The 68,709-nt window shown below is 45.6% G+C and overlaps 7 protein-coding genes across 53 annotated transcripts in view; 3 read left to right on the top strand and 4 right to left on the bottom strand.

Annotated features, from left to right (window-relative positions):
• Positions 1–6,156, bottom strand: part of clasp1a (cytoplasmic linker associated protein 1a) — a 116,334-nt gene extending 110,178 nt beyond the window's left edge. For all 45 annotated transcript variants that reach the window (XR_014598089.1, XM_084023178.1, XM_084023210.1 and 42 more), the window contains exons 1-2: positions 6,019–6,156; positions 2,802–3,488 (exon numbers count right to left, since the gene is read on the bottom strand). Coding sequence is in view for 44 of the 45 variants with exons in the window: in XM_084023178.1 (XP_083879304.1) it covers positions 2,802–2,996 (195 nt within the window). In the remaining variant the exon portion in view is untranslated. The remainder of the gene's footprint in view (positions 1–2,801; positions 3,489–6,018) is intronic.
• Positions 6,157–6,920: 764 nt separating this feature from the next.
• Positions 6,921–11,672, bottom strand: nifk (nucleolar protein interacting with the FHA domain of MKI67). Its single transcript, XM_084022532.1, has 6 exons — positions 11,450–11,672; positions 10,473–10,601; positions 10,118–10,226; positions 9,127–9,338; positions 8,981–9,049; positions 6,921–7,975 (listed from the first exon to the last, which is right to left on the bottom strand). Exons 1-6 carry the CDS (start codon positions 11,570–11,572, stop codon positions 7,784–7,786), a joined length of 834 nt encoding a protein of 277 aa, XP_083878658.1. The 5' UTR covers positions 11,573–11,672; the 3' UTR covers positions 6,921–7,783.
• A 1,043-nt stretch (positions 11,673–12,715) lies between these two features.
• Positions 12,716–18,461, top strand: LOC311022124 (high affinity cGMP-specific 3',5'-cyclic phosphodiesterase 9A). The gene is made up of 14 exons (XM_084023156.1): positions 12,716–12,805; positions 13,427–13,588; positions 13,677–13,728; positions 13,811–13,913; positions 14,055–14,227; positions 14,295–14,354; positions 15,006–15,183; positions 15,876–15,998; positions 16,137–16,229; positions 16,453–16,520; positions 16,598–16,700; positions 16,789–16,893; positions 17,942–18,088; positions 18,171–18,461. Exons 1-14 carry the CDS (start codon positions 12,718–12,720, stop codon positions 18,378–18,380), a joined length of 1,665 nt encoding a protein of 554 aa, XP_083879282.1. The 5' UTR covers positions 12,716–12,717; the 3' UTR covers positions 18,381–18,461.
• Positions 18,462–21,331: 2,870 nt separating this feature from the next.
• LOC311022487 (glycerol kinase-like) lies at positions 21,332–35,730 on the top strand. 2 transcript variants are annotated; one of them, XM_084023768.1, is made up of 20 exons: positions 21,332–21,618; positions 23,757–23,830; positions 24,148–24,254; positions 25,767–25,844; positions 26,401–26,480; positions 26,606–26,743; positions 27,013–27,122; positions 27,411–27,477; positions 30,653–30,688; positions 31,312–31,379; positions 32,271–32,313; positions 32,397–32,477; positions 32,591–32,669; positions 32,757–32,853; positions 33,383–33,467; positions 33,571–33,691; positions 33,876–34,019; positions 34,241–34,357; positions 34,485–34,559; positions 35,071–35,730. In XM_084023768.1, the coding sequence occupies exons 1-19, from the start codon at positions 21,565–21,567 to the stop codon at positions 34,556–34,558; spliced, it is 1,653 nt and encodes a 550-aa protein (XP_083879894.1). In that variant the 5' UTR covers positions 21,332–21,564; the 3' UTR covers position 34,559; positions 35,071–35,730. The 2 variants fall into 2 exon arrangements, with proteins under 2 accessions (XP_083879894.1, XP_083879895.1); XM_084023769.1 differs by lacking the exon at positions 34,485–34,559.
• An 87-nt stretch (positions 35,731–35,817) lies between these two features.
• On the bottom strand, positions 35,818–41,219 carry ddx18 (DEAD (Asp-Glu-Ala-Asp) box polypeptide 18). The gene is made up of 14 exons (XM_084022678.1): positions 41,077–41,219; positions 40,270–40,440; positions 39,959–40,189; positions 39,234–39,369; positions 39,051–39,151; positions 38,764–38,963; positions 38,205–38,319; positions 37,974–38,113; positions 37,726–37,887; positions 37,486–37,638; positions 37,283–37,396; positions 36,986–37,042; positions 36,257–36,434; positions 35,818–36,167 (listed from the first exon to the last, which is right to left on the bottom strand). Exons 1-14 carry the CDS (start codon positions 41,180–41,182, stop codon positions 36,022–36,024), a joined length of 2,010 nt encoding a protein of 669 aa, XP_083878804.1. The 5' UTR covers positions 41,183–41,219; the 3' UTR covers positions 35,818–36,021.
• A 578-nt stretch (positions 41,220–41,797) lies between these two features.
• Positions 41,798–43,596, bottom strand: LOC311021964 (uncharacterized protein). Its single transcript, XM_084022920.1, has 3 exons — positions 43,187–43,596; positions 42,862–43,019; positions 41,798–42,788 (listed from the first exon to the last, which is right to left on the bottom strand). Exons 1-3 carry the CDS (start codon positions 43,362–43,364, stop codon positions 42,114–42,116), a joined length of 1,011 nt encoding a protein of 336 aa, XP_083879046.1. The 5' UTR covers positions 43,365–43,596; the 3' UTR covers positions 41,798–42,113.
• Positions 43,597–43,881: 285 nt separating this feature from the next.
• On the top strand, positions 43,882–55,823 carry LOC311021685 (actin-related protein 3-like). Of its 2 annotated transcripts, XR_014598035.1 has the most exons (14): positions 43,882–44,045; positions 48,506–48,561; positions 48,816–48,940; positions 49,831–49,941; positions 50,025–50,120; positions 50,204–50,311; positions 51,505–51,648; positions 52,306–52,479; positions 52,576–52,668; positions 52,985–53,110; positions 53,878–53,961; positions 54,711–54,881; positions 54,948–54,999; positions 55,066–55,823. XR_014598035.1 is itself a non-coding variant. In XM_084022401.1 (12 exons), the coding sequence occupies exons 1-12, from the start codon at positions 44,002–44,004 to the stop codon at positions 54,804–54,806; spliced, it is 1,257 nt and encodes a 418-aa protein (XP_083878527.1). In that variant the 5' UTR covers positions 43,882–44,001; the 3' UTR covers positions 54,807–54,921. The 2 variants fall into 2 exon arrangements, 1 of the variants encoding a protein (XP_083878527.1); XM_084022401.1 differs by lacking the exons at positions 54,948–54,999; positions 55,066–55,823 and having other exon boundaries at positions 54,711–54,921.
• Positions 55,824–68,709: the final 12,886 nt, after the last annotated feature.

Genomic DNA, 68,709 nt, shown 5'->3' with positions numbered 1-68,709 from the left:
GCACCCAGAAGGAGGAAAACGACAACTGCACTATTTCCATGTGAAATATCATGTGCATGAATCATTAAACCCTGCATTTAGAAACGGAAGATGAGCCCGGCAACAGATCCCCGACGTTCTGCTGCTCTAAGAGGAGCGTTTAGATCCTTTAGAGTTTACACCACATTAAATTAGTGAAGAATAAATGAGATCATCAAGGTCTCCCTGCATACATAGGGATAAACACGTTTTACAGGCTCTATTTTTCACGTCTCCATGATAACGAGCTTGATACAAGTCATGATACTCACAATTATCCTGATAATGGAAATTCATTGTGAGTGTTTTTTCCCCATAAAATCCCACATCGATCCGTCCCGAGTCATTTATTAACATATCAACCAGGCGATTCAATTAGTATTAGAAAAACCTGTCAAATTACATTAGGCTGAACTAATGTTTTCATATTTGTTACCAATATTACACAAGTACTGACGCATGGGGAATATACGAAATAAGTTATAATCTGGGATATGAGATTACATCATAACACCGTTTCTCAGCGAGACAAACACACGTTTGTGCGTTAACAAACTGTAAAATCATAATTAATACAACAGCGTTGCTGTAGAACCTATTCCATTTAGTTCCAGGAGTTGTGATGGGTTTAAACCCCTCCCAGACCGGGCCGTGCTCCTCCAGTAACCGAGGCTTTACCCTGATGAAGTCTGGAGGAGCCAGCGGAGCACGGGGGTTCAGGTCCTGGGATGGAAAACACTGTAAAGCTGGTTCTTTAAACAGCTGGCGTCCACCCCAAGAACCATTTATGGCAAATTAATCCCTGTCTCTCTCTCTCTCCCTGTCTGTCTCTCTGTCTCTCTCTCAAACTAAATACTTTCCACATTAGTTGCTAAGTGATCGGCCCGGCCTGAGCCGAGGAAACCGCCTGTGTTGGACTAACCCTAAACCTAATACTAGACCACATTAGTCCAGAGACCAGACCAGATTATGTGGAGGAACCAGAGACTGTCTGTGGTCCCCCAGAGGTCTAGATAGTAGCTCACATTAGTCCAGAGACCAGACCAGACTATGTGGAGGAACCAGAGACTGTCTGTGGTCCAAACAACAAGGTCTCTGCTGTATTTATGTCTAGATGACCTTATATGGAGTGTTGATGGAGCAGCTACAATGTTAGCGTAGCCTAGCACCATCAACCAGACTCCATTCAGAAAACCAGCGTTTTAACAGTAGTTATCTTGTGGTCTTGCAGATAGACCTAACAAAGCATGACTCAGCACTTTTTACTGATCACCATCATGATGGAGTTATTTCAGCATCCTTTTCATCTGGTTATTGATATTAAATCACAGATCAATACGTTATTCTGGTTCCTCCAGCTGTGGTGAACCAGCCCACGTGGGTCTTGCTGGATCCAGTGAATCCAGCTCTGTGAAATCCAGAAAGCACCTCTGGATGATGTCATGATGATGTCATGAACACAGACAGGACTGGGTTCCTGGTGGATCAGGGACTTCAACATGTAGAGAGCAGCAGTAGTGGTGATTCAGCCCTGATGGAGGAGACCTGCTTGGGTCTACGTGGAGGGAAATCCAGATCCATTTCAGCCTCTCTTGCTCCGGGTCCTAAATTCACATTTCAGACTCGTCCGAGCCTCTCATCAACAGTTCTGCCAGACCTCCGGAAACAAAAATGCAGCAGTGCAACAACATAGCCTACATGGCAATTTGGAGCACACAACAACTTGCACAGCATGGCATCAGAGTGCAGAGCGGGGCCGAGCTGCAGTATGTGGGGCATCGGGGGCAGGCCGGGCTTTGTTCAGGCACATATCTGACATTTTTAAGGCCCACATGGAGCAAAAAGCTTGCATATCCCGACATGAAATCAGAGCTTCAGTAAACAATGTGCTCCGGCACATTATGGCAGCGAGAGCAAACCTGTGGCTGGGCACTCAGACAACTGCTGATGTAATCACTATTCAGGGTCAGATAGAAACGTTGCCCCAGATTGAACTCCAAAATAAAAGCACAATCAATCAGAGAAGAATGTGAGCCGGGAAACAATAATGCTGTGTGTGTGCCTCTGCCTGCCTGACGACATTTTTTTTTTTTTTTTTGCTTTACTGCAACGTAAACAGTCGGAAAAACTGGAAATTCCTCCTTAAACAAACTACAAAAAAGGCCCATTATGTGTCTGCACAATAGTGTGGAAGCAGAATAAACAGAAACGGAGCGTACGTAGAGCCGTCCACGCTCGGGCCTGGTTGGACATTTAAACCGGATCATAACTGCAGGGCTCCTCCACCTTCTCCAAGTCTAATTGATGTTATTGTCCTACAACCAACATGATGTTTGGAGACAGCTTTTTACAGAAGGACCACAAATGAAAGGAAAACTAATTCCACTAACAGATCCACAGAAATATAATCACCAACTATTTTCATCATCTGTTCATCATCAAAAGTCATTTTTCATAAAGAAATGTCAGAAAATGCTGTTTTCAGTCCCTCAGATATGGAGATCTTCTTTCCTCTGTTCTATCATAGATGTCATCACATACAACACACATTTATAGATCTTTATTCTACATCCAAGACCTTTTCAAACCTTGAAAACACCCACACTAACATTCAAGTGTTTTCAAGGATTCCCAGCACCCGTTCCAACCCTGGAGATTACTTGATTTAAAACCATGAAGTTGATCTGAACCCTTGTGAAACCACCATGTGGGTGGGAGTCCCGACCCCGACTCAATGACGTACCCCCCCCCCCCCCTTTCCCTGCCTTGTGGGCGGAGCTCACCTTGAAGTTGCTGGAGTTGACCCAGGAGCTGGCGACGCCGTCCACCATCTTGTCCAGCGCCGTCTGGTCCTGCTCCAGGTCGTGGGACTTCTCCTCGTCCAGGATGTAGTCGATGATGTCCTGCCCCACCTGCAGCCGCCGGCCCATGTCCTTCTGCAGGACCTGGGTCAGGCAGTTCTCCATGCTGGGCTCCATCACTCACGGCCTCTGGTGCCCCCCCCCACCCCGACTCCTCGGGGCTGGATGAGCGCTAGTAATCCTCCACCGCTTCAGAGCAGCGGGGGCGACGGCGAAACAAAAACAAGGAGCCCCCGGTTTAATGAGCGTCTGGCTGGGTGACCCGGAAAGGAGAGGAGAAAGAAAAGTGTGGGCTTGTGTTTTTATCCCCGAGGACAGGCCGTCTCTGTGCCAAGTGCTAGCCAGCTAGCCAGCTAGCGGCCGTGCCCGGGGGAGGATGGAGCTGGGCTGGGGGGGGGGGGAATGGCAGCTATGCAGCATGTGTGTCTGCACAGCAGCTGGGGAAGTTTACTACTCCGGCCCACTTCTTCTTCTGCCGCTACAGCAGGAGGCAGAGGAGGAGGAGGAGGAGGAGGCGGGGTTGGCGAGCAGCCTGCAGCACAGCAACTGGAGATGGATGGAGAGGCCTTAGAGATCCATGTGTTGTCCTGGGATCTGGCCTGGAGAGCCCTGGAGGAGCAGAGAGGACAGCAGACAGGTCATCATTAAACCTCTTCATTATCTCCTCATTACAATTCATCACTCTAAACGTATCTAAGTTTCTTTGATTTCTACAGTAAAAACAGGTTTATCTAATAACAACACAGTTATACACTAGACAGGGTTCCTACACATTCTTCAGTCACATTCAAGCACTTTCCAAGCATTTCCAGGTGCAACTCCATGCTTTTCCAGCCCCTTCCAGCTGTGGTAAACTCCATCTTTGTATCAATCCAATGGTCAGTATTCAGTCTACTTATGATGTCACTTGTTCATCACATTAAATGAGATGTTATTGTCCTCTAAACAACCAACATGATGTTTGGAGACAGCTTTTTACAGAAGGACCACAAATGAAAGGAAAACTAATTCCACTAACAGATCCACAGAAATATAACCACCAACTATTTTCATCATCTGTTCATCATCAAAAGGCATTTTTCATAAAGAAATGTCAGAAAATGCTGTTTTCAGTCCCTCAGATATGGAGATCTTCTTTCCTCTGTTCTATCATAGATGTCATCACATACAACACACATTTCAAGACCTTTATTCTAAATCCAAGCACTTTCCAAACCTTGAAACGCCACACCCAACTGTAAAATCCCTGTGTATAGATACTACTACATACAATGATATTTTAGACAAAAGTCAGCGTCATCAATTATTATTTTTTATAGATTAAACAATCAATTTTGCAATACACAAATGTTTTGCTGTTTAGCTTGAAATTGGCTTTAAACCGTCCATCTATTATTAAAATGCATCATTTTTCGGGTGATTGACAAGAGAAATCAATTCATCGACCCATCGTTTTGAACTCTGAACATCTAACCTCGCTAATCGTTATCTCTCGTGGCCGAATAAAAGAAACAGAGTGGGTCGGGTTGCAGGGACCCTGCTGAGTCTGAGGCCGTTTAGCAGCAGATTAGTGCTCATGCTGCTGGAATGACATGTGTAACCATCACACATGAGTCACGTCTGGCTGTCCCAATACTTTTGGCCGACAGGGTTGACCACAACAGAGGGGAAGCCAGCTGACCAATCGGGAGCAGGCTGGGCTTTTGGGGGAGGGAGGGGCTGAGTAGAGCTGCTGCAGCACAGCCTGATGTTCTAGTAGGAACCAGAAAAGAAGCAGAATGTCTCACAAATCCACCTCCAAGAACAGACTTTAATTTAAACTTCCACAGCCCCATCGCCGTGGTAACACCGAGGCTGGGGCTTCACAGTCGCCAATCCATATTCATCAACAACACAAGGACGTCGCCGGGGTGCTCAATCATATGCTGACCGCGCTTCTTCCCTTCAAACGAATTTAAATTAAACAGTGTGTGTGTGTGTGTGTGTGTGTGTGTGTGTGTGTGTGCGTGTGCGTGTGTCTGTGTGTGTGTGTGTGTGCGTGTGTGTGTGTGTGTGTGTTGAAGAAGCTGATCCGGACTGAGTTTAATATTTCAGTAATAAGATATTACATCTATACTTTTGCTTTCTGGATTCTTGCAACCAGTGAAGGAAGTGACTATATTTGGACTGTGGGAGGAGCAACTGGTGGATCTGATGAACACAAGCATCAGAGCGGCACCCTTCTGGATCTGGATCCATGTGGATTCTGGTGTGAAGCTGCTTACTTCATAGCTCAATGTTCAGTTGTACAGCTAAGTGTTAAAGTCATCTTAGTAGCTAACTAGCATTGGTAGCAACCTGTCAATCAGCAGGTAAGCCCCGCCCCTAAAGCATCCCCTGCTTTCTGGTCTGGTGGACTCTAAATGGACCTGTCAATCAGCAGGTAAGCCCCGCCCCCTAAAGCATCCCCTGCTTTCTGGGCTGTTGGACTCTAAATGAACCATAATGTACTAAATTAACATCATGCCTTCTATAGACTTCTACACAACCAGAGAGGAGTCGCCCCCTGGTGGCCAGTAGAGAGAATGCAGCTTTAAGGCACTTCAGGTTTGGTTTCACTATTCAGACCCGGAGGTTGTTGACCTGTTAAACCCACGTAGACTCGATACCTGTATTTACCTTCCAGGTAGTGATAGCATTGTTAGAGGTTTATAGCAACGTCAAACTACTAGCAAACGGAGCACCGTCTTTGTCTACGTCAGGACACACACACACACACACACACACACACACACACACACACACACACACACACACACACACACACCAGTGGTTTTTGACGTTAGCCGTTCTCCAGCTAGCTCCAAGCCTGACCATCACTGCTAGCAACGAGACCCACAAAAGGCTGCCCGTACCCCGGCCATGAAACGGCCCCTCCCCCCCTTTGGTTGTCCTGTCAAACAACCGGCCGAGCTCTCCAACTGTCCCCGCACACAAGTAGGTGTGTTCCGGGGATCAAAGCTAACGCTAGCCCTTCCCTGGCGGATTCCTCTCAATGAAACGCCAGTCTACAGACAGGCAGACAGACAGGCAGCACAAAGAGAAAGACGGGAGTTCCACCTATAAAAACAAACAAGCAAACATCCCCTCTCCTACTCACCATATCCCGCTTCAGAGAAAGGCCGCGGTGCCGTGGACTCGCGGGTCCCGTGTGTCCGTGGAAGCGCTCCGGTCTCCGGCCTCGGGTCCGTCTGTCCTCCGCTCTCTCAAACTCTCCGCCCGGAATGCTGCCTTCAGCGGCACAAGAATGGGATCGTCGTGCGCACGCGCAGTCGAGCCAGGGATGATGTAGGCACTTGGGAGAAACTGTCGCATGGCAATGTGAGGTGACGTCACGGAGGTGTGTATTAGCCGACGGGCAGCGACACCTAGTGGTCGAAAGGGGGAGGTGACGGTTCATGGAAACGACTGAGGGGAATTGTGTTGAGATGAGAGAATAATAATAATATGATATATATATATATATGTTATCATTATATATATATAATATATAATAAATAGAATATATTATTATTTGTTACATTACAATAAAAAATGTTTAAATCATTATGTAAAATTTAATGAAAAGGATGTATAATTCTCATAATAATAAATATGAAATATTAATATTAAATAATAATAACATTAAATACAAGGAGGCAATTTATTTTAGTTTTCGAGCGCAACCTTTACCTAATTGAGTTTTTAATCAACATACAATATTCGAGCTATAACAATTAAACAACAGTTTTGCACTTTCTGAATCCAATAAAAAGGTTTTGAAAACGTTCAACACATGGTCAACACATCTAAATATCCTTACATAACACACCCTGCAATGTCGTGTGTTTTTTGTACACTGTATACTATCTGTACATTATGTCCGTTCCGGAGATACAGCTGATTGGACAGCTCAAAAATGACCTGTGAAACAGAAGGTCGTAGAGACTTTTATCTCGTTCAGACTTATATATTACATTTAGGAACATGAAGGATTTAATAATGAACATAAAACACTTGAAATGAGAGGATGAGATGGTTTATTCATCAACCATGTATTTTAATTTTGCGTACTGAAGCCATTTCAACTAAAACAAGTAAATAGATTCTTTGACAATGAGCTCTCGTCAGGAAGACGTTCAGGAAGACGAGGTCACATAAAACACATTTCTAGTTGAACAAGTTTTAGTGTCATCAAAGTAACATCCGTACAGTGATGTGACATGTGAAGCCCTTCAGCCGCTCGAGCAAACATTTACCAGGTGAAGTCAGTCAGGTCCCTGAGGGGTCAGGGTTCAAGGGAGTATAATATATTTGATCATTTACACCTGTAACCACTTCACCTTCCTTCTGACTGCGGAAACATGCAGGATTTCATCATCGACGCCGGTGAGGACGGATCAGCTGACGTCATAAGAACGAGGACAACATCCACCCAGAAATCAGTCCTTTTATTCACACAAGCTCCTCCGACTGCGACGCATCAAAGCTTCCCTCGTTCCTCTGAGGGAACCAAACGCACTAAACAGGGACCGCCCACATTTATTATTATTATTATTATTATTATAGATTTACACGGTAGACACGCTTTAAGACAAGCGCACATAAAGAAAAGCTAAATGCTGACGTCTTCTTGTGCATCAACATTACGGCCCACGTGTGACTGAAATACACATCGAGGTCCAGTCCACGTGTGACCCGGGTAACCAGGCTCCCCGTGATGGTTCCGAAGCCCCGCCCCTCCTCAAGGTGCTCACTAATGCTGCACCACGATCACGGGGGCCGTCTTTCATACCAGCAACTCTCTCCAAACAGACCCTGAACGCAGCTCGAAGGTGAGGCTGATGAAAGCAGCAACCAGAAGTCCACAAGACGACAGAGAGCTGTCACTCTGCGTCTGCTTCGGGAGGTTCCTCCCCCTCCGAGCCGTCGCCCTCCTCCTCCTCCTCCTCCGAGGGAGACTCCTCGTTCTCTACAGGCGGCATCTTCACGATGATTTCATCGTCTCCATCGTCGTCAGCTACCACCATGGACTTCCTCCTCTCCAGGAGAGACGGGGTGCAGACGGGCGTGGCACCCTGAAAAGGAAGAGAGGAGCTCATCAGACACACATCCTCATCCATCCATCCATCCTCACCCATCCATCCTCACCCATCCATCCATCCTCACACATCTATCCTCATCCATCCATCCTCACACATCCATCCTCAATCATCCATCCTCCCGCATCCTCAATCATCCTCATTTAGAGGCCCAGAGGAGGAAGATCACCCTCAAACCTCTTTATATTGGCAAACAGGAAACAGTGGTGGAGACATAAAATACACACTAGTGTAAATGTAAACTAGACCGAAGCATATGAGACAAGAGGGAAGACTAAACAACAACAATAATCAAATCAATATTCATGTAATAAATAAATGTTAATGTAATAAACCATAATGTAATCATTAATAATCATGAAATCATGTAATAAACCATAATGTTATAATAGTGAAATAAGGTAATAGATAATGTAATAAATCATAATAATTGAATACATAATAAGGTAATAAATAACGTAATAAATCATAATGTAATAAATTATAATGTAATACATAATAAGGTAATAAATAACGTAATAAATCATAATGTAATAAATTATAATGTAATACATAATAAGGTAATAAATAACGTAATAAATCATGATGTAATAAATTATAATGTAATACATAATAAGGTAATAAATAATGTAATAAATCATAAGGTTATAATTAATAATGAAATAATGTAATAAATAATGTAATAAATCATAATAATGTGATACATAATAAGGTAATAAATAATGTAATAGATAATGTAATAAATTATAATGTAATACATAATAAGGTAATAGATAATGTAATAAATCATAATAATGTGATACATAATAAGGTAATAATGTAGGTACATGGGTTTTATCACGCGGACACCAGGAGACACACGCGATAAGCTTAATGCACCGCGGTTCTGTCGGCACGGTAATCTGACCCCAGGTCACTGAAACACCTGGGGTCATTTTCAGTCAGTGCCAAAGCTACGTATGACATCACAGCTGGTCTTACATCACTGCAGGTAGACGCGTCCAGGGAGTCGGAGGACGACGACTTCTTCTTCGGAGGCACCTGGGCGGCCTGCAGACGCAGAGAGCAACATGACGCAACAACAGGAGAAACACAACGCCACCATTTGATTGGACGAGGACACTTACGAATCCGGGGAAGTCGTACTCGATGCCGTGCGCCGCCAGCCTCTTGCGGAGCTTGGCCTCCTTCCTCAGCAGCCGGTCCTTCATCCGGCCGGCCTCCTCCTCGGTGCGGGTCTGGTTGTAGCGGGCCACGGCGGGCTGCGACGGCTTCTTGAACCCCCGCTGGGAGCCGGTGAACAGCTTCTCGTGCACGTTCTCCGGAGCGACCACGTGACCTGGGGGCGGCGAGAGGCAACACGCCGTTCATCACAAGTTAATGGAGACCACGTATCCGTCTCTGGTTTCTAAGCCCCTCCCACTGTGATCAGCTGGTCATTTGGTGATCCACTCACTGTTCTGATCTATTCTTCCTCCTAGTGGTTGTAATGATTATAACGTATCAGGGTTTTGTTTGTGTATGTACGTTAATGTATTGATCCTTTCATTTTTTCTAATGTTACTTCGTGTTTTCTGTCATTTCTCTGTTATTTTGTAGTGATTGTGTCTTCAAAACGAGACATCGAGAGGTTTATCCAAAATAAACATGTAGAATTTGCATCTGGAATTATGGGTCAAATTCTATCAAATATTTAATAACCCTGATTATTATTATTAATGTCTATTGAACACCGGAAATGATTAGTATAAAAGATTTGGGGAAATTTAAGTCATGTAACTCGTAAAACTAATTACATCATAATAAAAGTTAACGAGGAGAATCTTTCTAGTAAATAATGACGTTTTTTGTGCTTTGAGACGACCTTCAAGACGTCCAATCAGAGACTCTGGAGGAGCCCACGTTGACATGTGACTGCAGGGTGATCAGGTGATCAAAAATAATTATGGCCGCGTTCCATTTAGTGTCACCAGCAGGCTCAACACCTGAGCCTAAATGGAACAGGGCCATGACTCATGTGAATTACACCAGCATGTAACGGCTGATGAAGATGAGGATGGAGATGATGAAGATGATGGAGATGAGGATGGAGAGGATGATGAAGAAGTCCATACTCACATTTGAGGAGTCTCTCTCCCATGAGGTAGTTGTTCATCGTCTCTGCGACGATCCGAGCGACTTCGTCACAGTCGAACTCTACGAACGCGTAGCCTTTGCTTCCACCTGTCTGAGACGACAACATCAAACATAACTATGACATCATCACGGTGACGGCGAAGGCCGGACCGACTCAGACAGACTTCTTGTGGGCACATGGGTTTTATCGCTCTGCCACGGGGGGCAGGAGATAAGCTTAACGCGCCACGCTGCTGTGGGCTCGGGTTTCTGACCCAGGATCAGTGTCATCAGAGGTCATTTTCAGTCCGAGCCAATAAACGAAGAGGAAGAGTATATTATTAATATTTGTGCGTACCTTTTTGCTCCTGGACAGCCGCAGCCTCAGGACTTTCCCAAACTGTTCGAAGTAAGACTTGAGCTGAGGCTCGAACAGGCCCTGAGGGAGGTGGCCCACGTAGACCACTCCAGGGGCCACGTGGCCCGCCTGGACATAAAACACACAGGAGATTAATCATCATCAGCACATCGTAATAAAACCAGGAACCAGTTCTATGCATGTGTTATAATCCCACAACCAGGCTATAAATACATGTTGACTAGGTCTTAAATATACAGCACGTGTTAACGATGTTAACATGAATAATATTAATAATAATAATAAAGAGCGTATAACAGATGGTGGGAAAGTGTTGATGGCCGCATTCCAATAAGCTGTGTGGGTCTCAGGTTCCTTCTAGTTCTCATCTGTAGTATGAAGAGTATTTGGCCCAGGACAGTCCTCACAGTCTATTATGCATGTTTGTATTATTTTATATATTGTAGTATTTTTATTCATCATAAAAGGACTTAAATGCATTTTGCATTAATAACTTTTTCACTAAATAAATAAAAATGAAAGTTAAAAATAAATAAATTCAAATAATTATATCACGCTAAACTTTTTTACTTTTCATGAAATTGAAAAAATGTTTTCATTAAATACGAGTTAATCTCGGTAAATATAAACTTACTTGGAATCAATAAAGAGAAGTATCGATAAATGAATGACAGGAAGCTCTACAGACAGGACCCGAGTCCCGTTAACGACCCGAGACCACCAGTACCGGTCTGAGACCCAGTCTGAGACCACCCGTACCAGTCTGAGACCTCGACTACCTAACCACGCGGAGCGGCCATGTGTACGTACTAATCACGGTTCTAAGCGGGTCACCGAATGTTCCGGGACGCAGAATTTAGCGCGACCCCGGTTAGCTCGCGCGGACACGCAGCAGCGCCGCCCTCGTGCTGCGGGGCTCGTGGCGCACTCAGGGCCCGCCGATCTCTCCGACCCACCTTCCCCTTCTTGTTCTTCTTGGCCTCCTGGACCTTCTTGTGGAACTCGGACTCCTGCTTGGGGTCCAGGGCCAGCAGCTCCTTGGCGGGCTTGGAGACCCGCTCCGCTTTGCTCTCAGTCATGGCGATTAGTTGCTGAAAACGACAACATTCGTCGGAGACTTTAACGACAACAAGCGAGTCGGTCGACTCTCTCTGCGCACGAGACCACGTTTGTCCCTACTTCCGGTGGCCCACGTGGTGGTGGTGACGTCCAACGAGGAGCGGAGCAGGGAAGGGGTTACGGCTGCACGAGCTACAGTCACAGCGCCACCTACAGGCCCGGAGGAGCAACGGCACCAGTGGACTTCCACAGGCGGGCTTCGATTCTATTCTTCTTCTTTACTTTTACTCCCTTCATTTTAAAACAGATATGTGTACTTCCTAGTGACTATATTAGGACTGGAGGGGAGCAGCACCCTTACTGGATCTGGATCCATGTGGATTCTGGTGTGAAGCTGCTAACCAAGTTAGCTTCTATAATTAAAGGTCAACTTTACAGCTAAGTGTTAAACTCATCTTAGGAGCTAACTAGCATTGGTAGCGTGGTAGCAACCTGTCAATCAGCAGGTAGCCCCGCCCCCTAAAGCATCCCCTGCTTTCTGGTCCATTTTCTCATAGACTTCTATACAACCAGAGAGGAGTCGCCCCCTGGTGGCCAGCAGGGAGGATGTAGCTCTAATGCAGGTCTAAGGAGGTTGAGTCCTGTGGGTCCCTGGTATATTCTTGTATAAACTTATGAAGAGAAAAAAATCTGGTCTCATAAAAAAAACACGTATCAAGTCTTTGAATTTAATTTCTTGAATTTCTTCTACCATTGTTTCATGTTTTATTTTTATGCTAATAATAATCAGATAATGAGACATTAATTTACAATGAATTCTTCTTGTTATCTCATAATTGTAAGATGCCATCTCATATGAATTAAAAACATACAGCTGTTGGCTATTATGACATAATCATTAGATAATTATTCATAATTAAACATTGATTTTCCCCTTCCAAGTTATGAGCTTCCATGAGAACACACACACACACACACACACACACACACACATCCAGGAATAATGAATAACCTGGAGGATCCTTTGAATTAATCCTGTTTGGAGAAACGCTGGAGGACAAAAGGAGGGAAGGAGGAGCACAGGAGGAGCACAGGAGGAGTAGAGAGAATAAAGAGGAGGAGGTGGAAGCGTCAGACGTAGATCCGCTGAGCACCCGGCGACATCATGGCAACTAAGATCATCTACTTCACGGTGAATGGGAGACCGGAGCAGGCCGAGTTCTCCGTGGACTGTCCGGCCCAGGACGTCAAAGGTAGGAGCCTTCATCATATTAATAATAATAATAATAATAATCATCTCATCTCATTATGTCACTGTTTAAACTTCACTCATTTGTATTAGAAAACAACAGAAGAACACCCATGTGTGCAATCACAGTGTTTCAAATGATTAGTTTTATAATTTGCCCAACTTTCTGCCGTGTTTAGCAACGTTTCATGTTCACTGGGAGAATGAAAGTATCTGCTCGATGATAAGAATAATGCTGGTTGGTTGGTGTTGTGGTTGTCGGCGCTGCAGCCGGCGATGCAGCTGCCACTGACAACTCCTCAACGTCACAGAGGCTTCTGTCAAACATGTTTCTGTGTTTGATGCGTGTAGAAGCTGAAGACCTCATTGATCCTTTCTGTTCTGTTAATATGTGTAGAAATGCATCATATTGATGATCCATGAACGACAGCCATGTTGTGTCTAATTCACCTCTAAGGCTTTTAAATGATTTGCTGACCATTAATAAAGCATTTAGTTACACTTTAAGAAAGCTTCCTTATTAAAAAAAAGCAATGATAACTCAAGGACCACTTACTAGCTTTCCCCCATGGTCGTCCTTGAGCGGTTGAGGGAAAGTCGTTTCTCACCGAGTGGCTGATTCCAGATCTGTTCCGCTCGGCGGCCGAGGCCGGCCCTCACGACATCCTGAAGCTCTACAACCCCAAAGGCAACATCACCAACATCTCGCCGGCCCTGGAGCCCAACGGCTCCGCCTCCTGCTACCAGCTGGAGGTGGTGGCCGCCGACTGCAACAGCGAGCCGCTAGGTATGTGTGTGTGTGACTGACTGGTGCATCATGGGAGTCACGGCGAGTCTGGGAAGGAAAGGCTGATGGACTCTTCTGGTCGTTGCAGGAGCAGAGCTGGCTGGAGCGCTCGGCTTCGACCTGTCCTCCATGGAGAAGAGGTGGGACGCAAAAACATGTATTCATGAGGTCAACGGGAGCTCCTTTAAACAACACTGTGTGTGTGTGTGTGTGTGAGCTCAGGCTGCAGGGCCTGGAGAAGAAGATCCTGATCCAGGCCGGGGAGACTCCTGCAGTCGTGTATGAGCTGAAGAAACAGGTGGATTCATTCCGGGAGAAACTGGAGGTACGCGGTTTTAAAGAGGCCTTAATGCCTGGGCTTACCTGGGCTTCAGCCAGGGGCCTGGACCAATCAGGGGCCTGGACCAATCAATTAATAATCCTAATGATTAATAATGATGATGAGGATGAGTGTTGTGCCCTCCAGGGCGTGGAGCATCTGAGCTGGCTGGGATTGTTCAAGGACCTGTCGGAGGGAACACACAAGCCTTCCCCGTTCTACCACAAGAGGGCGCTGCACAAAACCAGGACGGAGTGTGAGCACGTACGGGAGAAGTTCCTTCAGATGAGGCAGGAACCCACGAGCACCATACGGCCTCCGTACACACACACACACACACACACAGAGGAGAACCCTCTCATGGTTCATGCTTGTGTTGTCCTGCAGCTCTCTGGAGGTGTCGGAGGAAGTGAGGCAGTACTTAAAGACGCCGACCTTCGATAACTGGTACGTTTTGCTCCTTGCAGTGCACAGGGAAAATCTACTCTAAAGGTATAGTGGCATCATGATGCTGCGTGTCCTGCAGCTGTGTGTGAACACACACACCCAACACACACCCAACACACACCCAACACACACCCAACACACAACGACACCTCTGATGCTTTTCTTCTGTCGACGCTCATCTCCATATGAAAGGTCTCACAGAGCAGGAGGTCTCTGAGGAACACCAGACAAACAAAACCTCCCTGTTTGAAGTGTTCATGGAGACGAAGGCAGCCAGACCTTCATCATCATCATCACCGAGCTCTGACAGCTTTTAAATTCAATTCAATTTGTCGAGGGGCAGTTTACATGACAGTAGCTAAGAAAGAGACACAATCAACACACACACACACACACTGCACGTTTAAGCATCACACAAGTGCATTTAGATTTTGATCCAAATCTTAGAGTTGATGTATTCACACACATTCAGTGTGTGTGTGTGTGTGTGTGTGTGTTCATGGTAACCCAGTACAACAGTGTGGCTCATCAATGGCTTTTTAATTATTGTCTTTCAGATGTTATGCTGATGAGACTAAAATGCATTCATTAACCCATTTTTTGTGTTTTTTTATTGTGAGCATTAATGTGTGTGTGTGTGTGTGTGTGCAGGCAGTGGGAGGATGCAGAGATCATGGTGCTGCTGCAGGTCATGTACACGGATCTGGACTTCACGGCGGCCTTCAACATTGAGCCTGAAGTTCTGCAACACTTCCTGTTCGAGGTCTACCGCCGCTACAACAACATCCCCTTCCACAACTTCAAGCACTGCTTCTGTGTCACCCAGATGGTGTGTGTGTGTGTGTGTGTGTGTGTGCACCTTGATTGTTGATTGGTGAAGGTCATGAGGCCCTCAGGGTGGAGAGGTCACTCAAATCAGTCTGCAGGTCAAATCAGTCTCAACAACGTCTCTTTAAAAAACAGCCGACGCACAAAACGGCCGTACATCAATATGTTTGATTTTATCTTTTTTTCCTTGAATACAAAGTACAATATTTACATGACATGAAATACATCATACAAAGAATAACAAATCAATAAAATCATTCAACTTCAAGGAGGGACAGGCTTATCAAGTCCCGCCCCTTCATTACATTATCACATATCATTTACATATCATTAACGTGTAGTTCTATATCTGTGTGACATAGTCATTATCCACATTTGAGTATGAGCTGTTTAATGATATCATTGAATGGGATGCGTTGACGCCGTTCCTTGAGCCTCGTTTAGCTCGTTGTTTCTGTTTAGTTTGAGAAGACTTTGATAGACCACCAACACACTCCTCCACATGGCGTCACCTACGGACGGTGATTTGAAAAGTATCTGTGCTCTGAAGGAGCTAAAGAGAACGGGAGTTTCCTCCGGAGGAGGAGGTGGAGGAGGAGGAGCCCAAAGCCGGAGCTACAAGGAGAGTGAATACAGCTGGAATGGAACATAATGTGAAATGAACTGAGCCTTGGTTTCTCTGGTTCTGAGCAGATGTACGGTCTGATCTGGCTGACGGACCTGAAGAGGAAGATGGACAGCGTGGACCTGCTGATCATGTTGACCTCCGCCGTCTGCCACGACCTCGACCACGCGGGATACAACAACGCCTATCAGGTACACCAAGTCCACGACACCAAGCGTCGTCTTTGGAAGATGCACCAAGAGATCTAGAGAGTTGACGTTTTACAGTTTAAATAAGTTTTGAACTCTACTTAACGCTAATCAGAAACTCCACGTCTCACTGTCTTTCAGATAAACGCTCGGACCGAACTCGCCCTCCGCTACAACGACATCTCTCCGCTGGAGAACCACCACTGTGCTGTCGCGTTTGAGATCCTGGAGAAGGTAGGAATAAAAACATTCTGTCCAAAACACCACCAAACATTAGTTTAGATCTTTGAATTAAACTTGTAAAAAGACACAGATGGAGCCTGTTGAAGCATGGTAAGCCCCGCCCCCTAAAGCATCCCCTGCTTTCTGGTCTGTTGGAGAGAATGACAGTTTAATGACAGTTTAAGGCACTGAAACCAGAGGTTTCCGCCTGAACTAAAGTTTTGTGTTTTTGTAGACGGAGAGCAACATCTTCAGAAATCTGTCGGTGGATCAATACAAACGGATACGAGAAGGAATCATCAAGTAAGATCGTGTTTCTGGTGTTATTCCGTCGTGACATCACGGCAGCGAACATGGGTTTGATACTGCTGTAATCACAGATGCATCCTGGCCACCGACATGACTCGGCACAACGAGATCCTCAACAGGTTCAAGTCCATCCTGCCGTCTTTCGACTTCACCAGCAAGGACCACAGAGACGTGGTGAGGGGGGGGGCTGTGGGTAATACATAATACAATGTTTAGTATCTCAAGAACAGCATGTCAACTTGTGTGTGTGTGTGTGTGACAGCTGATGATGATCCTGATCAAAGTGAGTGACATCTCCAACGAGGCGCGGCCCATGGAGGTGGCCGAGCCCTGGTTGGACTGTCTGCTGCAGGAGTTCTACAACCAGGTAACCGAGTCCTGATGAGGAGAACCTCAGAACCTCAGAACCCTGCTACACAAACACGACCTGATTCAAGAGAGGTGAACCCCCGCCCCTGGTTAGCTAGCTAGCTAGTAGGACGAGCTAACAGTCATGTTGGGGATGTACCTAGATAAGTTAGCTAGCTAGCAGGACGAGCTAACAGCAATGTTGGGGACGTACCTAGATAAGTTAGCTAGGTAGTAGGACGAGCTAACGGCTGTGTTGGGGATGTACCTAGATAAGTTAGCTAGCTAGCAGGACGAGCTAACAGCAATGTTGGGGACGTACCTAGATAAGTTAGCTAGCTAGTAGGACGAGCTAACAGCAATGTTGGGGACGTACCTAGCTAAGTTAGCTAGCTAGTAGGACGAGCTAACAGCTGTGTTGGGGACGTACCTAGATAAGTTAGCTAGCTAGTAGGACGAGCTAACGGCTGTGTTGGGGACGTACCTAGATAAGTTAGCTAGCTAGTAGGACGAGCTAACAGCTGTGTTGGGGACGTACCTAGATAAGTTAGCTAGCTAGTAGGACGAGCTAACGGCTGTGTTGGGGACGTACCTAGATAAGTTAGCTAGCTAGTAGGACGAGCTAACGGCTGTGTTGGGGACGTACCTAGATAAGTTAGCTAGCTAGTAGGACGAGCTAACGGCTGTGTTGGGGACGTACCTAGATAAGTTAGCTAGCTAGTAGGACGAGCTAACGGCTGTGTTGGGGACGTACCTAGATAAGTTAGCTAGCTAGTAGGATGAGCTAACAGTAATGTTGGGGACGTACCTAGATAAGTTAGCTAGCTAGTAGGACGAGCTAACGGCTGTGTTGGGGACGTACCTAGATAAGTAAGCTAGCTAGCAGGATGAGCAAACCAGAGATGTCGTTCACTAAACTAAATGATACAACGGTTTATGTCATTAAACATGTTGACGACCAGACATATATTTCCCCCCAAATAAGGTCCCATGGGGGAGGGACAGGAAGGGGCGGGGCTTAGCCTATATGAAGTAACAGTCCTGGTCCATGCTAACTCTGCTCTCAGAGTGACGTGGAGAAGCTCGAGGGTCTCCCGGTGACCCCCTTCATGGACCGAGACAAGGTCACCAAGCCTTCGTCCCAGACGGGCTTCATCAGGTTCGTCCTGTTGCCCCTCTTCATGGAGCTGGCCAGCCTCTTCCCCTCCTTGGAGGTAATTCATCCTTCACAAACATCCCCCCCCAAAATATCACAACACGGTTGAGACTAAAGTCCGATTCTGAATCCTGGTGCAGCAACACATCATCGACCCGGTTCGGAAGGCTCTGGACTACTACACGGAGATGGAGAAGGCCCTGGAGAGGGAGCAGCTGAACCGGACTCAGACCGAGACCGCAGCCAAGAGCAAAGAGGCGGCGGGCGTGGGCACGCAGAGCCCCGCCCACAGCCGACCGGACGCCGCCGCCAAGAAGCCGGAACCCGATGGTGGTGCACGGCACATCTGAGACCCGGACCGGTCTGGTTTCAGTCTGAATTTATACCTACTGTTGTTTCCCTGGACTAAGTACAAGCACCCGATATGTTTGCTGTATATGCAGTATTAATATATTAACATGAGCTATAACCGACCTTCAGTACAAAATCTTAATGTGTTTTTTAAGTATGAAGTACATTGCAATTTCTTATAACGTCTTTTCTTTTTTGGGGGGAAGAATTAAACTGTATGAGCTATTATTTGGTTTGGTTGTTTTATTGCATATTGTATTATCGTGTTTAGGCATGAAGCAGGAACTTTTTTTAAAGAAACAGAATAATGTTAAAAATTATTATTCTCCTCCCATTGGAGACTTTATATTCTAAAGTATCTGAATCCTTAATTAGTGTGTTTTATTAGTGAGAGGAAGTGAAGAGGAGATGATATCAGGTTTATATTGTAATATTACACACATCTTTAATGCTTGGTAATATCAGGGACTAACTTATTTATTTTTACTCTCGAGAGACTAACTTATTTATTTTACTCTCGAGGGACTAACTTTATTTATTTTACTCTCGAGGGACTAACTTTATTTATTTTTACTCTCGAGGGACTAACTTTATTTATTTTACTCTCGAGGGACTAACTTTATTTATGTTTACTCTCGAGGGACTAACTTTATTTATTTATTTTACTCTCGAGGGACTAACTTTATTTATGTTTACTCTCGAGGGACTAACTTTATTTATTTTACTCTCGAGGGACTAACTTTATTTATGTTTACTCTCGAGGGACTAACTTTATTTATTTATTTTACTCTCGAGTGACTAACTTTATTTATGTTTACTCTCGAGGGACTAACTTTATTTATGTTTACTCTCGAGGGACTAACTTTATTTATTTATTTTACTCTCGAGGGACTAACTTTATTTATTTTTATACTCGAGGGACTAACTTTATTTATGTTTACTCTCGAGGGACTAACTTTATTTATTTTTATACTCGAGGGACTAACTTTATTTATGTTTACTCTCGAGGGACTAACTTTATTTATTTTACTCTCGAGGGACTAACTTTATTTATTTATTTTACTCTCGAGGGACTAACTTTATTTATGTTTACTCTCGAGGGACTAACTTTATTTATTTATTTTACTCTCGAGGGACTAACTTTATTTATTTTTATACTCGAGGGACTAACTTTATTTATGTTTACTCTCGAGGGACTAACTTTATTTATGTTTACTCTCGAGGGACTAACTTTATTTATTTATTTTACTCTCGAGGGACTAACTTTATTTATGTTTACTCTCGAGGGACTAACTTTATTTATGTTTACTCTCGAGGGACTAACTTTATTTATTTTACTCTCGAGGGACTAACTTTATTTATGTTTACTCTCGAGGGACTAACTTTATTTATTTATTTTACTCTCGAGGGACTAACTTTATTTATTTATTTTACTCTCGAGGGACTAACTTTATTTATTTTTATACTCGAGGGACTAACTTTATTTATGTTTACTCTCGAGGGACTAACTTTATTTATTTATTTTACTCTCGAGGGACTAACTTTATTTATGTTTACTCTCGAGGGACTAACTTTATTTATTTATTTTACTCTCGAGGGACTAACTTTATTTATGTTTACTCTCGAGGGACTAACTTTATTTATTTATGTTTACTCTCGAGGGACTAACTTAATTTATGTTTACTCTCGAGGGACTAACTTTATTTATTTATTTTTATACTCGAGGGACTAACTTTATTTATGTTTACTCTCGAGGGACTAACTTTATTTATTTATTTTTATACTCGAGGGACTAACTTTATTTATGTTTACTCTCGAGGGACTAACTTTATTTATTTATTTTACTCTCGAGGGACTAACTTTATTTATGTTTACTCTCGAGGGACTAACTTTATTTATTTATTTTACTCTCGAGGGACTAACTTTATTTATGTTTACTCTCGAGGGACTAACTTTATTTATGTTTACTCTCGAGGGACTAACTTTATTTATGTTTACTCTCGAGGGACTAACTTTATTTATTTTTATACTCGAGGGACTAACTTTATTTATGTTTACTCTCGAGGGACTAACTTTATTTATTTTTATACTCGAGGGACTAACTTTATTTATGTTTACTCTCGAGGGACTAACTTTATTTATTTTACTCTCGAGGGACTAACTTTATTTATGTTTACTCTCGAGGGACTAACTTTATTTATGTTTACTCTCGAGGGACTAACTTTATTTATGTTTACTCTCGAGGGACTAACTTTATTTATGTTTACTCTCGAGGGACTAACTTTATTTATTTATTTTTATACTCGAGGGACTAACTTTATTTATGTTTACTCTCGAGGGACTAACTTTATTTATTTATTTTTATACTCGAGGGACTAACTTTATTTATGTTTACTCTCGAGGGACTAACTTTATTTATTTATTTTTACTCTCGAGGGACTAACTTTATTTATTTATTTTACTCTCGAGGGACTAACTTTATTTATTTATTTTACTCTCGAGGGACTAACTTTATTTATTTATTTTACTCTCGAGGGACTAACTTTATTTATTTATTTTACTCTCGAGGGACTAACTTTATTTATTTATTTTACTCTCGAGGGACTAACTTTATTTATTTATTTTACTCTCGAGGGACTAACTTTATTTATTTATGTTTACTCTCGAGGGACTAACTTTATTTATGTTTACTCTCGAGGGACTAACTTTATTTATTTATTTTTATACTCGAGGGACTAACTTTATTTATGTTTACTCTCGAGGGATGACCATAAACAAATAAATAGTACAGTCGTGGAGGAGCGGTGGATTGTGGGTCTTCATCGTCTTTGAAGCCGTGCCCCCAAACCCGATTGGTCGGCTGGTGTCAACGCCTTCTAACGAGCAGCTAATCAGCATGAGGCCGGCCCGTCCGTCCCCCAATCGCGGCCCGGAGGGAGGTGACGGAGAAGCGGCAGCAGCAGACCCCCCTCCTCCCCGGACCTCCTCCTGCGCCTCCAGCACTCTGTTGGGACTCAGACCACCAGCCGGCAGAAACCCAGACCAGCAGAAACTCAGACCACAAGCCGGCAGAAACCCGGACCAGCAGAAACTCAGACCAGCAGAACCGGCAGAACCTCAGACCAGCAGCGCTTTTTAACGTCCCGTCTCTTTTAACGCTCCCGAGGAGAACAGGCACGCGCGATGGACCCGCTGGTGGCCGCGATCGACCAGGGCACGAGCTCTACGAGGTTCCTGGTGAGTGCTGACGTCAGAGCGCTTTTAATGATCAGGTTATCGATCCTATCAAACTAAACGTGAAGAAACTTGAAAAGTTCATTAACTTTAATATTAAACGTTGGGCTGAAAATATGACTTGGCTCGCGACCAGATAACGACACCGTCATAGCCGGTGATGAGGTCACGTCTCGGGTTTATTACACACGGGGATAATTATAATAATCCAAGGTGAGGCGCATGTTTTACTGAAGTAGGAGTACAGATACTTGTGTTCGGACTGGTAGAAGTACTGAGTCTACTTCTTAACCCAACTAAAAGTACAGGCTCTGAAATGTACTCAAAGTAGAAAGTATCGCTTTGAAGGACAAACATCCTGATCTGGCGTCATATTAATAAGAAAAAATAATACCACTATTTATTTATTTTTTAATACATTTTTACTCTCATTTTTAAAAATATGTATTTATTTTTTACTGTGTCTAAAATAATATATTTATTTATTTACAGTGTTAAACTTTATTATGTTTTAATATATTTTTACTCTTGAGGGACTAATTTTAATTAAATATGTATTTATTTTTACTCTGGAGGGAGTATTTAAAAAATGATTTGAGGAGTAGAAAGTACAGAAATATGTTAAAACATAAAGGGAGTAAAAGTAAAACGTTGTCAAAAAAATAAATACTAAGTCAAAGTACAAATACCTGAAAACTCTACCCAAGTATTTGTTTGTTCCCACCTCTAATCATAAAACTCTTAAAATGACATTAAATCATCCTGATATCACTACAGTTTAAGTAACAAATGTGTTTATAATGTGTCACAGATTAAAAACAATGAAATAATGTGAAATCAGATTATTTTTGTTCCCTGTATTTTTCACTGAGCTGCACGGCGTTTTCAACGGTGTTTAGGATCATCCCGTAGCTGAACTTCCCCAGATTGAAGCCCTCGCTCACATATCCCATCACATCTGTGTGTGTGAACAGCACATTTACAGGCTGATAACAACACGTTTCTCCTCTCGGTGCTTTGTTTGCCTTCTAATGGCTCCGGATCAGTGAGCTGGAAGATCCAGATCCAGACCGACAATGCAACAGTGTGGAGCTCGCCAGAGATACAAGTTCAAGTTAGAATATTTGTATAATTAAAGAGTAGACAAGAAGCAATGATTGTCTCAGAGCCGGTTATAGTTTAGTTTACAGGAGTGTCGTCTCTGTACAAACACCTAGAAAGTATACTTGTTTTCATTCTATCTAACTCATGTCCTCAGGATGTTTTGTTGTTTGGTTGGTGCCAAAGGTCATGGAAGCCTCTGTGAGGTCACGGGTGAATCCAGAGCAGTTAATGTTAAACCTGTGTGAGGTTCAAGGACGGATCCACACGATGGGAAACACGGACTTTCATCATCGGTGCTCATTAAGGCTTGTTGTCCAAACACAGTCTCACCTCTGCTGTAGATAGACTTATTCATTTACCTTCCCTGCTGACAGTTAGCTTTATATTTCATACAATAATAATATCAATAAAGTCATGATTGACTTTGTTGTTTTGTCTTATCAGTGACACAATAAAACTATATATATATATTCATATATATATATATATATATATATATATATATATATATATATATATATATATATGAATATATATATATATATATATATATATATATATTCATATATATATATATATATATATATATATATATATATACATATATATATATATATTCATATATATATATATATATATATATATATATATATATAGTATATATAATACAATATAGTATATATAAAGTATAACAAGAGAGCTACCTCGAGTGACCGGGTCCTTGGACGACCTTCCTGTTTGCTGTCCAACTGTGTGACTCCAACAGAATGTCGCCTCTTTGCTTTGAGGGTCAAAGGTCGCGTCGGTCCTGTCTTTGCAGCTGTGAGAGGAGCGTGAAAGAAATGTGGACGGAGAAACTGCTCGTGGTTTCTTCGAGGTTCACGTGTCTCCGTTTTTACTATCGTCCGTCCTCTCTTGTTACTCGACGCCGTGATGTCAGACGTCACTGGAAAGTCATGTGATGTCTTTCCTGTGTGTCACCAGCAGCCTGCATGCTGTTTTCTATTCTTAGTCTCATGAATTTAATTTCTCCACAGGTGTTTAATGCAAAAACAGCTGAGCTGATCAGTCATCACCAGGTAGAGATCAAGCAGAGTTTCCCCAAGGAGGGGTGAGTTCTTCCAGTCCTAAATCAATCATCATTCCCCCTCAGGCCAAGGTGATGCTACTGGTCCTGCTACTGGTCCCACTACTGGTCCCACTACTGGTCCTGCTGCTTGTTGTACACACAGTAACTGGTGTGGATCAATAGTTAGTGCTTGGAAAGGTGTAGCTTTAAAGAAGAAGTAGAGAAGCCGGTTTAATTGTTTGTTAGGTGAGGTAGTGTCACTCAGGTGAGGCCAGTGACATCACTAAGCCCTAACCCCCTACCAGAGTTCAGCGTGTGGTCTTGGTACCTGTCTCACCTCTGTGTTTGTGTTTCATCAGCTGGGTGGAGGAGGACCCCAAAGAGATCATGCAGTCGGTCTACGAGTGCATGGAGAGGACCTGTGAGAAACTCTGCCAGCTCAACATCCACGTCTCCAGCATTAAAGGTCTGGACCACACCAGAGACTAGGTCTAGATGGTAGCCCACATGAGTCCAGAGACCAGACCAGAACCAGAGACTGTCTGTGGTCCCCCAGAGGTCTAGATAGTAGCTCACATGAGTCCAGAGACCAGACCAGACTATGTGGAGGAACCAGAGACTGTCTGTGGTCCCCCAGAGGTCTAGATAGTAGCCCACATGAGTCCAGAGACCAGACCAGACTATGTGGAGGAACCAGAGACTGTCTGTGGTCCCCCAGAGGTCTAGATAGTAGCTCACATGAGTCCAGAGACCAGACCAGACTATGTGGAGGAACCAGAGACTGTCTGTGGTCCCCCAGAGGTCTAGATAGTAGCCCACATTAGTCCAGAGACCAGACCAGACTATGTGGAGGAACCAGAGACTGTCTGTGGTCCCCCAGAGGTCTAGATAGTAGACCACATTAGTCCAGAGACCAGACCAGACTATGTGGAGGAACCAGAGACTGTCTGTGGTCCCCCAGAGGTCTAGATAGTAGCTCACATTAGTCCAGAGACCAGACCAGACTATGTGGAGGAACCAGAGACTGTCTGTGGTCCCCCAGAGGTCTAGATAGTAGCTCACATGAGTCCAGAGACCAGACCAGACTATGTGGAGGAACCAGAGACTGTCTGTGGTCCCCCAGAGGTCTAGATAGTAGCTCACATTAGTCCAGAGACCAGACCAGACTATGTGGAGGAACCAGAGACTGTCTGTGGTCCCCCAGAGGTCTAGATAGTAGCTCACATTAGTCCAGAGACCAGACCAGACTATGTGGAGGAACCAGAGACTGTCTGTGGTCCCCCAGAGGTCTAGATAGTAGCTCACATTAGTCCAGAGACCAGACCAGACTATGTGGAGGAACCAGAGACTGTCTGTGGTCCCCCAGAGGTCTAGATAGTAGCTCACATTAGTCCAGAGACCAGACCAGACTATGTGGAGGAACCAGAGACTGTCTGTGGTCCCCCAGAGGTCTAGATAGTAGCTCACATGAGTCCAGAGACCAGACCAGACTATGTGGAGGAACCAGAGACTGTCTGTGGTCCCCCAGAGGTCTAGATAGTAGCTCACATTAGTCCAGAGACCAGACCAGACTATGTGGAGGAACCAGAGACTGTCTGTGGTCCCCCAGAGGTCTAGATAGTAGCTCACATAAGTCCAGAGACCAGACCAGACCATGTGGAGGAACCAGAGACTGTCTGTGGTCCAAACAACAAGGTCTCTGCTGTATTTATGTCTAGATGACCTTATATGGAGTGTTGATGGAGCAGCTACAATGTTAGCGTAGCCTAGCACCATCAACCAGACTCCATTCAGAAAACCAGCGTTTTAACAGTAGTTATCTTGTGGTCTTGCAGACAGACCTAACAAAGCATGACTCAGCACTTTTTACTGATCACCATCATGATGGAGTTATTTCAGCATCCTTTTTGATGTTGACCGTAACCATGGTTACACAAAGGAAAGGTTTATGTCACAATGATGATGTTGTTGTCCTCAGCGGTGGGGGTGACCAATCAGAGAGAGACGACCCTGGTTTGGGACAAGGAGACCGGGGAGCCGCTCTACAACGCCATCGGTGGGTTCATTATGTACATCAGTATCACTGCTGAGTGTTCTTATTTACATATTCAGTCACAAAGTACTGAACGAGAGAGTTTCACATCGTCGTGATGGGAAACTGGCTGCCGGCTCTCTGCTGAACTGGTGCTACTGGTTTTCTTAGCTGCAGGTTTTCATTTGTCTTTGAGGTGTAAAACAAGTGTTGATGGGTCGAGGAACGCACGTGGATAAAACTAGTAGACTAAAGTCAAACCTCTGCTCGTTAGATTAAACTGCTTTATTGAAACATAACCAGCAGATTCTAAATAATGATATGTGAGAAAAGAAGCAGACACTTACAATATCATTTCCATAATTTAAATAATGCACTAAATGTTCCCAAAAGACATTTTGTTTCATTGAAATCAAAATTGGATTACATTATACAGCACAACATACATCATTTTACATCAAACAGGATGCGGCTCTGCCTGCCTGTTGATCTGATCCACCCGTCGCTCCTCCAACAGTCCAAATATGGTCACTTCCTTCTCCCGGTTTAAATGTGTTTTGCCTCCTCTGCTGTGTTGCAGTGTGGTTGGACCTGAGAACTCAGTCGACGGTGGAGAGTCTCATCAACAAAGCTCCGGGCCGGAACAAGAACCACCTCAAGGTGAGGGACAGGAAGTCAGGGACAGGAAGTCGGGGACAGGAAGTCGGGGACAGGAAGCCGGGTTCAGGTGCTGTCGAGGTGGTTTCTCTGATGCAGGGTGCTTCTGTGTTCCTTGTCTCCGGCAGCACAAGACCGGCCTCCCCATCAGCACCTACTTCAGCGCCGTGAAGCTCCGCTGGCTGCTGGACAACGTGGAGGAGGTGAGGCAGGCGGTGCTGAGCGGGCGAGCCATGTTCGGCACGGTGGACTCCTGGATCATCTGGGTAAGAGCTGGGACTATCATCAATGATGAAGATGAAGAGCCATATATAACTCATTTTATTTGACTATCAAGAAAAAGCAGTTTCTGAAGGTGTGAATGCTGGTTTTTGGCACCAGTTAACAAAGGCATAATAATAATAGTATTATATTTTTGCAGGGATGTCTCTGTAAATAGGATGTATAATGATATAAAATGGTATTTGACACACACACACACACACAGTAACTAATATTGCGATTTCACTAAAACATGGGATGAACACGCGTTCAGTGTCTGACGGGAGGAAACGACGGAGGCGTTCACTGCACCGACGTCACCAACGCCAGCCGCACCATGTTGTTCAACATCCACAGCATGGACTGGGACCCTGAACTGTGCAGGTACACACACACACACACACATACACACACACACAGCTTTAGAGCAATGGTGGAGGCTAAGCCCCGCCCCTTTCCTGTCCCCCCTTGGGACCTTATTTCAGAAACGATATGAGAGATAAATATTCTTTGGTACAGTTTGAATTGTGTCATGAATTACACGTCGGTTTAAATGATACTAAAGTCTCATGTTGGTCCAACGGTTGGAGGATCAGACTGTGAATCCGTCCACCAGTAGTCTGGTGCTCCATCAGCCTCCGTCATCCTGACTGACTGCTGTCTGACTTCCAGGTACTTCGATGTCCCGATGGAAATCCTCCCCAAAGTCAGAAGCTCCTCTGAAATATACGGCTGGATGGTGAGTTTCCAAACATGCTGATAGGACCAGATAAGACCTGATAGGAATAGATAGGACCCAATGAGACCTGATAGGACCAGATAGGACCCAATGAGACCTGATAGGAACAGATAGGACCCAATGAGACCTGATAGGACCCAATGAGACCTGATAGGAACAGATAGGACCCAATGAGACCTGATAGGACCTAATGAGACCTGTTAGGACCCAATGAGACCCAATGAGACCTAATAGGACCCAATGAGACCTGATAGGACCCAATAAGACCCAATGAGACCTGATGGGACCCAATGAGACCTGATAGGACCTAATTAGACCTGATAGGACCCAATAAGACCCAATGAGACCTGATAGGACCTAATTAGACCTGTTAGGACCCAATGAGACCCAATGAGACCTAATAGGACCCAATGAGACCTGATAGGACCCAATGAGACCTGATAGGACCTAATTAGACCTGATAGGACCCAATGAGACCCAATGAGACCTGATAGGACCTAATTAGACCTGATAGGACCCAATGAGACCCAATGAGACCTGATAGGACCTAATGAGACCTGATAGGACCCAATGAGACCCAATGAGACCTGATAGGACCCAATAAGACCCAATGAGACCTGATAGGACCTAATTAGACCTGATAGGAGCCAATGAGACCCAATGAGACCCAATGAGACCTGATAGGACCTAATTAGACCTGATAGGAGCCAATGAGACCCAATGAGACCTGATAGGACCTGATCCACATGCATCTTTAAGCGGAGCCTCAGTCTGCGTGGTTGGAGCTGCAGTGAGTGTAGTACTGATAGATACTGCGTGGTTGGAGCGCTGCAGTGAGTGTAGTACTGATAGATACTGCGTGGTTGGAGCTGCAGTGAGTGTAGTACTGATAGATACTGCGTGGTTGGAGCGCTGCAGTGAGTGTAGTACTGATAGATACTGCGTGGTTGGAGCTGCAGTGAGTGTAGTACTGATAGATACTGCGTGGTTGGAGCGCTGCAGTGAGTGTAGTACTGATAGATACTGCGTGGTTGGAGCTGCAGTGAGTGTAGTACTGATAGATACTGCGTGGTTGGAGCTGCAGTGAGTGTAGTACTGATAGATACTGCGTGGTTGGAGCTGCAGTGAGTGTAGTACTGATAGATACTGCGTGGTTGGAGCTGCAGTGAGTGTAGTACTGATAGATACTGCGTGGTTGGAGCGCTGCAGTGAGTGTAGTACTGATAGATACTGCGTGGTTGGAGCTACAGTGAGTGTAGTACTGATAGATACTGCGTGGTTGGAGCTGCAGTGAGTGTAGTACTGATAGATACTGCGTGGTTGGAGCGCTGCAGTGAGTGTAGTACTGATAGATACTGCGTGGTTGGAGCTGCAGTGAGTGTAGTACTGATAGATACTGCGTGGTTGGAGCTGCAGTGAGTGTAGTACTGATAGATACTGCGTGGTTGGAGCGCTGCAGTGAGTGTAGTACTGATAGATACTGCGTGGTTGCAGTGCTGCAGTGAGTGTAGTACTGATAGATACTGCGTGGTTGCAGTGCTGCAGTGAGTGTAGTACTGATAGATACTGCGTGGTTGGAGCTGCAGTGAGTGTAGTACTGATAGATACTGCGTGGTTGGAGCGCTGCAGTGAGTGTAGTACTGATAGATACTGCGTGGTTGGAGCTGCAGTGAGTGTAGTACTGATAGATACTGCGTGGTTGGAGCGCTGCAGTGAGTGTAGTACTGATAGATACTGCGTGGTTGGAGCTACAGTGAGTGTAGTACTGATAGATACTGCGTGGTTGGAGCTACAGTGAGTGTAGTACTGATAGATACTGCGTGGTTGGAGCGCTGCAGTGAGTGTAGTACTGATAGATACTGCGTGGTTGGAGCTGCAGTGAGTGTAGTACTGATAGATACTGCGTGGTTGGAGCGCTGCAGTGAGTGTAGTACTGATAGATACTGCGTGGTTGGAGCTGCAGTGAGTGTAGTACTGATAGATACTGCGTGGTTGGAGCTGCAGTGAGTGTAGTACTGATAGATACTGCGTGGTTGGAGCTGCAGTGAGTGTAGTACTGATAGATACTGCGTGGTTGGAGCGCTGCAGTGAGTGTAGTACTGATAGATACTGCGTGGTTGGAGCGCTGCAGTGAGTGTAGTACTGATAGATACTGCGTGGTTGGAGCTGCAGTGAGTGTAGTACTGATAGATACTGCGTGGTTGGAGCGCTGCAGTGAGTGTAGTACTGATAGATACTGCGTGGTTGGAGCGCTGCAGTGAGTGTAGTACTGATAGATACTGCATGGTTGGAGCGCTGCAGTGAGTGTAGTACTGATAGATACTGCGTGGTTGGAGCGCTGCAGTGAGTGTAGTACTGATAGATACTGCGTGGTTGGAGCTGCAGTGAGTGTAGTACTGATAGATACTGCGTGGTTGGAGCTGCAGTGAGTGTAGTACTGATAGATACTGCGTGGCGAGCAGATCAACGGTGATGAAATGAAGTAGTGAACACAAATATTGTCGTCCTTTGGAATTCTGATAAGAATTTCAAACTAAACGCGGTCTCTGCCGGGTCTACGTGGGGGGGCAAAGTCCTCTGTATCTGGTCTGTTCGGCCTTGGTGGTCTTGGTGGACGGATGCCGAACCGGGACACAGAGACTCAGAATGAAACACCAGCAGGTTCCATGCAGGACTCTGATTGGTGCTCCTGGATCCATGATCTCCTATGACATCACCAGGATACAAGCTTCACCTAAAATCCCGTATTGTGGCCTCACTCTGACCAACGACCTGATAAGATCCAGGTAGACCTGGACCACATGACAGGTCTCACATGTTTGTTTGCTTGTATCTTATCTCCACTTCAACGTGGACTTTGTCCTGCAGGCCAGATGTCAGCAGATGTTTTCTCCTTGTTATCTATATTACTTCCATAGAAGTGATCATAGTAATGTGTCATCATACCAAAGAACCTCATCAAGTCCTGATTACATCATATTACATCATCAGGATTCATTACAATAAACTGGAACCATATGCACTGATGAAGTCAAAGTGTTTGGGATTGTTCATATTAATGACGTGAAGTCATGTGATCTTCATCTTTGTGACATATATATAATTATAATTATATATATCATTTTTTAATTTCCTGTTTATTAATTTAATTAACGTGTTTCTGTCTCCTCAACAGAAATCTGGCTCTCTAGCAGGACTTCCTATCTCCGGGGTGAGTGTGTGTTTCTGTGTGTGTGTGTGTCTGTGTGTGTGTGAGTGTGTGTGTGTGTCTGTGTGTGTGTGTGTGTGTGTGTCTCTGTGAGTGTGTCTCTCTGTGTGTCTATGTGTATGTGTGTCTCTGTGTGTGTGTTTCTGTGTGTGTGTCTCTGTGTGTCTGTTAGTGTGTGTGTCTCTCTGTGTGTGTGTGTGTGTGTCTCTCTGTGTGTCTGTTAGTGTGTGTGTGTGTGTGTGGTGTGTGTGTGTGTGTGTCTCTCTGTGTGTGTGTCTCTGTGTGTGGTGTGTGTGTGTGTCTGTGTGTGTGTTTCTGTGTGTGTGTCTCTGTGTGTGTTTCTGTGTGTGTGTTTCTGTGTGTGTGTCTGTTAGTGTGTTTCTGTGTGTGTGTTTCTGTGAGTGTTTCTGTGTGTGTGTTTCTGTGTGTGTGTTTCTGTGAGTGTGAGTGTGTCTCTGTGTGTGTGTGTCTCTGTGTGTGTGTCTGTGTGTGTGTGTCTGTGTGAGTGTGTGTGTGTGTGTGTGTGTGTGTGTGTTTCTGTGTGTCTATGTGTGTGTCTCTGTGTATGTGTGTTTCTGTGTGTGTGTCTGTTAGTGTGTGTGTTCTAATGGCTGTCCTCTCCTCAGTGTCTCGGCGACCAGTCGGCTGCTCTGGTTGGTCAGATGTGTTTCCAGGAAGGTCAGGCCAAAAACACGTAAGACATCCGTTGTTGCTCCTCAGCTACAGTTAGCATGCTAGTGCTAGTTAGCATGCTAGTGCTAGTTAGTGTAACGTCTGATGAATGGAAATCAAACTTCCTTTCATCCTTTTGAATCTCATCATGTTTCTAAACCTGTTTTATGAAGACTGGAGGATCACGACTAGACCGGATCCAGAATCTGGAATACATTATGTATTGAGAGAGAAAAAATCCCATAAATGTTTCGGGTGTTCAGGAGGTTTGGTCCACAGGTGGCGAGCATAGACACTCAATGATCCTGATCCCTGACTAAAGTTGTCCCAGATCACCTGAGGGGTCTGGATGCTTCATATTCAGGCCCGAGACCATTCAGAGCCTCGTAGACCAGGAACAGGGTTTCAAATAGATCCCGTTACACACAGAAAGCCGGTGCTGTGATGTTTAAGGACAGGTGTGATCTGGTCCAGGTTCCTGGTGCTGGTCTGGACTCTGGTTGATTGGGTTTTTACTGAGAAACCAGTTCTGTCTCGTTTGAACAGAAATCTGATTCAGTAGAAGTCTTTCTGTGGCTTGAGGTTCAGGTCTGAACTCTACCTGGACACGAGTGGAGGGGATGGCGGGGCTTAAGAGCAGGAGCTGAATGAGGAGCAGGTGTGTAGAGGGAAGGCCAGGTGAGGAAGAGGGAGGAGCCAGGAGGCCAGGAGGGAAGACAGTTCATTCTCTTTAATTTGATCCAAAAGTCTTTATTGAAGATCAATTACATAATCTTAAATAAACTGATCAGGAATCAGAAGGTCTCCCTGCATTAATAAATGATAAACTTATTGTGAGTGTCAGCGCACCGTCCCACCACTAGATGTCCCAGTGAGTCGTCCTCAGGTCTCTAATAAGTCGTGATGTGTTCAGGTACGGGACCGGCTGCTTCCTGCTCAGGAACACGGGGACCAAGGTAAGACCACCTGAAAGCCCAAACCATCTCCAACGTTGTGTCTCCTGGTTGTGTTGACCCGGTTTACTCGTGACCCCCCTCAGCCCCTGATGTCGGACCACGGCCTGCTGACCACGGTGGCCTACAAGCTGGGGAAGGAGGAGCCGGCCTGCTACGCCCTCGAGGTGCGTCAACGCCTTCATGAGTCCGTCTGACTTGACCCACTACAATGAGGCTGGTTTTTAGAAGGAAACCCTGGTTCTGGTGTGATCCCCCTTGTGGTTCTGTTTCCTCCCAGGGCTCCGTGGCCATCGCTGGGGCCGTCGTTCGCTGGCTGAAGGACAACTTGGGCATCGTGCAGTGTTCCTCAGAGATCGGTACGAAGTCTCCTGGTCTTTAAGTGAAATCCAAGAGTCTGTGTGAAGGAGTTGACTAATATCTCTTGGTCCGGTTCTGTTTCTCAGAGAAGCTAGCGGCTGCAGCCGGCTCGTCGTACGGCTGCTACTTCGTTCCGGCGTTCTCGGGGCTCTACGCCCCCTACTGGGAGCCCAGCGCCCGAGGGTGAGCACTCAACACGGACGACACTGGAATGTACGGGGTTGTATTAGGGCCACTCTAGGAAACACATTCAGAGAAAAAAAGTCGCAAATTTGCGAGTTTAGAAAGTTTCAAATTTCGAGTTTATAAAGTAGTTTAGTTAGACTTTTTTTGTTCACCTCTCTCGGCTCTCGGCTTTTTTTCTACAGTGGTCTAAATACGCCGTCGTAGGAATTTGACCCTGAAATGGGAAAAATCTCAGCAACTAATTTTTTCAGTGTTTGTTGTTGTACAACTCATTACAACCACAAGAGGCAGCAACATCCGGTCTGAGAAGTGAAGCCAAAAATAACATAAGACAAATAAATAACTTTTTATCCGATTGTCTGAGCAAAACATAATAGATTGATATTTTGTTTTGCCTCTCAGGGCTTCCGTAGTTCGTGTTTGATTCTAGAAAGTTTGTTTTCTCGTACAGATTGATAGTTTCTCGCCCAGAGCAACGTGAAATAATACAAAATAATTCCTAATATGGAATGTGTTTGTGTCCCAGCATCATCTGTGGACTCACCCAGTTCACCAACAAGAACCACTTGGCCTTCGCTGCCCTCGAGGCCGTTTGCTTCCAGACCCGAGAGGTGAGCCGTCTCCTTTCTGCTCCGTCGCCCCGTTGCATTCTGGTCCTTGTTGTTCTTCTCTTAGTCATGTCAGATGTTAAAGATGGTGGTTTGTGTGACACAGATCCTGGACGCCATGAACCAGGACAGCGGCGTCCCTCTGACGCAGCTGCAGGTCGACGGCGGCATGACGACCAACAGACTGCTGATGCAGCTGCAGGCCGACATCCTCTGCATGCCCGTCGGTAAGACGCCTCCTCCTCCCTCCTCCTCACTCCTCACTCCTCACTCCTCCTCCTCACTCCTCCTCCCTACTCCTCCTCCTCACTCCTCACTCCTCACTCCTCCTCCCCACAGTCTTCTTGAACAGCAGACCAGACAGTAGGGGGTATAGTCCCTGTATCTAACTGCGGTCCTGTCTGTGTGCAGTGCTCCCCACCATGTCGGAGACCACGGCGCTGGGCGTTGCCATGGCGGCGGGCGCAGCAGAGGGCGTGGGCGTGTGGAGCCTGAGACCCAGTCATCTCCCGAAGGTCACGTCTGAGAGATACGAGCCTCAGATCAACTCTGACGGTAAGGAGGAAGGTCACATGGTCAGAGTCTGCTGCCACCTAGTGGACGTTACCGACATGGCAGGGCGTCTTTGTCAATCATGTCTGTGGTGCTCAGAGAATCAGACCTTCACTGAGCTTCGTAATGATGATTGACAGCTGATGACCCGGTCATTAAGGTCTCACCTCAATTCACCTGTCTCTCTCTCTCTCTGTCTGTCTGTCTGTCCTCTACACAAACAGAGAGCGAGTTCCGCTTTGCTCGTTGGAAGAAAGCCGTCCAGAGATCCATGAACTGGGAGACCACGGAGCCTCTCTGCAACGGCAACGGCCACAGCAACGGCAACGGCCACAGCAACGGTAACCAGCTGCTTGTTTGTCTCAGTTCTTAAAGCTGCAGGCGGGAAATGTTTCCGATGATCCCAGATGTTCGGAGGTCTGACTGTGATCCACGTTGGGTGCTCTCTTTCTTGTTCACCGACATCAGGGTTAGGACAGAAGACGAACGGCGTCCCCTGGGGGCTTCCTCCCAGCCCTCCCCCCACCAGAGTGGACCCCTAAGGTCGGACGTTTGCTGCATGTCAACGCTGCTTCCTGTTGCATGGATTGTTGTGGCTAACGTTAATGTCTGTGTGGCTGGTTTCATTATTATTATTAGTTTGTCAAAATGATGAGAACGTAGACCAGAAGCAGGCATCGGGGTCTCCAAAACCACCAAGAAAATAAAACTCAATATCCGACTGAAAACGAGACGATAAGCTGCCTGACGAACCCAACAACGCTTCTCTGCTTAAGTCTCCACGACGATGAAACAAACGGCATCACAGGATCTGTAGTTTCATTCACTCATTCTGCTTAAAGTTCCCCTGGAGAACCCGTCAGACCCGTTCCACATAATCAGACACTAAACCACAGATCAGGCCCAGAGGGTTTAACACACGGTTCAAACCAGGTGACAAAAGTGAAGCCAAGGCTCAAGTGCCTTATACTGTCATTCTCTCTGCCGGCCACCAGGGGGCGACTCCTCTGATTGTCATATAGAAGTCATATTTGTGGTCTCCGTTTCCCCTCAGATCAGCAGTAGCTGTGGTACGAGACCTTCATGGGAACCTGCTATGGATCGAGACCAGAAGAGATGTGCACTAGTATGTGGAGGACTCGGGAGGCCTGCTAGAAGTAGTCCGCTTGGCTGACGGGACGGGACGGGTCGGCATCGACCTCGAGTGCCGCCGAGCCAAGAGGCTTTTCAAATCGATGGAACTATTTTTGATGAAATTTCTTTGCTTTGACTTTCCTTTGAGTCAAAAGTACATCCTGTTTTGGTTTGTAGGCTCACAGCACTTTATAACTCATCCTGTGTGGAGAACGGCATTGTGGGTAGCCATGCGGGATTTTAACATAGATCGTTTTTAAAGGAGGGAATCTTTTAAGTTCATTACTTTGCATCAGTGCTCTGACTTTAAAGGGAAACACGGTACATTATTTTGATTTCGCTGATGAAATCTTGAAGGACGTCGCGGTCGAGTCCCAGAGCTCGCCGCGGTCGAGTCCCAGAGCTCGCCGCGGTCGAGTGTCTGAGCTCGCCGCGGTCGAGTCCCGAAGCTCGCCAAGGTCGAGTCCCGGAGCTCGCCGTAGTCAAGGACCGATTAACTTTCTAAATAAGTTTTTTAATGCGTCTGATTAACTAACGTCTGATTCACAAAGATGTTGCTGCTATACGAGATGATCAATAAAATATTGTACATCAGCGCCTCGTGTGTTTCATAAAAGTTATTATCATTATTATTAACGGCTAAATGACATGAAAGAAGCAAACTCAATGAAAGTCAATATAGATTTAATATTGCAGGTGACAGAACATATTTGTCGATCAGGAAGTCCACAGAAGGAATGCAGGACATCCACCATGATGTTTGTCTACATTTACACGTCTCATTGGAGTCCTACATGGCGAACAGGAAGTTCACACATAAAAAAAGGGGGGCGGGTCTTCAGAAACAGTCCAGGCGTTCATGTGAAGGGGTTCAGCGGGAGAACTGCCTCCGGTCCCCCCTCCCTTTGTTGACGTGCTTGAAGACTCTGGATTTCTGTCCGAACTTGGACTTCTGGTACCCGAATCCACCGCCGCCGCCGCGTTTCTGCATCTTCACGCCTTTACTGCCGTGAACGTCTGAGAGGACAGCGAGTTAAGGAGAACTACAAACAACATTTCTCATCATCAAACAAACGGACGGCGTGGCCAATCACAGCAAAGGATACTCAGGTCGACGTATGGAGGAACCTTGAAGCCGAAGGACTGCGCCACCATGGGGAGGTTCAGGGTGTTGACGCTGTAGATCTGTTTGAGCGAGTGCGAGTCGTAAGCCCTCACGTAGGACTTGTAGGCCTCCTGGGCCGACTTGTGGAGATAGTAGTTCTTCTCAATCAGCTTCTCCATCTGAGAACCAGAGGCAGCGTCAAAGTAAATGTTATAGAGACAAAAACATACCAATACCAACAAAAAGTTATTTACTCTAAAACAAGGGGCGGGACTTAGCCTCCATATCATTCCATTCTCATTCCTCCATATCTTATCAACATACTGTCATATACACATATTTGAGTGAATTTCAGTTCCTCTGGTCAGCATTTTGCAGCCTAGATGTCTCGGGCTTTTATTGTGAAAGGTTAGAATGAAAGGAGAGGTATAACTGTTGTAATACATTAGTAACATAATAACATAAAAGTACTTTGTGAATATCTGTGTTGTGACTGCTCTCGCCCGTCTGACATCGTTTCCTTCAGAGCAATGCATGATGGGAAATAATGGGGTCTAATAACTCACTAAACATTCACACAGAACTCTTCATACAGTGAGGACATCACACACAGCCCTAGTCACCTCAGACAACTGTGCTTTCACTACCAGACCATGTGACAGGAAGTCCCCACACATCAAACCAACCCATTTGATTCGCTCTCACACGTCACATGATGAGAAGTTCTTACCTGCGACTGGATATCAGAGATTTTACTCCAGGAGAAGTCAAACTCGCTCAGCGGGACCTGGAAAACACGAGGAGACGATGAATGCAGGTCGGATCAATTAAAGCGATATAAGTACTTAGTGCTATTACAGTTCTAACAACATTTCCTGATACAAGTAGTCGCTCCTGCTGCCGTGTTGTTAAGGATGTGTTTCCTAAAAGTTAAAGGAGACAGTAAAGGAAGCAGAGGAGCATCTTTCCTCCCCTACTTCAGATCAGGAAGCGTCCTCAGTGGCTTGAGCCCCGTCGCCATGGTTACCTTGGCCTGTTTGAGGAAGCGGAGGAAGCCGAGCTCCTCTGGTCGGAGGATCAGCAGGGCGTGGCCTCTGCCGTTGATGCCTCTGGCGGTCCTGCCCACCCGGTGGATGTACTCCTGGGGACGGGGAGACCAGCGTTACCACCAGTTCACGGGTCAAAAGGTCACATCATCATGTTAAATAAGCGTGGTGGTGGTTTGGATACCTTGGGGTCGTCTGGGGGGTCGTACTGGACGATCCAGTCCACCTCGGGGATGTCCAGACCTCGGGCTGCCACGTCGGTACACAGCAGGATGCCGGAGTCAGCGTTGCAGAACTGGAAGAAGGTGGTGGTACGTTTGGTCTGCTTCTGCTTCCCCTGGGAACACGAGGACGACAACAATGTGGGCTTTAGAGACCTGGGGTGCGGGGCGACCGGGACCAGAAGGTAAGGGACAGGTCTTACATGGATGGCCATGACGGGCAGGTCGATGTAGTTCAGCAGCTCGTAGTGGAATTTCACAGACATGCAGGAGGAGAAGAAGACCATGAGCTTCTTCTTGCGGTTCTTCTTCAGGAAGGTGAAGAGCAGCAGGAAGCGCTTCTCTGACGGACACACCACGTAGCCCTGAAACACACACAGAGACCGGAGGACCTTCAACGATCCAGTCCACCTTCAGAGAGACCGTAACAGGAGCGGAGCAGCCGGGTTACCTGTTCCAGGCCGTCCACGGTGGCGTTGTCCTTGTTGTCGTCCACGCCCACGTAGAGGGGCTCCTTCTTCAGGGAGATCCGAGCCAAGTCCTCCACCTTCCGGGTCTGAGTGGCTGAAAACAGCATGGTCTGTCTCTTCTCTGGAGGACACAAAGGAAACGGGGATTTAGCAGGTTCATCTAAACTGACCAACACTGAGATCACGAGAAATCTGCAGCATCTCCTACGTACTCGGCAGCAGCTTGATGATCTGCTTCAGCTCCTCCTCGAAGCCCACCTCCAAGATCCGGTCGGCCTCGTCGATGATCAGACACTGCAGGTTCTTGTACAGGAAGCCAGGGGTGTTCTGAAGACAGAGACATTTACCTTTACATTCTCATCCACTGAGTCGGAGCTGCAGAAACACAAAGCGTTTATAGCAGGAAAACATGATGAATGAATACTAACTACCATCGACTCTACTAACTAATCACACTGGATAACATCCTGTTTCATATGTAAAAGCTCAAAAACTAAAAATCATCTTGTTTACTGGAAAGTAGGTGAGATCAGGTGACAGTGGCGGGAGGCGGAGACTAGAAGCTGCATGAGACCAATAGTTCAGACAATCCAGCATTCAAAATTAGAATTACACAGAAAATCTTCTACAAAACCTGGTGTTTGTTATCAAAACTAAGAGCCAATCAGCTCCTAGATGACACAGGCGTTTCCCATCATGCCCCGAGTCAGACAGAAATCTACCCAGCAGCGTTAGCCGGTGTGGGAAGCGTTGACTCCGCCCCCTGCTCACCTGCAGGTGGTCCAGCAGACGGCCGGGCGTGGCCACCAGGATGTTGACGCCGTTGGCGAGCCGCTGGGCCTCCGCCGAGCGGTTGCTGCCTCCCATGATCAGACCGAAGGTGTGCACGTGGTGCGTCATCAGCTCCTTCATCACGCCGTACGTCTGCATCGCCAACTCACGCGTGGGCGAAAGGATGACCACGCCGGTTCCTGGGAGGAAGAGGAGCACAACATCTTCAATATCTACGTACTCCTGACCCAAACGCTCAGCCAGTACACGTCGGGGGGAAGTCTCACCGTTCCGGGGCATGAACTTGAGTTTGTAGATGAGCTCTATGGACGGGATGAGGAAGGCCAAGGTTTTACCACTTCCTGTCTTGGCTGCGGCGAGGACGTCTCTGTAGAGCACAACGGGATTCTGGATGTTAGTCGTGCTTTTATTCTGAAATGAGCCGACCTCTAAAAGGCCATGACACTCACCTTCCCTCCAGCAGCGGGCGGATGCTTTTGTGCTGGATCTCCGTCATGTGATCGAAGCCCATGTCCTTCACGCCTTTCAGCGTGCTGTCGCTCACCAGCTCGGCGAGGGAGGCGAAGGACGTGTCCTCGAACGCCCCTGAAACATCGTGAACAGATCGTCAGTGGGAGGGTTAAAAGAAGACACTCAGTCCCTCGTGTCCTTGTGGTCCGTCCTGTGGGGACAATCAGTGGAGACTCCTCCCAAAGACGACCACAAGAGTCTCTGTATGCCTTAGTTGACACCCGTTTCATGATGGAAACACTCAACGGGCAACACATAAAGGCAACGCAGGTTTTACACTTGGATGTGTGTACACATCAGATACCACCTTTCCTGGTTAATAAACCAGCAGAGTCGATACGGGACGATTCATAAGGTCTCTCTGCATAAATAAACAAGGAATGTATTTTTTAAATTACATGATATTTCCTCTATTTTTTATATTTTTCACATCTCATGTGACGCTTGTGACGATATTCGCGATGATCCTGATAATGGAAATGTACTCTTTGAAGGCGTTTTAGTGTGACCCGATTCTGGAAACCAACGTTTGTGTAAAAACGAGGAATAAGTCAAAGAAACATTTTACAGTTACATTAAACACGTTAAAGGAAACGACGGGCTTCCTCACTTCTTTGTGCTTCGTCTTCGTCAGCTAATGGAAATACAGCAAAGTCTTCAATACCTGTTAAGCCAGATGGTAATTCAGGTTGATCTTCCTCCTCCTCATCCCCCTCTTCGGGTTTGCCCTCCTCCTCCTCCTCCTTATCTCCCTCCTCCTCTTCCTCATCATCATCTGCCTCCTCTGCAGCATCCTCTGGTTTATCCGTTATCTCATCTTCATCTGCTAATGTTGCTCCCCCCTCCTCCTCCTCCTCCTCCTCTTCTGCTTTCACTGTTTTGGTCTTCTTCTCAACTGGAAAAAGAGGAATATACAGCGTTAGTTTGATGTCACAAACAACAAAACGAGGTTTGTCCAACTCCTGCGAGTGTCACCTGGTGATTCCGTGGTGTCGGCGATCTTCCTCTTCTTCTTGCTCTTCTTCGGAGGAGGAGGCGTTTCATCTGTCGTGGTCCCGGACGATGTTCTCTCGACCTTCGTCTTTGTTTTCTTACCGACTGCTGCTGGCTCCTCACAACATTCTTCTTCTGGTCCGTTAGAGTTCACTGTCAAACAACAACAACAAAAAAACGCGTATATCAGTCAGTCACGTGACATGGAAGCAGCTGTTATTATTATTTAATATATTTTATTTATTCATTAACTGTGACAATAACAGCAAGGTAAACATACAACATATACAGCAGACCAAGGGATCAGAATACAGCCAGAAACGTAGTCTGTTAAAATGTTACATAGGGTACACAGATCCAGGGTTTAAATATCTTCTTAGAATTTAACACTTGAATGAATTGTTTGAATGTATTCACGAAAGTTAAAGTTTGCCAGTAATAGTAAATAACTGTAATTATCCTTCCTGGTGGATTTACATCGTGTCTTGACTTCTAATGGCAGTGCAGAAGTGACGTTTACATCTTAAACCGGAAGGTGTTGCGAGTTTGCTGTAGTTAGCTTATAAATCGCGATTCTCGGAGAAATAACGGCGTCACACACGAACAAATATAAACCGGTCTTTAATTAAAGGAACACATTCAGCGTGTTTCACGTCAATCCCGTGAGACGAGAGTTCCTTACTAAAAAGAAACATGCTAACGTAGCTTAGCATGAGAGGTTCGTTGCCGTTTCACAAACACGTAAATCAACTATGCGAATGTTTTTATTAATTTATTAAAAGTACGAACCGCTCTCTTCTTCTTCCGGCTGCGTCCTCAGCAGTTTGCGTTCTTTGTTCTTGTCGTTTCTTTTCTGGATCTTCTTGCGGAGCAGCTTCATCTGGAGGTCCGCCATGGCAACAGCGCTCAGCAGCACACGTGCGCGTGCAGCTCAGGACCCGTCGCGTGGGTGTAGCGGTCCGCATCGCCTGAGTGAAAATACAACGGACCCCTGGAGTAACTGCCTTTGACTGTTGGAGAAACGACGATATAATAATAGTAAAACGACAGCCCAGAATCTAAAGATTATACTTGATACAACTTGAACGCGTTTTTACATGTACTTTTGATGTCTAAAGTATCGGCTGTGAAGGTATTTGGTTTAGTAGTTTAGTAGTAGTGCTTCGAAGGGATGAGGTGCCCGCAGCGATGCCTGCTAACTGAAAAACATATTTGGCGTCTAAAGATTTATCTTGTAAATTATGTTAGAAAAATAAAAACAAAAACGAATCATGAGTTAATTATATCGCTTCCTCGTATTACGTGTCATGTTTCGGGTCAAACAAATTTATTTTTGATTTGGTGAAGTTGGCGCAAGTTGACACGTCACGCATGACTACGTCCGGTTTTCAAAATAAGGGGCCCAACACAAAATGCATAGTATGTGGAAATGAGATTAAGTGAGTTATGTTCAGAAGAAAAAAAAAAAAAAAACCTGTTCCAAAAAAACAACACAAAATTGTGAGGTATAATGTTTTTATTTCTCCACGCATAAAGGCTGAAAAGTTCCTCCCCCTTTTATTGTCACAGAGACAGGGCGATGTAGGATTCTATCATGGATAGCAATACAAAATAAATAAATTCACTTTTGGGATGATTAGAAAAAGAAGCTGTCTAGCTCACTGGTAGAGAAGTGGAAAATACAAGATACAAAAAAAAACATTGTGTCTCATCTGGGAGGTAATAGAAATATTTGCTTATTAACAAAATGTAAAGTGATGCCAGTAGATTTTGGTTCAGGATAGTCATGGCTAGTTATGTTCATATCGTCTTGGACATCTAAGATGTCACACCGATGGAGGCGTCTCCTGCTCCGGCTCTCGCTTGATCTCAGCCGCCTCGACGATGACAAAAGGGCCGTTTACCGTCGCCCCCTCTGCTGCGGCGTCTGCTCGCTGGATGGGCTGCAGCACCGGACTCCTGGACCTGGTCCTCCTCGCGTGCCTCACCTCCTCCCACCTCTGAGTCCTCCTTCCGACCTCACGCCCCTTGTTCCTGGTCCTGATCAACCTCTGCCTCCAGTTTGTCTGCGGGGACGCCCGCCGGGACGCGTCACGGCCGTGTAACTGCACGCTGTCCAACCCCGGCGCTCGCCTCTGCATGTCCTCCTCCACCGCCTTGAACACCAGATCTGTGATGTCCCGGCGGAGTCTCATCAGCACCATGGGGTCTCTGATCTGACGCATGTCCTCCAACATGACCTCGGTGAACTGGTTCAGGACGTGGCGTTGGGCGGCGTCCCGTGCCACCGTTTGTTTGGGGGTCTGACCGGCTGAAGCCTCGCCGCCGTGACCGTACCCAGACATGACCTCTATGACCTGAGGCGTTGGACAGTCCAGAGGAGCAGGGGTCCGGCCGGAGGAGGGCTGGGGTTCATCCTCTGGATCTGGAGTCACATCGGCGTCCAGAGGGTTCCCCATCTCCTGGTACATGGTGCCTTCCGTCTCCAGCTCGTCGTCGTCCTGCAAAGAGAAAACGTGAAAGGCGAGCCGCGGAGATGTGGAGGCGGAGGCCGTCCTCACAGCTTCAACTCACCAGAAAGGAGTCGCACCGCCTGCGGACTATGTAAGGCCTCAGGAAGCCCAGCTTCTCCCGGAGCATCTTCTGCTGGGCTGTGCTGACCTCGTCCTGGTGCCAGAGCGCCCTCCCGTACTGGGTCCTCAGAGACCTGGATCTCCTCTCCACATCGCATACTGCAAGGGACAAAACCACGGATTACTGACTCCACCAAACAGAGTCTGCAGAGTTGATAATAACATGCAAACATAATATATAAGCACATGAACGTGACTCTGTATTTTAACATGAATGTCCTTGTTAATGTTAGACAGCTGGTCTCTGCAGGGACCGGGTTTATTACCGGGCTTCCCGATGGACGAGGCGAACTCGCCCCACAGTCTGGTCTTCGAGTCCTTGTTGTAGTACGAGTCCAGCCCCGAGTTGAACAGACACTCGTGTTTGCGCCAGAAGTCGATCAGCATGTTGTCCATGGCGGGGCCCCAGTGTGGCCCCCGGATCTGACCTCGGAAATGTGTCATAATAGCATCATAACAAAATAACCCGGTGTGTGTGCCTCGTAGAAGACGATGGTCCGCTTCTTCCTTAGTTTGGCTTCTTCTTCACACCGGATGGCGTCAAACTAAACAACCGTTACCGCCACCAACTGGTCTGGATGACGAAATGCCGATTTTATATTTTATGTTATTTTATATTTTATTTTATAATATAATCAACATTTATTTATGTCTTTGATTATTATTGTTTATCATTAGTTACTGTTATGTTACAGCTAAGTGTTTAGTACAAAATGAATAAAATCATATAATAATATATTATTATTTTATTAAATCTTGAAATTTAATTTACAAAAAAGTAAAAAAATAATTATTTTGAAATCATTAGATATACTTTATATATATATATATATTTATAAATATTTATATTTATAAATATTTATATTTATATTATTTTCCCCCAGCCCTGTCTCTGCCCGGCCTCCGCCATCTTGCCTCTCTCCCCCCCTCCTCCCCCCTCCTCCCCCCGCCCAGAAGCCCGAGTGCGGAAGTGGAAACGGCACTCTGCGGGCTCAGGGTTCCGCCTGTGGACGGCTTCGCTCTCTCCTCCAGCACTAACCGACTACCCGAGTACCAGGCAGCAGAGACCCGGGACAGAGAGATGGCAGGACGGTTACCGGCGTGCGTCGTCGACTGCGGCACCGGGTAAGCAGCTAGACCCGGACCTGGGGGGCAGACAGACAGGCAGGCAGACAGACGGGGTGTCACCGAGAGTCCGCTGAGGGGGGCTGTCAGTGTCAGCAGCGGCTACTGGGTGTGTTTATACAGACAGCTAGCCACGAGCTAACATGCTAACGAGCAGCTAGCTGGGGACTTGTTGTTCCTCTGGTGCGGGTCGCGTTCAGGACCAGCCGGGACGTTTGAGTTCTAATGCGGGCTGTCACCGCTACGGTTCATGTTGAGGGGAGGAGGGGGGTAGCCTGTTAGCTCGTCGTTAGCACCGGGCTAATGTTTTCCTCCTGTCGAGCCCGGAAGCCGCTGACCCTCACAGCTGCTCTCATTCATTTTGAAGCTGCTGGCCGCCCGAAAACGACAACATCACCTGATTATTATTGTGTATTTGTGATATTTCCCGCAATGCTGGGTGACCCGTGAACACATCTAGCTCGCGCAAATTCAGAATTCTTTTTTTCTTCCTTTTTCTGCTCGTGAAGTCTGGATGTGAGCACGCGCAGCATACTACTTCCTACTCAGCCTACACTTCCTCATTCACGCGTTTTAGTCCATATATGGTTCGATTCTCGGCCATCCGACCGTGTTGTTCTGATTTAACTGCTCTGATGCAGCCGGGTCATCGATGGTTTACCCCGGAACCCTCCGATGTATCGATCCGAGGAGAATCTGCTTTATATCGAGAGACAGAGAGAGAGAGAGGAGAGAGAGAGAGAGAGAGAGAGAGAGAGAGAGAGAGAGAGAGAGACTGCAGCAGTTTGGGATGCAAACCTCCTTCACTACTTCTTGATATCGGCTTTTAACCAGGGTTGGTACGGGTGCTGGAAATCCTTGAAAAGCCTTGAATTTTAGTGTGGTGTTTCCAAGGTTTGAAAAGGTCTTGGATTTAGACTAAAGGTCTATAAATGTGTGTTGTATGTGATGACATCTATGATAGAACAGAGACAAGAAGATCTCCATATCTGAGGGACTGAAAACAGCATTTTCTGACATTTCTTTATGAAAATGACTTTTGATGATGAACAGATGATGAAAATAGTTGGTGATTATATTTCTGTGGATCTGTTAGTGGAATTAGTTTTCCTTTCATTTGTGGTCCTTCTGTAAAAAGCTGTCTCCAAACATCATGTTGGTTGTTTAGAGGACAATAACATCTCATTTAATGTGATGAACAAGTGACAGAATAAGTAGACTGAATACTGACCATTGGATTGGTACAAATATGGAGTTTACCACAGCTGGAAGGGGCTGGAAAAGCATGGAGATGCACCTGGAAATGCTTGAAAAGTGCTTGAATGTGGCTTTGGTAAAGGTGGAGGAGCCCTGTTAGATGTTTAAACATGGAAGGATGGTGACACACGGTCCTGTATCCTCGGCATGCTCAGGTATTTTGTTAGGGGGGTAAAAGTGGTTTGCTTACATGTAGAGACTTGAACGCCTCTCATTGCATACCTCACCCCCCCATCCTCTCCACCTCCCTGCAGGCTGTTAACCAGTTCTGCACCTGGACGGCAGAAAACGTACACTCATAACACTCGTTCCAACAGCAGCGACTGCAGGATTGTTTTCTTTGTTTGTATCTGCAGAAAGCAAGCCCAGAGTGTTTGGGTTGGTGTGTGGTTTGAGAGCAGCACAGTGCCGAGGGAGTTCAACAGCTGCTCACCATGTCCAGACGGTAGCAACTCCACTTCCCCTTTTTTATTTTTATCCAGCGATCTTCAGATGAGGCCCGGCTGTTATTATTAGAACAGCATGACCCGAGCAATGAGAGAACCCGGCGGTCACATCCGGACCTTTTTGGGGTTTTGAACTGTGTCCCACCGAGGCTTCCGTAGCAGGAACTACCGTCTCAGGTGTTGCAACCTGGTTGGGTGGAGTAATTCCTCATCGGCCTGTACAGTTGGAATTTCATAAACGCGAAGCTGCAATCAGTCAGCCCGAGTGTTAAATTACAAGGTGAAAACACACACGTTATTATGGAGGACCGATTATTCTGATAATTTGTCATTAAAAAGCAGATGCTTGGTTGGTTCAGCGGGTTGTGGAGCTCCAGCTGTCACGTGGCGTCGGCCTGTCGAGGCAGGTCGACGCCGACAAGCTGGGACGCCTCGCTGGTATGACGGGTGTTCGGGTGTTCAGGGTGTTCGGGTGTTCAGGGCAAGTTTTAATGCTATAGCACCTCTTCAACAACAAGGCAGTTCATAAATACCTCTAGTTTCCTCTCTTGTGAATTCTTCTTTTGTCACTGATGAATTAATAATTAACAAACGACAACAAGGCAATTCAAAGTGCTTTAAATAAAGCATGAATGCATTGGAAAGAAAGACATCAAATTAAAATAGGGTGCCGTCAACCCGTTATTGTTATTCTTCACTGAATGGCACTACGTGTTATTCTGGATTATAGTGATATACTGTTTACATGTATTTTTTCTTATGACAGTTTGTTTCCTTGCTGTTGATTCCAGGGAATGAAAAAGCAGAACATTTAAAACGTACTCTGTAAGAGAACGACATCGCTCCGATACTCCTTTTGTTATTTATTTTTCCTCCTTTAGACGTCCAAAAATATATTCATGAATAAATACTTGAGAAATACTAACTTAAAAGTCAATAAACAGATATCCCATCTACACACACAGATAATTATATACATCTGACACATAAATAAATCACATTTAATGATAACCAAGTCAATAATAGCAGTTTATTAATGATAATGCTTACTGATGTGTTTTCACATTTAATGTGCTTCAGGTCACTGTTGGGAGCGTTCTAACAGTATCACAGTATGAGTATTACTGCACATACCTGCCAGCTATCTCTGCCAGTATTTGTTTTTGACTGTATTTGAACACGATGCGTTTCATGTTCCCATTGTGTTCTCCTGGCTCAACCTTTAGAGAGTCAACATTGGCGAACGCTGCTTTCCCAGATGGGTGACGGTGCCAGATCAGATAATATACTTTATTCAGCTCCATCGGAGGAGGCGGACTACATTGGTAGGATCGCTGTAAGGATTATATGCATAATATATATATTTTTCTGAGATAGTATTCAAGGCATCTACAGTATGTCCTTCAAAAGGTTGTCGTTAAAATGACATTTCTTTGACCTTCTATCTTAATTTCTTTACCGTTATCCTTCACTTCTTTCTGTCCAGGAAACAGAAACCTCACATTTGTGTCCAGGACAGGAAATGAAATAAGATTTCATAGACTTTGTGAAGAGTGAAGACTCAGCTAGGGCAGTATAACTCACATGAAACCCGTCTGAGACCAAAGTTAAAAGGCTCATTTCTTTTCAGGAGTTTGTGCTTCTTTTCTGTTTTGTTGGATTCCAAGGAGCCACTATTATGACCAGGATGTGGCCTGTTATGCCCACAGTGCTTTGGCCGAGTCAGGCCTCTCTCGGCCCCTCTCGGCCCCTCGGGGCCCAGAGTGCAGGAAGTATGGCGGGTCCTGTCTGGGCCTGAAAACCCCCGTCGGTCGGAGCTCCATCTGGTTAGCATGTGCCCCCCACAAAACCCCCACTGTGAGGGGGGGGGGGGGGGGGGGGGTCTCCAGGCTTTGATGCTGAGGCTGAATGAACTGAATGTTGCTCATGGGTCCGAGTCATCATGTTTTTATTCATTTCACTTCCTCGTGGTTCAGTTAGAGGACAGGTATTCATATTAATAGTCTCTCCAGTCACCAACAGTACATGAATGGCTCTTTTAACCAGGGTTGGTACGGGTGCTGGGAATCCTTGAAAACACCAGACTAAAACTCAAGTGTTTTCAAGGTCTTGGATTTAGAATAAAGGTCTTGAAATGTGTGTTGTATGTGATGACATCTATGATAGAACAGAGAAAAGAAGACCTCCATATTTGAGGGACTGAAAACAGCATTTCCTGACATTTCTTTATGAAAAATGACTTTTGATGATGAACAGATGATGAAAATAGTTGGTGATTATATTTCTGTGGATCTGTTAGTGGAATTAGTTTTCCTTTCATTTGTGGTCCTTCTGTAAAAAGCTGTCTCCAAACATCATGTTGGTTGTTTAGAGGACAATAACATCTCATTTAATGTGATGAACAAGTGACAGAATAAGTAGACTGAATACTGACCATTGGATTGGTACAAAGATGGAGTTTACCACAGCTGGAAGGGGCTGGAAAAGCATGGAAATGCACCTGGAAAGTGCTTGAATGTGACTCTGGAGAAGGTGGAGGAGCCCTGGTTAATAGGTTAATGAGGAAACTCCAGAGCGGCGTTTGGCCTCCGACCAACGAAGGACAGCGACGCCATTGATGAGGAACTCATCTCGTACTGAAGTCACACTTCTACGCATACAAATGTGGCGTTAGCAGGTGGTTGGGTTTCTGTCCCGCAGCCTGTGTGTGTGTTTGTATATTTATAATTATTAATACGTGCTGCTTTCCTCCTGCAGTTACACCAAACTGGGTTATGCAGGAAACACGGAGCCACAGTTCATCGTTCCATCATGTGAGTATTTCAACGAAGAACCTGAAATAAGTACATTAATTCATGCTTAACTTGCACAAACCTTCAGTATATAAAATATTATATAGATATATAATATTTTTGGAAGGTATGAATCTATTTAGAATAGAAGATTAGAAATTCATGAATTATTTTAGAACACATACTTGGCAGTAAAATCCTCTCTGATTTGTGGTTCTTCTGAGAGTTCCTCCTCTCCATTGAAGACTCTCTATCTTCCGTTGTTACCTGTCCAGGTATCGCCATCAAAGAGTCGGCCAAGGTCGGGGACCAGGCCCAGCGGAGGATGATGAAGGGCGTGGACGACCTGGACTTCTACATCGGGGATGAAGCCGTGGACAAGCCGTCGTACTCCACCAAGGTACCGACGGCAGCTCGGCACGGAGTGAACCTAACCAGAGGAGGAACCTTCAGGGTCAAACAACATGTGACCCGGGTTTCTCCATCACACAGCCTGCTTGTCTGTTTTATATATAAAAATATATGTATAAACACATACATACCAGCACTGCCTTTCTAAAGGATGCACACACGATGAAATGCAATGTGGATGAAGATCAGATGAAGATGCTGTAACTCAGTCTATGTTCTATGACTCTGCTGATATAGTCTGATGATGGTATAAAAATAAAAGGTGTGAATGAATGCAGCGGGATCACATCTCTGGTAGAAGGCAGCAGGCCACCCACGGGTGCTGCTGACATCATTTCGGTGTCCCGGTGAGCTACTTCACCGGCGAGCACGTGGCGAACTTCTCTGCTGCACGTTGACACTCGAAACAGGACTACCTGCTTCCATTAGAGGTCCTGTATCGCCCATACGAGGGGAGAAACCCCATCTAACAGTAGATGGGGGGGGGGGGGGGGCGTGCTGCTGTCTGATCGGCCGTTGGAGACGAGATCAGGAGGCGGAGACTAAAAGCTGCGGTCCGGTCGGACGGTTTCCAGCAGGAGGAAGTCGTAGAAATAGTTACTTCCTGTACTGTAGTCTGTCGACCACGACGTTCAGATGTATTTATATTTGTGGATATCTGTGTAAATGTGTATCTGGCTTCATATATGGTCTAAATAACCTGGATTATTCATCGGGATTAACCTTCAAACACTTCAGACAGGAGAAGTGCTGTGAGATCTCGTTATCATCAGAGTTGTAGACATGAGGAGTTGAAGTTGCCGTGGTAACTCAGAAGTCTGCTATTTCGGCTCTTCAGCCTCCGCCGCGTGCTAATTAGCTCCACCTCTGTGCCGACAGTGGCCCATCCGTCATGGGATCGTGGAGGACTGGGACCTGATGGAGCGCTTCATGGAGCAGATCATCTTCAAGTACCTGAGGGCCGAGCCCGAGGACCACTACTTCCTCCTGGTAAGAGTCCAGCATCTTCAAGGCTCTGCTATCCAGATGTGCATAGCTCCATATTCTAACCGTAACATGTTCATGTTCTGCAGACAGAACCTCCTCTGAACACACCGGAGAACCGAGAGTACACGGCGGAGATCATGTTTGAGTCCTTCAACGTGCCGGGCCTCTACATCGCCGTGCAGGTGAGAAACCACACAGGAAGTACTCTTCATACCTCCATGATTCTCTATGTGACTCTCTCTCTCTCTCTCTCTCTGTGTTCCAGGCCGTGCTCGCCCTCGCCGCCTCCTGGACGTCCAGACAGGTGGGAGAGAGGACGCTGACGGGCACCGTCATCGACAGCGGCGACGGCGTCACCCACGTCATCCCTGTGGTGAGTTAATAACACGAGGACTCACGCTTCATCAGGATGAGGAGTTTACAGGGACGTCCTGGAATGTCAGGGAGGTCCTGGAATACCTGGGATTTTTTTTAAATCAGGGGGATTTTGTTCCATGAATCAGAATGTAACATTTCTGTGTTTTCTCTACCGGGTTCTTCAGTAAGCGGTTGTCATGGTTACGCCAGTTAAAGCAGAATTATGGGATTCTTTGTTGCAGGATAATCATGAGTCTCAGACTGGAACACGTTCCAGGGTTTAAAAGGAGGCCGGCAGGAATTACTCACTTTTAGGAAATGAGCTCGCAGGAATGCATTAAGAGGCGGGATCGCTGAGTCAGCAAAGAAACCAGCCAATCACAACAGAGGAGGAGGTGGAGCTCTACGAAGTGTAGACCTCTGGTGAACATGACATAACCTCCGACTGTCTCTCTCCCCCGTCTCCCTCTCTCCCCCCCCCACCTCTCTCTCCCCCTGTCTCCCTCTCTCCCCCCCCCACCTCTCTCTCCCCCTGTCTCTCTCTCCCCCACCTCTGTCTCTCTCTCTCCCCCTGTCTCCCTCTCCCCCACCTCTCTCTCCCCCTGTCTCTCTCTCCCCCACCTCTGTCTCTCTCTCTCCCCCGTCTCCCTCTCTCCCCCCCCCCCACCTCTCTCTCCCCCTGTCTCTCTCTCCCCCACCTCTCTCTCCCCCACCTCTCTCTCTCCCCCTGTCTGTCTCTCTCTCTCTCTCTCTCTCTCTCCCCCCCCTGTCTCTCTCTCTCTCTCTCTCCCCCATCTCTCTCTCCCCGTCTCTCTCCCCCCCTGTCTCTCTCTCTCTCTCCCCCCATCTCTCTCTCCCCCGTCTCTCTCTCCCCCACCTCTGTCTCTCTCTCTCCCCCTGTCTCCCTCTCCCCCACCTCTCTCTCCCCCACCTCTCTCTCTCCCCCTGTCTCTCTCTCTCTCTCTCTCTCTCTCTCTCTCTCCCCCCCTGTCTCTCTCTCTCTCTCCCCCATCTCTCTCTCCCCGTCTCTCTCCCCCTGTCTCTCTCTCTCTCTCCCCCCATCTCTCTCTCCCCCCGTCTCTCTCTCCCCGTCTCTCTCCCCCCCCTGTCTCTCTCTCTCTCTCCCCCCACCTCTCTCTCCCCCACCTCTCTCCCCCCCCCCCGTCTCCCCCCCCCCCCCCCCCGTCTCCCCCCCCCCCCCCCCCCCAGGCTGAAGGCTACGTGATTGGCAGCTGTATAAAGCACATCCCCATCGCAGGCCGTGACATCACCTACTTCACCCAGCAGCTGCTGAGGGAGCGGGAGGTGGGCATCCCCCCGGAGCAGTCGCTGGAGACCGCCAAGGCAGTCAAGGTCAGTTCCCATCATGCACTTCCTCTGCTGAGTCAGGAGTTGGTGAGAGACGACACAGTTAAAGGGACAGTTCACCCCCAACATCAATCATAAATACATATGATCCCTCTTCAGCGTAGAGCTGCTGATCAATCCAGGTGTTGGTGTGAGTTGTGTGTTCTGATTGGGTGAATAGATGTTCGATACATGTTCTCCATCGCCGTCCTCGATGCAGATTGTTCAAATTCACATCATTTCCTGTTTTGTGTCTCGGCGTTATGAAGTCGTCGATGACGAGCAGTTTAATGAAACCAACAGAACCAACATGAAATCATTGATAGCTCGGGTTGAAACGCTTTAATTATCACAAACTAAATGAAGCCCAACAAGCAGCTTGTAACGGACTAACCAACAGCGCCACCTGCTGTCCAACAAAAATGACAAGTTTACATCTAATTTTCCAAATCAAAGAGCAGACGTGTGTAGTTCATCACACATCTATGGAGGTAAAGACATGCTGATCGTGTCAGACCAACGGCCAGAATAAAAATACTTTTAGCATATCATGTTGAAAGCAAGAGAAAGACGCCAGTGAAGGAAACTCAATTTAAGAGACTTGGGACGAGCCCGAGGACTCGGGACCAGATCCCTGGAGCTAAAAGCTATTTATCCCCCCAGGAGCGGTACAGCTACGTGTGCCCGGATCTGGTCAAAGAGTTCAACAAGTACGACACGGACGGCTCCAAGTGGATCAAGCAGTACACCGGCATCAACTCCATCAGCAAGAAGGAGTTCACCATCGACGTGGGCTACGAGCGCTTCCTGGGCCCCGAGATCTTCTTCCACCCGGAGGTCAGCGTGCAGCTTCTCTCCGTCTCCCGTTGCCGTGGTAACCCCGTACGTTCTAACCAACAACTAACTAACTGACGCGTCTCCGTTGTCTTTCAGTTCGCCAACCCCGACTTCACCCAGCCCATCTCCGAGGTCGTGGACGAGGTCATCCAGAACTGCCCCATCGACGTCCGGCGTCCTCTCTACAAGGTGAGCCCACGGTCGCCACGGCAACCAGCGTGTTTACATGCTTCCTTACCTAACATTCACAGGGGTGGTACGGTGCTGGAAATCCTTGTAAACACTTGGATTTTAGTGTGATGTTTCCAAGGTTTGGAAAGTGCTTGGATTTAGAATAAAGTGCTTGAATGTGACTTTGGAGACGGTGGAGGAGCCCTGCATTCACACCTGAACGGATCTAAAGGTGTATTAAGAAGAGTTACAGGATCATTGGTTTCTATGAAGGTGAGTTCCAGGTGATGGGGTATTAACTGGTCCTGGTTCTGCGGTTCTTTCCTTCCCCCAGAACGTGGTCCTGTCGGGGGGCTCCACCATGTTCAGGGACTTTGGCCGGCGTATGCAGAGAGACCTGAAGAGGTCGGTGGACGCCCGGCTGAAGATGAGCGAGGAGCTGAGCGGAGGCAAGCTGAAGGTGAGACTCTTACAGTGGATCCTATAGAATTCCTATATATGGTCTAGATGATGATGATGTCATCCAGCCAGAGGCGGAGCTGACCGGCTGCATCTGTGAACCCTCCTCCGGCGGGGGAAGCAGCAGATGGTGGATGTAGTTCATCCCCATCCAGATAATAACAAACAGACAACAAGCTGGGTTTCATGAGTTTGTGGTTTTTATGTCCGTCTGGAGGGAAACACATTTCAGGGATTTATGCTTCTGTGGAGGTGTGACACTTTAAAGAACAGCAGAGATCTGCTCCGAGGGGCTTTCTGTGTCAAAGACTCGTAGACTTTCTGTGTTCGTCTGTTCATTCATTCCTTCCACACATCATCATCAATTATAAAACGTATCATACGTTCCTCGTTCATATAAGAATCGACATTCTGCCCTCGACCGGACGTAGAAATGCTTCCAGAAATAAAATGTGTTGGATATCTTTGATTTGATCAGTTATGAGGAAGAAAAAATATGCAAATTTAACCAAAACTCTCATCCCGACTATAAACTTTCAGCTTTTTGAGGCAACAAACGAACAGTCTGACTGTAGAGACACTGACCCCTGGTGGCGACTGCTGGTCACTACAACACATCACAATGCAGCGTCGTAGAAAGAGCAGTTGATAAAATCTGTGAAACATGAACATTTCACAGCTTTCCAAATGTCGTGTCCTGTTATTATCACATCCCATAATGCATCTCTGTTGATGATCTGGTTCTTCTCTCTCGTCTTCCCTCCGCAGCCCAAACCAATCGATGTCCAGGTCATCACTCATCACATGCAGAGATACGCCGTGTGGTTCGGTGGCTCCATGTTGGCGTCCACTGTAAGTATCATCACATCATCACATCTACCTTTTAGATCAAGTGGAAGCTGTGGGTGGTCGTGACCATTTGAGTTGTTTTTGGTTTTATACCAGCATGAAATATGACTCTCTGACATAAAAGGCTCATTCTTCCCTGAAAAGAGAAGAATAATTGCTCCTTTTGTGTGTTTGTCTCCGGTTCAAAGAGACTTCATGTTCCAACGTGGTCTTCTTCCTAGGAATCTAGTTCCTCGTCGTCTGAGGGATTTAATTCCACCAAAATGTTATTTTAGTGGTAAATATTTAAAAGAACAGTGTGTTAATAATTCTACGGTAGCCTAGAACGGACAAAGGCTGGTTCTAGAGAGAACCTTTCACATTTTTACCTCACCTGAAGGCACCGTAGGTCTCTGACACTCTTGGAAAGGGAGGGGCCAGCAGAGGGCTGTTCAGATGGGTGCAATCTGCAACCTCACCACCAGATGTCACTAAATCTGTAAAAACGTTTGTTAGGGCTAAAGCAACGCTGTCACTGATTCTCTGCATGCCTGTCTTAATGCAGCAGGTAATTAATAGCAGTTTAAAGGTTTTAGGTACTTTTTTATTATAATATTTATAATATTATATATAGAGCACAGGACACATTCAAAGAGCAGACCTTTAATGTGTAGAAAAACATTTTCAAATAAATATATAAATATATATATATATATATATATAACTATCACGCCTACAGAAACTGGATATGCATGTTTTTTCTCCCTCCACAGCCGGAGTTCTACCAGGTCTGCCACACCAAGAAGGACTACGAGGAGATCGGGCCCAGTATCTGCCGCCACAACCCCGTGTTCGGTTGCATGTCTTAACTTTGGACCGTGGCGGTGGGCGGGGCAGGGGGCGGAGTTAGGATGTGTAAAGGACAGGGCAGGGGGCGGGGTTAGGCTGTGTAAAGGACAGGGAGGGGGCGGAGTCAGGCTGTGTAAAGGAGAGGGAGGGGGCGGAGTCAGGCTGTGTAAAGGACAGGGAGGGGGCGGAGTTAGGCTGTGTAAAGGACAGGGGAGGGGGTGGAGTCAGGCTGTGTAAAGGACAGGGAGGGGGCGGAGTCAGGCTGTGTAAAGGACAGGGGAGGGGCTTCTGTGCTTTTTGATGACTTGTTGAGCCGTGGATGTGAGGGACGAGACGGAGAACCAGAATATTAAAAAAAGAAAACAAAAGAGGCCAAAACCAGACCGGCTGGAAATTTTTATTGTGAATGTTCCTTTTTTTCATTTTTTTGTTTGTTTGTTTTTTTAAATGAGGGAAAAACGGTTTGTAAGCCAAAAGCCTTTTAAGGTGATGTGTTGAGAGACGGTGACGGAGGCCGAGTGACAGAAACACACCGATGGTTCGATCCTGACACCAGAACATATTTATGTTTATAAAAAAAAACATCCGATGACGAGTTTAGAACATATTATTGTCTCCTTTTTTTAATTTCCCAGCTTCAAATGCACGTCTGTGTATCACCGTGAGAGCTTGTTTATATTTCATACTAAAGTTTTTTTATATGTAAAACTTGGGAAATAAAGGGGTGAAAAAAACAAAAAGAGAATAGAGACTGTTTTGATGCGACGCAGCTTTGATATTTTCAACTTGATCAGGTGATTCTCCCCAATAATTCCTCATAACGAACATTTAATTCACATCTGCTTTCATGTCGGGATGCCACCTCTGTGATGGAGAGGACTTCATGAGGTTGTAAAGATGAATAAGGATGACTGTCAGACCAGTATTGTTAGACTAGAAGTTTTTTTTTATTATTAAATACCAAATTATTAAAAGAATGGGATTTGTGTATTTAATGCCTTGCAACATTCCAATAAAAGGCTCAAATTTGTTTCTAATTACTGAAGTCTTGGTCTTTATTTATTTTTATTTGGGTTGCAGTGATAAATGCCAGTATCGATCAAACTGTTCTATCTAAAGTATTTTAATTCAATTAAGTCAAAAGAAAAATCTCATATTTAAGAACCAGGAAATTATGAGAGAGAAGTAGGACCATTTTCTCATAGACTTCTATACAACCAGAGAGGAGTCGCCCCCTGGTGGCCAGCAGAGAGAAGTAGGACCATTTTCTCATAGACTTCTATACAACCAGAGAGGAGTCGCCCCCTGGTGGCCAGCAGAAAGAAGTAGGACCATTTTCTCATAGACTTCTATACAACCAGAGAGGAGTCGCCCCCTGGTGGCCAGCAGAGAGAAGTAGGACCATTTTCTCATAGACTTCTATACAACCAGAGAGGAGTCGCCCCCTGGTGGCCGGCAGAGAGAAGTAGGACCATTTTCTCATAGACTTCTATACAACCAGAGAGGAGTCGCCCCCTGGTGGCCAGCAGAGAGAAGTAGGACCATTTTCTCATAGACTTCTATACAACCAGAGAGGAGTCGCCCCCTGGTGGCCAGCAGGGAGAATGACAGTTTCAGCTTTTGGCTTTATTTATTGATTTTCTCTTATGGAACATCCTCGGTGGAGGTCGGCGGTCTTGTTTAAAAATGAGTGTATTAGGCCTGCAGACTGTATTAGGATGCAGTTCCTGTTGTGGCCACTAGGTGTCACTAGCACCACATGGGAGCGCTGCCTCCAGCTGGTGATGTGATGAGCGCTGCGGTGCAAACTGTTAATCTCCTCCGATCATGATGGGCTTAATGGAGCGAGTTTCAGGCTTTTCTGCCGGGAGTTGATGCATAATTACAGATATTTAATCTGATGCTCAGATGTTCGCTGGTTCACTCGGTTCAGGATTCTCTTCTCTGAGATCTCAAACTGAGCATTTTCCAAAAACATTAATTATTTTTAGTTCATGTGAACACAATGAACTTCTCAGACTCTTTTCTGCCTGAAGAAATACAATCAACCTCCAAAACCCACAATGTGTAACTGACAGAGTTCAACCTCCTTTGGAACGTTTCCAAACCAAGCCAGAGAACAAAGTCCCCAATGTTCCAGCAGCGTAGTTTGGATATGAGTTAGTTTCATCCTGATGATGATAATCTGATATGATTAAGGCTTAAAGACGCTAATTAAAGCTGGTCTGAGACCTGAAGAGCCAATAAAATGAGTTTTGTTAAAGTCGTAAGTGTTTCCAGAAGGCTGAACCGCAGCCGTGTGTTTAAGAGTCTAAATGAGTCTTTGCTGAGCTGCTTTTGTTTCCTCCTCGTCACTCTGCTCAGGTGTGCTGCGTCACCTGACGAGGTTCACCTGGGGAGGAGGTCTTTAAAAGCACCGGGGCCGGGGGCCTCTGGTTCAGGTCCTGCTGGTCCTGCTGCCTCGCAGCTCTACCCCTGGAGTTTCTGTCACAGTCAAGATCATGTTTGAATATTTTGCAGAACTGAAAACTGAAAAGGAACATAGAGAGAATGAACATAGAAACAGTTTCTCTGGGCAGGTCCAGGTCTTGCTGAGTCCTCCGTGGGGGATCTGGACAGCAGTGTAATGAAAGTGGGCTGAGAGCTGCAGAACGAGCTCAATCACCACAGCTGCACAGGAGTTCCCCGGGCCCCGATGGAAACCCGCGGTGAGGACCTCTTTGGTCCTCTGGGGGGTTTGACTCCAGCTGCTGTTCAGCTCAGAGACTCTGATGGTGGTTTTCCTCCAGAGCAGCTGGTTTCTAACAAAATAAATGTCTCCTCATCGGTACATTCACCTACAAACTACCTTCAAATGTTAAAATGTTCCACATCTTTCATACATACTGACTAATATCAAACATTTCAATCCCATTAAAACATTTAAAAACATTCAACCTTCCAACGGTTCGAGTGTTGGGGAGCTTTACCCCACAAGAACCCATTTCTCCTTAAAGTGTAAGTTTGGCGGAAATTGAAAATAAAGCTATTTTCTGAATGAAAATATATCAACTAAGCCGTGGAGGAAGTAATTTTCGCTCATCACGCAGTTCAGAGCTAGCACGGGCGGGAGCTAGAGTCCAAAATCGCAAACAGTGGGTTAGCATGGGGCCAACAGCCACACGCTTTCAAAATCGCATTTTTAAACCACTAACATTGCTCAAAACAGCGCCAAACCTCGTCAGCAGCTTGCTCTGGGTGTCTACACATAAAACGAAGCACCAACAACTCAGTTCATGAACCCGAAGTTTATAACAGAAGACAGTTAAGAACACTCACCAATTCTACCCCTGCCAGCTCCTCGCGAAGGATAGTCCGTAAGTGTCGATTACCGAACGCAGCTCTCGTGTTCCCGTGTGAGATCTCGCGTGACATGTATGTGCTTCAGATAAGGCTGCTGTCTTGAACTGATTGGAAGTGTATACAAACTATCCCGATGTTTTTACCCACCGTTATTAACTTATATTTGGCCAAACTGCCACTAATTTAAAAGTATACTCGTTTTATTCTGGGCGAAATCTTCAGTGGTCTCCCTCGTTTTGCATTGCGTTCGGTAATCGACACTTACGGACTATCCTTCGCGAGGAGCTGGCAGGGGTAGAATTGGTGAGTGTTCTTAACTGTCTTCTGTTATAAACTTCGGGTTCATGAACTGAGTTGTTGGTGCTTCGTTTTATGTGTAGACACCCAGAGCAAGCTGCTGACGAGGTTTGGCGCTGTTTTGAGCAATGTTAGTGGTTTAAAAATGCGATTTTGAAAGCGTGTGGCTGTTGGCCCCATGCTAACCCACTGTTTGCGATTTTGGACTCTAGCTTCCGCCCGTGCTAGCTCTGAACTGCGTGATGAGCGAAAATTACCTCCTCCACGGCTTAGTTGATATATTTTCATTCAGAAAATAGCTTTATTTTCAATTTCCGCCAAACTTACACTTTAAAGGAAGATACTTTTTTATTAATAATCCAATTCGTTCCTAATTGACTTGAGCAGATCGTTACTATTGTTCTTATCGTGATAACGGATGTGATGTCGGTTAAAAGGCTGACGACAGAGACTTTTCTTTATAGAAATGTGGATGAGTTTAAATGTAATAGAAGACTTAAAGAATTACGATGATTAGGGGGTTGAAACTCACCTTTACTGTGCATGTCGATGTCACTGTGGTTCCTTCAGGGTTAAATTCTCCTAAAGAAAGCTTCTCTCCCTGCACACAAAGCTCTTCTCTTCTACTCCAGAGAAGTTTACTGACGGATGTCATTGCCGAGTCGGTGCAACCTTCACCAACTATTGCAGCTGCAGCAGACTTGTTGTTTCTCCGTGTCCTCGTGTTACACGTGGAATAGAAAATGTGAGGTTGAGACGGTGGTGGGCGGCAGACGGACGACATCAACCAACACAATGAGGAGGAAAACACTGCAAAGCATCTCAACAGTCACAAACAGCAGCTGTCAGACCGATGAACGTTAAAATACGATGTCTCTCTGCCGAAGTTAAAACACTAACTCTCTCTCTCCCGAAGCCCTCGTAGGAAAACGAAGCTGCTGCAGCAGCACATTTACTTCAGATGACATTATGAATAACATTGGATTGAATTGAACCCTCTTTAACCCTCCTTGTCTGAAGACTTGTCACCAAAGTCTTCTTTTCAACATTTTGATCTTTGAGGTAAAAAATGGTGAAAGGAGAAAAAATGTACTTAAAGGCTGGTAGTTCATTTGTCATTCGTACATCAGAGATCACGTGACAATGAAGGTTAGAACTAGGATTAAAGGGTTAGAACTAGGATTAAAGGTGGTTAAAACTAGACTTAAATGGTTAGAACTAGGGTTAAAGGGTTAGAACTAGGGTTAAAGGTGGTTAGAACTAGGGTTTAAGGGTAAGAACTAGGATTAAAGGTGGTTAGAACTAGAGTTTGTAGGGTTAGAACTAGGGTTAAAGGGTTACAACTAGGATTAAAGGTGGTTAAAACTAGGCTTAAAGGGTTAGAACTAGGGTTAAAGGGTTAGAACTAGGGTTAAAGGTGGTTAGAACTAGGGTTTAAGGGTAAGAACTACGATTAAAGGTGGTTATAACTAGGATTTAAGGGTAAGGACTAGGATTAAAGGTGGTTAGAACTAGAGTTAAAGGGTTAGAACTAGAGTTAAAGGGTTACAACTAGGATCAAAGGTGGTTATAACTAGGATTTAAGGGTAAGAACTAGGTTTAAAGGTGGTTAGAACTAGAGTTAAAGTCTTAGAACTAGAGTTAAAGGGTTAGAACTAGGTTTAAAGGGTTAGAACTAGGATTAAAGGGTTAGAACTAGGGTTAAATTTGGTTATTTGTTATCCTTTTTTCTATCTTTCTTCATGAAGTTCTTCATTCGTCCAGCAGAGGTCACTCTCTCTACATGTCTGGATCTGAAGGACTGTGACTTCTGTACCTCTGCATGAACATGGGTATTTATTTTGCAGTATTGTGGGTGAAAGGTGTCGGCAGTGGAAGGAATGAATGTGTGAACAGTGCCGTGTACAAAACGATGTGCTGGCAGCGTCCAGAGACAAAGGTTAGATAGTAAATGCCGTCGGATCAGCTGGACGGGCTTTTCCTTCTGGAGTCTAAACTGCCATCACTCTCTCCATGCCGCCGCCGCCGTCCAGATCCATCTGAGGGGTAATGACACGGTCGGCGCAGTGATTGCTGGTCATTGAGCTCCATCGAGCAAAGTAATGTCTTTTTTATCTTCAATAACAGACCAGAAATCAGATGTTGGCCGAGCGCCAGCGGCAGGCTGAAAGCCGACACTCGATGTGGATGTCGACGGCTGTAAAATTACCAGGAAGGCGACCGGCTCGCTGCCTATTGGCTGATTTAGGCTACAGAAACACAACTTTTATCTTTTAGAATTGAATTGCTGTAAAACAACCACAGCCGAGGTCATAAAAACTGTTAGTGACTCTTTTTAAGGTCATACTATTTGGAAAAATAGTGGTTGCAATTCCTCAATATGTGAAGCTAATGATGCCACACACAGAGTCACAATAAAAGTGGAAAATGTGTGTTGTTTTTTCAATATCAAATTCAAAGTATTTTTACAGTTTTCAGTGGCTGGGAGAGTCATTATCACATACCTAACTCTTCAGGTCTGGGTTAAGTGATGGTTTGTTTGCTAGACAACTGAACTGAACAGTTTTACAGGTAATTAGTAGAAAGTTAACTGTAACCCCCCCCCCCCCCACCACCTATATTTTAAATGTATTATTAAAATAATTTGATAAATCTCAGTATTGAGTTCATGACCTGGAAGTACAACATTTAAAGAGTCAAGAGCTTAAATGCTACTTATGTTGAAACAACGAGCACAAGCAATGTGAGGCTTCACGTTTGATAGTGAAAAAAAACGTTATTATATACTTTATTAAATCAGCCGTGAATGCAGAGATCGTAACTACGGATCAACCTCACCTGAACCACCACCACCAGAGCATCATGTATTCAGATTTAAAGGACTTTCCAGGAACGACATCCGCCCAAATCGAAGTTGCCACACCAGAAAGGACCTCGCTTTTGTCTGATCTTCCTTTGGTTCGATTTTCCTTCAGGAAACTACAAAGAGAGGTCGAGCTGAAGAGTGGAAGGAGGACATCAAGGTTGTTGGACTTTCTTTTTAGTTTTTATCATTGGGGGGCTGAGCCTGGAGGACTCTGGGAAAGATAGGGTGAAGGGAGGAGAGTGGAGATAAAAGCAGCAGAAGTCTGAGGGTTGTATAGTAGTGGATAAGATGGAGTCCAGGAGGACGTATCAAGGAGACGGGTGGAGATGTGGAGGCTGATAGCCGTCTGAAGGAGGAACCGATCCTCTGCTTTTACAGCCGAGCAATCAGGAGACAGGAAAGTCCGTTTTATTCTCTTCCTTCGTTTCTCATCTCTTTTTAAAAAGGTTGTAGATAATGCCGATGCTGGGCGCCACGGCAACAAGATAAGCACATATTCAATTGTGTAATGAATCTCAACGTGACCCCCGATGTGCTTACCGGATCAAAACTGCACCGAAAACGAAAGTACCAGCGTTTTCAGTGGTGAATCTGAATCTAACGACGCCATTAGTTCTACCTGAATGTTTGATTATTCTCCACAACCTGTGCACAGTCGTCGAGGTAGCATCCTTTTGGCAGGGAGGATCTATTAGCATAAGGACATTAATGTGTCTGGCTGCCGACGGTGGATGGATGGATGCAGGGTGTTCGGACATCTCCAGGAGGTAGTCGGCCCCGCTCACTTGGCAAACGGAGCAGCAGATGGTCGCGCTGACCTTTAGCTAGTGAGTCCAAGAGCTAAAGCTGTGTTTTCCCAAACAAAGGACGTGGGATGAAGAGCCAAATAGGATTACATGTCACAGAAATAACAATTATCTGACATATTCAATGAAACGATGCCTTTCTTAGTACTTTCCAACTTCGCCAACGTGTCTGAAGGATTCATGTTCACTGGTTCCATAGCAAGAAGACTTGAAACTAGAGATTGAGACCATCAACTCATGTTTACAATGTTTTTCTCATAGACTTCTATACAACCGGAGAGGAGTCGCCCCCTGGTGGCCAGCAGAGAGAAGTAGGACCATTTTCTCATAGACTTCTATACAACCAGAGAGGAGTCGCCCCCTGGTGGCCAGCAGAGAGAAGTAGGACCATTTTCTCATAGACTTCTATACAACCAGAGAGGAGTCGCCCCCTGGTGGCCAGCAGAGAGAAGTGGGACCATTTTGTCATAGACTTCTATACAACCAGAGAGGAGTCGCCCCCTGGTGGCCAGCAGAAAGAAGTAGGACCATTTTCTCATAGACTTCTATACAACCAGAGAGGAGTCGCCCCCTGGTGGCCAGCAGAGAGAAGTAGGACCATTTTCTCATAGACTTCTATACAACCAGAGAGGAGTCGCCCCCTGGTGGCTGACAGAGAGAAGTAGGACCATTTTCTCATAGACTTCTATACAACCAGAGAGGAGTTGCCCCCTGGTGGCCAGCAGAGAGAAGTAGGACCATTTTCTCATAGACTTCTATACAACCAGAGAGGAGTTGCCCCCTGGTGGCCAGCAGAGAGGTGCACCTTTAAGGCACTTCAGTATTGGCTTCACTTTTCAGAACCGGAGGTTGCTGCCTGATTACTACCTTCCAAGTGGCAATGAATGCAACTTTAAAAATGGATAACTAATACATAGTTTAATTTATATTCCAAGAAAAACTCTCCTTTTCATATCTTTTGGAAAAACCCCTGAAATATTACATTTTCTTTAAGGAAGACACAGCGAAGCAAAAGTAATTAAAAGTCTCTGCTCCAAAAAGTGAGCGATAACGAGTTGAATATTAATTAGCAGCATTTTTCCAGCAATGAAGATGTCTGGTAATCTGCACCGTGATACGCCAGTAAAAAGTAAAGTTTAAAGTCTCATCAGGCAGCTAACATAGCGACGGTTAGCCCAAAGTATCCAAACCAAATTGTGTCATTAACATTAGAATGTTAACATTACTGATTCCAGACAGAAACAGCATCGACAGAACAAACATCCATACACTGGATATATACTTTCACTATATCACAAGGTCTTATTACACATTATTTTATTTCCAATAGGTTTTTCTCAAACTAAAATAGTTCCCGAGTAGTCGAATGAAACATGGCAACGGCTGCTGAAAGCATGTTGCTGCTCTATTGTTGCATCTGGCAGATGAAAGTTGTTGCAACAACAACAGGATCCTTTGACCCGGGTGACAGGTGTGATAAATAACCCCGTCTGCGACCCCGGGGGATTCCTTTGAGGATGCTGCTCACAGCTAATAAGGTGTGAGCAGCCTGTAGTCTGGCTGTCAGGGCTGCAGGATCGTAAAGCATGTGGGCCTCGCAGACCCGATCCCAGGTTGTGATACGGGTGTCGATGGTTCAGAGGCTTCTATTGTGACTGGAGAGACGGGTGCAAGACAGCAGGTCACAAGGAAACGCAACTCAACCTCTTTGTTACTCGGAGAAAACACCGGTTGAGTTTAGTGCTGAAGCGTTTAGAGAAGAGTTTAATGGTGAGGTATTTGTGCACAGGCAAGGGAGGGGCTTCCCTCCACGTAGACCCAACCAGGTCGTTGTTGAAGTCCCAGACCCCGTCCTGTCTGGGTTCATGACATCATCATGACATCATCCAGAGGTCCTCGGTGGATTTCACCAAGCTGGATTCACTGGATCTAGCAGGACCCACGTGCTGGTTCACCACAGCTGGAGGAACCAGAATAAAGTATTGATTTGTGATTCAATATCAATAACCAGATGAAAAGGATGCTGAAGTGACTCCTTTTAAAATGCTGGTTTTCTGAATGGAGTCTGGTTGATGGGTGCTAGGCTAAGCTGTAACATAATATCAGGCCGATGGCGCCGATATATAAAATACAAAGAATCAAATATGATCTCTGGCTTCATTTGAATGGGAAACGTGTAAGGAAAAGTGCTTTTGTAGCATAAACCCAATGTGTTTCTCCCAAACTGTTATTTAAATGATTTTAGCACATAAACATCATGAGTCGGAGACGGAGTTGTGTTTGTTGTGTACATGCTACTGCTTCTCTGTTGTGCTTTGAGCTTTTCTTTTCCAAGAGAACACTTTAACAACCTCTAAATGAAAGAAGGCTGCTCTGAGACGCATCAATATCTGGGTTTCTCTGGTGCTGTCAAGCTTTCTGCTTATCTCAGGACAAAAGGAGTCGTTTAGGCTGAGAGTGTTCCAGAAACAGACATCAGTCCTCCCTCACCATCAGATAGCGTTTAGAGCCGGATGCATTCTGTCCCATCTGTGGGAGTCCGTGGAAACGATGTGGGACGGGGGGAAAAAAGGATGCGTCCGCCGGACCGCGGCGCCTTGACGATGGGTGGTAACCGTGGTAACGATGTCAACGTGTACGAGAACACAGCGGGATTTAATCAGAAAAAAAGTCAATGTAGAGGAACTTATACAAATGATTACACACACACACACACACACACACACACACACACACACACACACACACACACACACACACACACACACAGTGGCATCAATGGAACATGAACAGTGTGATGGATGTAAGCGTTAAACGTGTTGCCTCCTGTAATTCCATATCTGGAAAGTCATGGGAAATTGAACAGCCGACCCGCCTTGTTCAATCCCAACAGGTCGGGCTACGCTAACCCCCCCCCCCTTCCTCCATGGCGGTGGCCGATGAGAACGTTGAACGAGGTTTGAGTCGTGTTCAGATAGAAAGAGATTGCTCTCAGTTTGAAGGATTGTGTTTTCTGCTGGATGTGATTTCAATGCCAGAATCTGTGGTGGAGACCAAAACAGAGCTAAAAGTGTGTGTGTGTGTGTGCGTGTGTGTGTGTGTGTGTGTGTGTGTGTGTGTGGACTTTGATTCGTCAGGTGGCCACTAATGTAAACTATGTGTCTGCTGGGTGTGTAACTAGGCAACCACTAATACATTAGACATAAAACATGAAACCAATTCTTCATTTCCCCTCAGTGATCAAAGTAATCAGTAAATACCACTTTTCCCTTGTAACCTCATTCACAGCACAGTTTAATGTGTTATTCATTATATTCCTTTCACTTGTCTAATATTCCACGAGCTTGTTTAAGCATCCCACGTTATGAACTGATGAACACTTGTGTTATTTCCCCGTGAGACACCAAAGAACAAACTCTGGATTTTAATAGACCTTTCTTGGATCATAGGAATTGTAATAAATGCATGAAAAGGGCACCGTCTGATTGTTTCTTCCAATAACAATAAGCGGAGAAATGATTTCCCCGAGGCTGCGGTTTCATAGTCATCGCTCCTCGATGACCTCATGCCGTTAAAGCTGCGGTGGTTCAGTCTTCATCCTCACGGCCGTCAGATGGATGTGAAACGTCACGAGGCCGAGCGGCTGGATTGAATCCCGTCACGAGGGGAACAGCGGTTTGAGGGATCGGGACAATCAGCGGTGGCTTCTTGCCAGAGATACGGCAGTTTATTCAGAGAGAGAGGACTAAAGATCCGGGATCGGCTGGGCGAGGTCACCACGTTTACTTTCAAGCTCTCCTCGTTGTCTTAAATGTCGACAGCTTAAATCCAGTCGTACCGGAGGAGCATTTCTTTCATTTGAAAGTCCAGGGTCACACATGTCATACATCCCCTTATGAATTAGGAATATAATTGAAGTTGTGTGGTGTTCACTGAGCAGCTATTTTCTTTTTTGTAATTGGTTACATAAATAATCCGAGGTCCATGATTTATTTAGCAAGGCCTCGTTATGGAAGCTCACTGACTCATTGGCAGAATCTTTTAATTTGGAAGTTAAGGCTCCTGTTGGATGTTTCCTTTGACTTTCAAAATAAAATCTGGAACAGAAAAGGAGCAGTATTTGTGTTGTCCTCATCACAATGCGTTGACTCGACTCATAGAGTCAAATCACGTCAATTTGTTCGCCAACGCTTTAGTTTTGAAGCCATTAGAGCAAAGTGATTATGAGAGTCAGATTCATGACAAAGCTGTGATATCATAGTGGCCATTAGCTTCTTTTGTCGTCAATATAGATCCACATACTGTACGTTGGTTTAGTCTGGTTTTAATGTTCAGTGACCTGCCAGCCCATTATTCAAGGATTCTAGTGAAAACACATTTTATGCAATAAAATAACTACAAAAGTACAAGCAGATATTTAGCATTTTCTCACAATAATTAGTTTTAGAAGTGTATGCATGTGACACACCGTTACCGTGCCAACGCTGCTTGAAAACAGCAATGGTGGGAGTCAACACAAACTGGGACGTCCTGCAGGTCCTGGTCCTCCAGGTCCTGGTCCTGCAGGTCCTGGTCCTGCAGGTCCTGGTCCTCCAGAGTGTTCCCTCTAAACCCCATCAGGTCTTTGTCAGGTCTTAGTCTCAGAGCTGCTTGTTTGCTTTACATTTCATTTCATATTCTGGGCATTAACGTGCATGCTCCATAATTGGGTCTTCTGAGGGTAAAAGTGATGCAATTCAGGAGTAATCACCTTAAATCTAATTAGGCATAATTGGATTTTCATTTAATAATTAATGGAAGTGAATTTAACAGGGTTTTATGCAGGTTTGGGTTACACAAAATCTATCTCCTTCTAATGGAAAAGTGAGCGATAGGCTAACATATTAATGTAACCTTTACACTTGTTTAAACTACAGAAACCATGTGTGTTACTGTGGAAAAGCACATTCTGTTAGAGACTCAGAGGAGGAACTACAAACCAGGTAACATTGCTGAGGAGCAAAGGGATGGTTTGTTGTTGCTATCGCTGTGGTAAAATTGAAAAACGGTGCAAATAAAGGGAAGCGGGAGTCGATATGAGCACATATGCAAATCCGGCCGGCTTACAGTGAGGCTGTTATTGCCTGTGTGGAACTGTTATTGCTTTTGAAAACGAGTCTTTCCCTCATTCCTCAGCGTTATCTTGGCATTTCGCTAACTTGTAGAAAATTCAAATAAGAGCAAAAAGAAATATGACGGGAGCGATGCAAGCGTAACGCATTACAGCGAGGCCAGGAGGGGTGACGGTGATGATGTCACAGGACCGTTAATATACCATCACATCGACTCCATCCACAGCTTCATTCAAATGTGTCGTCATTTTAAATATTTGTTCATGGATGAAGATGAAACCTGGTGACAAACACAGTTCAGACGTGATGTTGGACCCAGGAGGCGACCTCCGGGTCAGAGAAGTGAAGCCAATGCTGAAGTGCCTTAAAGCTGTCATTGTCATTCAGTCTCTGTATGAAGGGTAAGATTTATCGTAGAGCTCCGGGAGACCACAGAGCGCTACACTGACCAGTGACATCACAAGCAGAATCTCATCGCTGATTGGACTTTGCTTCAGAGCGCCTCACACAAAGCGTTTTTGCGTGCGTCGTGTTAGTCGCGACCTCTTTGCGTTGGCTTTATATATCATTTACGTCGTGGTTAGTGTGAACGCCCCTTCAGAATAAACTGATTACATTTTGCAGGTCAAAGTTCAAGGTCACTTTGACCTCACTAATGAAGTGAAAGTTTCCCTCCGTGAGTCGGAGTCGATGAAACAATGTTGTTGTTTTTCCTCGTTAGAAGGGGGCGGGTTCAGTCTCCAACTAGAGCAATTATTAGTATTGACTTATTTTTTAGTATGCAGAGTGAAAAGAGCTCGTCCAGTTTGAGTTGAAAGGGACGATACATTTTTGATTATTTGACTGTGAATTAATAAAAAAATAATAATAACCCTCACTGATGCTGATCATATGTGCAAATGAATAAAACAGGCACATTGAGACATGCATTCACCAACGTAACACCATATATGCAGCATCGAGACATTCAGAACAAAAATCAGCACTAAAACCTGAGTCACTGGACTTTAATTCGCTAACGAGAAGACATGTTGGCATTTTGAGCTCCAGATTAAACGAGAAGATTTTCATCTTCTAAAGCAGGAGACGAGCCGCTTTCAAAGGAACTCCTGATTCAATCCTCAGAACGTTTCACCCCAAATCATCGCGCCGGATTTTTATGAGGCCTCTGGCGTCCTTTTGAAGTTGAAGCGTGAAAACTTAAATGAAGAGCACACACACACACACACACACACACACACACACACACACACACACACACACACACACACACACACACCCTGTGAGACACAAGGCCTTGACTTTAAAGGCCACGTTTCAGGTCCAGGGTCTGATGGACTAATGTGTGACGTTCAGGCTCTTTGAAGAGTGTCTGGAATCCACAGTCACTCTGACGTTTCACAAAAGGTAATTAACTGTGTATCACAAGGAGGTGCAGCGGTTTGTTCTAACACGGTCACAAAGTACCTGGAAGTCAAAATAAGTTCCTTCCTCCCAACTT

The sequence above is a fragment of the Eutrigla gurnardus genome, assembly GCF_963514095.1.
Source record: "Eutrigla gurnardus genome assembly, chromosome: 12".
In the NCBI taxonomy this organism is placed as follows: domain Eukaryota; kingdom Metazoa; phylum Chordata; class Actinopteri; order Perciformes; family Triglidae; genus Eutrigla; species Eutrigla gurnardus.
Note: the sequence above shows the minus strand (reverse complement) of the source record. Positions and strands in the feature narration are given on the sequence as shown.

Excerpts from the sequence above, each read along its gene's own strand:
- LOC311021964 (XM_084022920.1), bottom strand. The coding sequence starts at position 43,364 with ATGACACATTTCCGAGGTCAGATCCGGGGGCCACACTGGGGCCCCGCC. Across the intron at positions 43,020-43,186 it reads CTCGTCCATCGGGAAGCCCG|TATGCGATGTGGAGAGGAGA; the intron begins GTAATAAACCCG and ends TGTCCCTTGCAG. Across the intron at positions 42,789-42,861 it reads GGCGGTGCGACTCCTTTCTG|GACGACGACGAGCTGGAGAC; the intron begins GTGAGTTGAAGC and ends TTCTCTTTGCAG.
- nifk (XM_084022532.1), bottom strand. The coding sequence starts at position 11,572 with ATGACTGAGAGCAAAGCGGAGCGGGTCTCCAAGCCCGCCAAGGAGCTG. Across the intron at positions 9,339-10,117 it reads GGGAGAGAGACTCCTCAAAT|GTCACGTGGTCGCTCCGGAG; the intron begins GTGAGTATGGAC and ends CGCCGCCCCCAG. Across the intron at positions 9,050-9,126 it reads AGTACGACTTCCCCGGATTC|GCCGCCCAGGTGCCTCCGAA; the intron begins GTAAGTGTCCTC and ends CTGCGTCTGCAG.
- LOC311021685 (XM_084022401.1), top strand. The coding sequence starts at position 44,002 with ATGGCAGGACGGTTACCGGCGTGCGTCGTCGACTGCGGCACCGG. Across the intron at positions 50,121-50,203 it reads GCCTCTACATCGCCGTGCAG|GCCGTGCTCGCCCTCGCCGC; the intron begins GTGAGAAACCAC and ends TCTGTGTTCCAG. Across the intron at positions 50,312-51,504 it reads TCACCCACGTCATCCCTGTG|GCTGAAGGCTACGTGATTGG; the intron begins GTGAGTTAATAA and ends CCCCCCCCCCAG.
- ddx18 (XM_084022678.1), bottom strand. The coding sequence starts at position 41,182 with ATGGCGGACCTCCAGATGAAGCTGCTCCGCAAGAAGATCCAGAAAAGA. Across the intron at positions 38,964-39,050 it reads CAAGTTCATGCCCCGGAACG|GAACCGGCGTGGTCATCCTT; the intron begins GTGAGACTTCCC and ends TCTTCCTCCCAG. Across the intron at positions 37,397-37,485 it reads ACCCCCCAGACGACCCCAAG|GAGTACATCCACCGGGTGGG; the intron begins GTATCCAAACCA and ends CCCCGTCCCCAG.
- LOC311022124 (XM_084023156.1), top strand. The coding sequence starts at position 12,718 with ATGGCAACTAAGATCATCTACTTCACGGTGAATGGGAGACCGGAGCAG. Across the intron at positions 13,729-13,810 it reads CTGTCCTCCATGGAGAAGAG|GCTGCAGGGCCTGGAGAAGA; the intron begins GTGGGACGCAAA and ends GTGTGAGCTCAG. Across the intron at positions 14,355-15,005 it reads ACGCCGACCTTCGATAACTG|GCAGTGGGAGGATGCAGAGA; the intron begins GTACGTTTTGCT and ends GTGTGTGTGCAG.
- LOC311022487 (XM_084023768.1), top strand. The coding sequence starts at position 21,565 with ATGGACCCGCTGGTGGCCGCGATCGACCAGGGCACGAGCTCTACGAGG. Across the intron at positions 25,845-26,400 it reads GCCGCTCTACAACGCCATCG|TGTGGTTGGACCTGAGAACT; the intron begins GTGGGTTCATTA and ends GCTGTGTTGCAG. Across the intron at positions 32,314-32,396 it reads TCAGGAACACGGGGACCAAG|CCCCTGATGTCGGACCACGG; the intron begins GTAAGACCACCT and ends GACCCCCCTCAG.